This window comes from Nuphar pumila, chromosome 1 (genome assembly GCF_984573655.1).
Source record: "Nuphar pumila chromosome 1, dmNupPumi1.hap1.1, whole genome shotgun sequence".
In the NCBI taxonomy this organism is placed as follows: domain Eukaryota; kingdom Viridiplantae; phylum Streptophyta; class Magnoliopsida; order Nymphaeales; family Nymphaeaceae; genus Nuphar; species Nuphar pumila.
Window position 1 is genome coordinate 175,855,851 of NC_143249.1, and position 72,089 is coordinate 175,927,939.

General features: G+C 37.1%; 1 protein-coding gene and 1 long non-coding RNA gene across 5 annotated transcripts; both read right to left on the minus strand.

Moving 5' to 3' along the window:
• Positions 1-2,817: 2,817 nt before the first annotated feature.
• On the minus strand, positions 2,818-54,969 carry LOC149851351 (ribulose-phosphate 3-epimerase, cytoplasmic isoform-like). 4 transcript variants are annotated; one of them, XM_090000324.1, is made up of 8 exons: positions 54,840-54,969; positions 53,709-53,713; positions 45,332-45,394; positions 45,114-45,220; positions 44,907-45,004; positions 11,963-12,055; positions 11,822-11,863; positions 2,818-3,250 (listed from the first exon to the last, which is right to left on the minus strand). In XM_090000324.1, exons 1-8 carry the CDS (start codon positions 54,951-54,953, stop codon positions 3,095-3,097), a joined length of 678 nt encoding a protein of 225 aa, XP_089856450.1. In that variant the 5' UTR covers positions 54,954-54,969; the 3' UTR covers positions 2,818-3,094. The 4 variants fall into 4 exon arrangements, with proteins under 4 accessions (XP_089856450.1, XP_089856428.1, XP_089856435.1 ...); XM_090000302.1 differs by lacking the exons at positions 53,709-53,713; positions 54,840-54,969 and adding an exon at positions 48,940-48,983; XM_090000309.1 differs by lacking the exons at positions 11,822-11,863; positions 53,709-53,713; positions 54,840-54,969 and adding an exon at positions 48,940-49,082.
• Positions 51,484-53,693, minus strand: LOC149851352 (uncharacterized). Its single transcript, XR_016430957.1, has 2 exons — positions 53,335-53,693; positions 51,484-52,216 (listed from the first exon to the last, which is right to left on the minus strand). It is a non-coding gene; the product is annotated as an uncharacterized LOC149851352 (long non-coding RNA).
• Positions 54,970-72,089: the final 17,120 nt, after the last annotated feature.

Here is a 72,089-nt window from a genome sequence, read left to right on the forward strand (position 1 = left end):
CCAAATATGAACTAAACTTTTCATAAAAAAAAAAATCTAAACGAGGTATCCAGAGTTTTTACATTTATGATGGATTGTTTAAGTCCCTCAAGGGGTGTGGTTTCCTTCTCTCTTTTTTTTTTTTTACTTTTTATTTAAGAGAACTATGGGATAATTTTTTTATTATTATTCATTTCCCTGACAATTCTTGAAAGTGGGAGATTCCTGACTTAGAAACTCACAAGATTTTCAAATATTTCTTTAAGCCTCAAATGTTTGGACGGTTCAGGAATGCTGGAGCTTTCAATACTTTGTCCATCATTTTCTGTTCCTATGCCACCTATACATGACAGTGTTGGGCTTTATATGCAGTTCATCTATAAGGTTAATGGTGTTATATTACTGGTTTTGGACAAAATGTATCAAATATATAAAATGAAAAGGATGAATGAAAAATATATGCATAAAATATGAACTATTGAGTGTAATATATATAAAAAATATACATATTTTAAGTGTAATATATATATATATATAACGTTTTTACAGCTCATCTCTTTATTCACTGGTAAATAGTGGTCGACGGCCTGATGGGCCAAGCCGATCCGGCCCGTCATAGGCCGAGTGTGAGCCATGATTTTAGGCCAGGGTACGTTAGGTACCAGGCCGAAACCTGGCCCAGCCCGCGGGCTATCAGGCCAGTCCGATGGCCTAAGTTATTTATTAAATTCTTTAATAATAATTTTTTTTTATAAATTAACTATTACATTTAATTCATTTTTTGTTAATTTTAAGAATGGGTAACTATTATTAGTTATTAATTTTATGTTTTCTATTTAATTTATTTTTTTTAGTATTCTAAGAATTAATGTATTAATTTTATTCAAAAATAAATTACAGACCAGGCCGGGCCGGACTGAACCCGACCTGCTTCGCGTTAGCCTGTTGGGCTAATGGGCCGGGCCACGGGCTTCTCTTCAAACCTGAGCCCATTAAAAACCAGACCAAAAGCTGGCCCTTTAGTAAATGAGCTGAGTCATTGACTGGGCCAGCCCGATCGGCCTGGTCCATTAGCGGGCCAGGCCGGCCGGCCAGATGCCCACCCCTATCGGTAAACGAGCTGAGCGTTCGGTTTGTTTGGCTCATTTACCAGCCCTAATCCCATGAACAAGCTGAAGCATAAGAAAAAGCTTTCCGAGGGAGTACCAGGGCTGCCAGGAAACAATGCAGGGTTAACGTTTCACCTGTGGGCATTCAAAAAAATCATTAGTTTGTCTTCAAACATCAAGAAAGGATGCAAACGGTTCGGATTCGGAACTGCTAAATACATGGGGGAGTCATATCCAAAATAGCCAAAAATTGCAAAACCTCCATCCTGAATCCGACCCATTTGCATTCCTACCGACATCCCAAAAGAAAATGGAATATCGCTAGACACCTAGAGCTTGGTGAATCTGATGATGTTATGCTCAAGAGTGATGATCTTTCAACCTCTGTAACAAATATTGCGAGATTTTTAATATCCTGAGAAATTGCCTGAAAGTTTAAAACAGCAATTTCTCAAGATTTTCAAACCGTGGCAAATATTGTGATATTTACCATTTTAGCATATATTTATCGCGAGTTTTTTATTTTTAAATGTGTTTTATTTATATTTTCTTATAAAAAATGTTTTTATACATTTTTTAATTTATTTTTTATTGCCAAGAATTTGCCCAAAAATGCAAAATTTGTGAAAATTTTCAAAATCTCTCAAGATTTTGCCGTTTTTAACTTTTGTAACTATGCTTTCAACTCCTTGTAGCCCACAATGGATGACGGGTTACACATGTAAACACCAATGTCCTTTCATATTTCACTTCCAATTTATTCTTTAATATTTCAAATTGTTTACATCTCACTATTGATCATTTTTAAGTCTTCTCTCTCTCAAAATTTCTCACTTGGATGTTGGTTTCTTAGCATAACATCAACCCACATGCAGTAAAGACATTGGTCGCCTGACATCACCTCGCCTCACTTTACATAATGTAAACAGTTCGGATTCAGGACAGATGTACCCCTTGCTGAATCCGAGTTGGATTCGGATTCGGCTGCAAAAGAGCTATACCAAATCCTATTGTTTACATGTTCGCCAAACCTGGATATCTATCAAATTCAGCAGCAAAACCTAAAACCAATTCGAAATTCAAATCTAAATCCAAATCCAATCAATAATTGGATTCAATTCAGCTCACGGAATCCAACCAAACAGAGTCAAACTCGGGTCAGATGTTCAGTTAAAATTTGTTCCATTGACGTCCCTATAAAGACCTGTTTGATAGGCAAGAAAATCCCACACTGCAAGGGACGCCTCAGCCCTGTGGGGGATTGTTCCCGCAAGTTGTTTTCCAAGGGACATGCCAGTCACACTCCTAGGTAGGGGTGTCAATGGGTCGGGTTTAACCAGACCCAAACCCAACCCGAACCAAACCCTATAAGGTCTGGGTATGGTGATAAATAAGAAGACCTGATTAAGACCCAGGTTTGGACCTGAAGGTCCGATTAATACATGGACCCGAGTATAGTTTGTGAAATTTTATACCAGACACGGGGCCAACCTGAGTTCTGATTAATTGTTTTACCGGGTATGACCTGGGTCTGGTTCATGTAGTTCTTATCCGGTCCGGGTATGATTTCTCTTATGGTGGGTCCGATTAGACTCGGGTCTGAACCCGATACCATACCCGAAAATCGGGGCCAAATCTGGTTCCACCTGGGTCCAACCTGGAACTTTTGTCCAGCACATCAAACGAGCCCTAACTTGACATTTGTGTTTTATAATTCACTGCCCAAACGAGACAAAAATCTTACCCTTTCATTTATTAATCCTTTCATAGAACAAAATCATCTTATGAAGTTAATACAGAAATGAAGTAACCTTTTGTTCAAGAGGAAATACAAATAAGAGCCACATCACTCCAAAACAAGAACAGGATCAGGAAGAAATTATGTACTACAGGCTACATCAGGCCATAGGACACAATGGCAACATAAAAACAACAGGACCAATCATGCAGAACACTAATTATTCATAAGAATCCCTAATGCCTACAATGATTTGGTAAACACATAATCAGATCTGCTCCTGAGCTTCCACAACACCCTTCCTCAAGATGGATATAACTTCAGCTGGTTCTTTTGCTTTAAATACTGAACTTCCAGCTACTATGCAATTGGCACCAGCTGATGCTGCTTGACCAATCGTATCCGGGCCCAATCCACCATCAACCTGTAGAGGGACTAGAATTAAATAGGAAAGTACTGCATTATACGTTTATTGTTCTTCCTAGTTCTCCTGGTTGTGTTCAGTTAGACAATGAATTTATGAACCATGCTTGGCATTTTCTGCCAAACAAATGAAAAATAGATATAGAAGGGAATGTATTGTTACAAACGTTTGTTGGTGCAAACACCTATGGATCTCCATGGTGCAGGTTTTTTGATCCAATCGGACCTCATAGATGGATTCAGCATGTCCAAAATAGTGGAGAACTGTTAGAAATCATGGGTTTTGTCATTCAATCACAAGAACGAATAAAGAATAGAGAGAGAGAACGTGGTGGCTGCAGAAAACCCTAATTAGGGTCTGCGGTATCTGGCTTATCATTATATATAGGCTAGTACAAATATTAGGGTACGAAAATACCCATTACACAACAAACAAAATTACAATAGGCCATTAATGAACATGTGACTAAATAAATTCGAGTTGGGTATGTGATCCAAGATCCAAACTCAGTCATGAATGAGGACTCCTTTTCATCCTCCCTCAAGTTGTATATGGTTTTGAACCATGAACAACTTACCTTTTAAGGTCCAAAACTGGTCCTTGATAAGCCCTTTTGTAAACAAGTCAGCAACTTGATCAGCAGTCCGAACAAATTCAGGTTCAATTTCCTTCTCTTCAACCTTCTGTCTTACAAAATGTTGATTAATTTCAATATGCTTGGCACGACTATGGTAGATAGGATTAAACGACATATTGATGGCACTTTAATTGTCACACAAAAGAATACATCTAGATATGAATTCTCCTACTTCTGTCAACAGGTGTCTAATCCATGTTACTTAGACTATAACAGTTGCCATTGATCTATATTCAGCTTTTGTGCTAGACCTGGCAATGATCGTCTGTTTTTTACTGTTCCATGAGACAAGATTTAGGCCAATGAAAACACACTGAGACTGACCAAAGCTCATCTGGATCTCCTGCCCAGCCTGCATCTATGTAAAGCATGTGATGCTCATTCATACTCTTTTTGTACAGAAGACCATCCCCAATAGTTCCCTTCAAATATCGAAGAATACGTTTAACAGCTTTCATATGCCCAATATGTGGTTCATGCATGAACTGAGATACCTGATTGACTGAATAGACAATATCAGGGCGAGTGAAGGTGAGGTATTGAAGCATCCCTACTATCCTACGATACCCTGTAGGGTTCTCATACAAATCTCCATCTTGGGAGCTGAGTTTCTGATGAAGTACACTGGGTGTGCTTAGAAGCTTGCAATCTTTCATACCTGCTTTGTTGAGAACATCAATGGTATACTTATGTTGGGTGAGTGTCATGCTTTCAGTAGTCCTGTCGACTTTTACTTCAAGAAAATATCGCAATTTACCAAGATCCTTCATCTTGAACATGTGGTTCAGGAGTTCTTTGACCTGCTCAATATGTTCATTAGAATTACCTGTAATGATAATGTCATCTACATATATCAATAGCAGGGTAACTGTATCTTTGCATTTAAATATAAAAAGAGAATGATCAAGAGACCGATTAAAGCCATATTTCTCTACTTCAAGAGAAAAACTATCAAACCAAGATCGAGATGTCTGCTTTAAACCATACTCTTTAACCTGCACATATATTCTTTAGAGTTCCCTTCTGCGTACCCAGTGGGATGCTCCATGTACACATCTTCCTTCAGAGTTCCATGAAGAAATGCATTTTTCACATCCAGTTGACTGATAGTCCACTAATGCTCAATAGCCAATGATAGTATGATGCGGATAGTTTCCATTTTCACAATCAGACTGAAGGTCTCATCGTAGTCTTGTCCTTGCTCCTGTGTGAAGCTCTTGGCAACTAGTCTAGCCTTATATCGCTCAATAGTACCATCCGGCTTATACTTTATTTTATACACCCACTTTGACCCAACCACATTCCGATCATGTGGTCTAGGAACAATATCCCAAGTGTCACATTCATGAAGAGCCTTCATTTCTTCATTCATAGCTTCAATCCATCTCTTAGAATTTGTTGCTTGATAAAATGTTGTGGGTTGATCTTCCTTACCTAAAGAGGTTAAGAAGAGTTGAAAATCCATCAAAAATTTCTCATAACTAACCCACCTATCAATAGGATGTCGAGAGCGAGTAGATCTTCTGAGAGCAAATGAATCAACAGAAGAAGAATTCATCTCCTGATCAGAGTTGGGGAGGGTCTCTTTCTCATATCGAGAGTAAATAATGCCTTTATACCTTTCGGGAGCCAAGAGTGGTTCTGAAATCACACTGGCCTGAGTCTTTGGGGCAGCATCAGACATGTTTCCCTCATTTCTTTGATTACATTCTGAAGGACAAACATCATCAACGCTAGAAAAGATATCAGAATTCAACCAGGGGTGATAAACTTCAATTTCAGAAGTGTTAGCATTGTGGCCAAAATTTAATTCACCAAATACAACATTCCTGGATATTTTGATACGCTTACTCACAGGATCATAACATTTGTATCCTTTATAATCATCAACATACCCCATAAATCTGCACTTCAAGGCCTTATCCTGAAACTTGTGTCACATTGAATTGTCAATATGAACATAACATACACACCCGAATATACTCAAATCATGATAACTTGGATGAACACCATGCAAAGAAAAATAGGGTGATTTGTTGTCCAAGATATTCATGGGTAATCGGTTTATGATATGGACCGCTAAATGGAAAGCTTTTGCCCAGAAAGTAACTGGAAGGTTACTATCATGCATCATGCTCATTGCACTCTCGACAATATGGCGATACTTCCGTTCAGCAATCTCATTCTATTGAGGTGTATGAGGGCAAGACACCTGCCTACTTATCCCATTAGTCTGGAGAAAATTAATAATCATTTGAAGAGAATTCACCCCCTCCATCACAATGGAAACAAAGGATATTATCAGAGAATTGATTTTAAACAAAAGAATGAAAATTCTGAAATAACTTAAAGGTTTCAAATTTATATTTTATAAAGAAGATCCATGTATACCGAGAGTAGCTATCAACAAAGATGAGATAATATTGAATGTCAGACATGGAAAGAACTGGAGCTGGATCCCAAACATCAGAATAGATAATTTCAAATGGTCTTGAAGCTCTTTTATTAATAGAATGAAAAGGGAGAACATAACTCTTATACTTAAGACAACTAGAACATTTTTTATCATTGACACTTAAACTTAAACTTGACTTAGAAATAAGACTGCTTGAAACAAGCTTTTCAATAAAACGACTACTACAATGACTCAGGCGACCATGCCAAAGATTCGGCTTAATACATTCAAAAAGAATAAAAACACTCTCCGGAGGAACTGAAGAAGATGTGAGCTTTAAGGTGGGAGCAACAGGCTGAACACGGGTGGAAGGATTCTCTTGAAACACATACATATTCCCTTGACATTTTTCTTCAACAAATGTTTCCCTCATGTGAAGATCCTTGACACGAACAGAAAAGAGAGTAAACTCAACTGAAGCATTAATATCATCTACAAGCTTAGAGACAGAAATAACATTTTTCTTGATATTAGGAACATGAATGATATTTGAAAGAGCAAGTAAAGAGTTGGACATAGGGATGACAGAGTTTCTATTGTGAGAAATATGGTGATGAGATCCATCTTCAGTAACTATATTATTTCTACCAACATAAAAAACAAGATTTAAGAGCTTACCAGCATCACCAATAACATAAGTAGTTGTTCTGGAATCAAAATACCAAGTGCCTTGATCATTCTGTTTCAGAGTCAAGGCAGATAAAAACAACTCTTTGACTTCTCCACTATTCTTCAATTTATTTGTTCCCTTTCTTGCCTCTGATTGCTTTCCTTTATTTTGAGGATTAAACTAGCAGTTAGCTTTGATGTGTCCCTTTTTTGTTACATAGAAAGCAGGTGGGTATTGTCCTTTGCCTCTGCAAATTAGGAGGAATATTGGGTGTAGACAATATTCTACGAGTTTCTTGTTTGTTCCTCTCTTGACCGCCTCTTTCCCGAGATTCATACCTACCACGTCATCGACTATAAGTAACTCTTGTGGCAAGAACATCTTGTGCTCCAATGTGAGTGTGAGTTATAAAAGGGAAAGGCCTATGGGGATATGTTCTTGGCACTATTCCGGAACCGGAACCCAAGATTACCATAGTTAAAGAAGGCGAAATCAAGATTCTTGAGGGAGAAGAAAGAACCAAAGCTCTTGAATAATACTCCAAGAAACACGATGAATGGGAAATGAAGAATTTCAAGATTCTCTCTTGGTTTTTCTCATCCGTAGAAACCAAGATAATGCCAAGCTTCCGATGCCTTTTTGAATTTAATAATGTTGGCATTAATCTTGGTTTCTACGGATGAGAAAAACCAAGAGAGAATCTTGAAATTCTTCATTTCCCATTCATCGTGTTTCTTGGAGTATTCTTCAAGAGCTTTGGTTCTTTCTTCTCCCTCAAGAATCTTGATTTCGCCTTCTTTAACTATGGTAATCTTGGGTTCCGGTTCCGGAATAGTGCCAAGAACATATCCCCATAGGCCTTTCCCTTTTATATGAGCCTCCATATTTCCGGCCCAAACATGATAGTTGGACCCATTTAATTTGAAACCAAGAGCAAAATGGGACTCTTTTTCACTCATTAGAGAGAAGAGAGAGAGAAAAAAAAGCGTACCAACACAATATTTCCAACACCAAATTTGCACAAGATCCTTCTAAAATATTTGAGAAGAAAGATCCACCACTTCAATCTCCAAGAATCGGAAGGCACGTTTTTCGAGGCACTCGAAAAAAGGAGAATCCCACAATCTTCAATAATCAACCTTGCTTTGATACCATGTAAAATTGTCTATGAAAAGACAATACACATACGAGCACAAAGAATATGAAAAAGGATGTGCACGAAGGCACTCTCACAATACTTGAACAAATACGCAAAAGCGTAAAAATAATAAACATGCACAATGGCATGTATTTTATAGAAGGAACCGAATGCTTGAGACTCTCAAGCTTAACAATATACAAGGGGGAACACCCATATTTATACAAGAAGTGGGAGGTGCTTGGGGGCTCCCCAAAGGAGTCGTTGGGGAGCTCCCAACGGTCACAATTGTGACCGTTGGGGGCTCCCCAACGACTCTATTGGGGAGACCCCCAAGGCACCTTTTTGAAAAAGCAAAAAGGAAAAAATAAAAATAAAAGAAATTAAAAAATAAAGAAAAAGTTACAACATATTCCAAATGGAATATGCGCAAAAGTGTAAAAGGACTAAAATACCCTTTTCGGGTAAAAAAGGGGAAAATGTATAAATATATATACTTATATATAGAGATACGTATACATATAACATATGTATACGTATCTCTAGGTATATAAGTATATATATTTATACTTACAATAATGTTTTTGAGTATACATTTTAACATGAGTATCTTCAGAGAATCCCTTCAAAGTCATCTCATACTGTAAGAGTTTAGCATGAAGATCTTCAAAAGCAGGTATGTCTGGTAAACACAATAAGGAAGTAATCATCATATGATAATCGAGTCTCAGCCCGCTCAAAGTTTGTTGCACCATATCTTTATCATTGACCGCACAACCCACGATGGCCAACTGATTTGTGATAGTCTTCATTTTGTTGAAGTATTCCATGATAGTCATGGAATCCTTTCTCAGAATTTGAAACTTTTTCTTTGAAAATAGAACTCTGGCCTGAGAAACTTGAGAATACGTCTGAACAAGTCGGTAACATAAGTGCATGACTGAGCAGTCATCTGGGATTGCCACAAGCACCTCCTGAGACAGAGTGGAAGTGATGTAGGCAACCAAAGCCTGATCTCGCTTCATTCAGGATATGTACTCTGGATTTCTAACAAAGGTAATAGAAGTGTCACCCTCCCCATTCTTTTCTTCTTGTGATATGAACTCTGGAGGAACAGAAACAGAGTCATCTAGATGTCCAGAAAGATCCTGACTTCTTATGAATGGGATGATTTGTCTCTTCCAGGTTAAGAAATTAGAATTGTTCAGTTTCTCAGATACAAGTTGACTAAAAAAGTTGAAAGAAAGACCAGATTGAGAAGAGGAAAAAGAATCCATAGTCGATTGAAGACGAAAACAAGAAACAAGAGAAACTAAAAGGAAGAAAGAGTCAAAACCGCGTAGCGATTTGCTGAAGGGCACCGCAAATCAAGTAGGGATTTGCTGAAGAACACCTTAAATCGCATAGAAGTTCCAAAGGGTGAATCTGATCCGAAAAAGATTCAATCAATTAAAAACATATATGAGTTCACGTTCAGATCAGAAAACGTTAATTTGAAAACGATGAGAAAACAAGATTGGCGTGATTTCAACTCTTGAAATCACACAAAGATCAAATATGATCTTGCATGATTATCGAAACTGCTATTGGGGAAGATCGTGTTCGACAATGAGAAAAGAAGAACAGAAAAGCAGAGAAAATAAATAAATGAAAAGAAAAGTCGACGTCAACAAATTCAAAACTCGGATTTTAGAAGAAAGGAAACACGTTAACTTGAATAGATATAAGATTGGGTTTAAGAACAAGAGAATAAAATGGAGAATAGATGAAATCAAATTAAGAGATACCTTAGAAAGAGACAGAGAAACTCAACTTGAGGCTCATGAGAAGGACACGATCTTCAAGATTGGATCTTCTGCTCTGATACCATGTTAGAAATCATAGGTTATGTCATTCAATTATAAAAACGAATAAAGAATAGAGAGAGAGAATGTGGTGGCTGCAGAAAACCCTAATTAGGGTCTGCAGTATCTGGCTTATCATCTAAGTCACACGAACTCGGCTTTAAGGTCGATGCACCTGCATCGACACACCCGACACGAGTGCGGACACGAGTGCAGCTTCGGACATGGGGCGGACACGGTCAACCAAGTGTCGGACTCGATCAACGCACCGGGGCTGAGTCCGTCCACATTTTAGACTCGGTCAACTTTGACCAAGTCTATTTTTATCCATTTTTAGGGCAAAAGACGTATAAAAACTAAAAAAATCGATCTTTATATTTATATCTATATATAGTCGTGTCCCCTAATGGGCACAACTTTGATCGAGTCTTATTATTGTTATATATATATATATATATATATATATATATATATATATATATATATATATATTTTAAATATATATACATATATACATATATATAGCCGTGTCCCGGTGTCCAAAATTTTTGAAATTGTTCCGCACCCGCACCCATGTGACATAGCTTATCATTATATATAGGCTGGTACAAATATTAGGGTACAAAATACCCATTACACAACAAGCAAACTTACAATAGACCATTAATGAACATGTGACTAAATAAATTCGAGTTGGGTCTATGATCCAAGATCCAAACCCAGTCATGAATGACGACTCTTTTTCAGGACCGGGTTTTGAATAATGTTTTTTTGACAAAAAAAATGGTCTTATGACCAGGGAAACTATCACACATTGTTGGCTGTTGATTTTTGAAGGCTTAGAAAAACCAGACTACATATTGTAATTGGATGATCTAAGAGCCCATTACCACTAAGAAAAGCATGCACATCACATCTGTAAGGTTAGTTTTATGAAAAACAACCAAAAAAAGAAAAAAAGAGGCATTTGTACCTACAAACGACAGTAGCAAATAAATATGGACCCTAACAGAAGTATTATGACTTTTAAAGTTTCAAGCATCCAGCAGGGAGTCAAAATGACCATTGGTTTGACGTTAACTTAAAAATATAGAAACTGGTAGCCTGAACAAGAAGTTGAGCTTGAAACAAAGGGAAGCTGGGGGAAGGGGAGTGTTGGCAGTCTGCTGTCAATATATAAGGTTATGGCAAGCATCTTTCTAAAATGTCCATACTTTTTGCTAATTACAAAATAGCATTGTTTACAAATGGCAGCATGACACAGTGGGCCTGACTTTTAAAATCTTTTCTGAGTCACCACATCACCAAAAACAAATGGTTAGTATTCACAGAGCCTCTCCTCTAACTATTGAAGTGGAAAACACTTGCTTGATGATGAAACAGAGAAGACCCCACCAACGAAGAAAAACTTTCCTTTCGACCAGGTTCTGGTACAGTGATAAAGATATATAGCCAGACTCAGCTTTTTGTGGGGGCCAAACCAACAACCTTGTGGCAAGGAGCACCCCCTGTGGGTTTCGAACTGTGATCGTCCTATATCAAGTGACAATCCACAGCTACCCGAAGCCAGGAAGGCAGAGGCTTTGTGGGCTAGCCTGACTCAACTTTTGCAAGAACTAGTTGGAAGAAATTGTATGTCAAAGGCTTAGATAGGAGAAAGAAACTCAGAAAGCATTTAAAATAGTTGCACCCAAATCCTACATACTAGGAACAGCTACTTTTACTCCAGTATAACCAGTTTCAAAATTAACCAGATCACCAAACTAAATTGCCAGGGAGGAAGCAAGAAAGCAAAATCAGAATAACATGAAGGAATTTTTTCTTTTGGTAATAACAAGGAAATATTTAGCACTAGTAAGAAAGCCGTTAATATCAGTTTATATGTACCTCTACATCAAGTGAAGGATACTTCTGTCTCAAAGTACGCACCTGAAGAAAGTAGCCAAAAGGAAAAAGGAAAATGGTTTAAAGTCGAGCAAAATTGGCAAATAAGCATTGTCTTTTAAGAAAATGAGTAAGCTACCTCACCTTCTCCATCGTTTCTGGCATAAATTTCTGTCCACCAAACCCAGGTTCTACTGTCATGACAAGGACCATCTCTACAGGCACTTCATCTTCTACCTGAACACATGAACATGCATATCAAGTCAACTTGATGTCTCTTTCTGACTCGACAACTTCTTCGCACAGGAAGGGACATAAGTTTTTGGAAGTTACATCATATGACATTTCCTAGCAACATGTTGGACAAGATTCCACATGCATAAATGCATAGAAGGGACAAGCAAGCTCAGGTATTCAAGTATATGGAGATTCATGATGTAAGCATGTATGCAAAGACAAAGAATTAAGCATGCCAACAGCTGTCATAATTTCATCAAATTCGCTAAGTTTTCATTCAACAATCTTGCATGCTATGAGCTATAGCTTTGATATGGTGGTTTGAGAAAACTGTATGACTGGGGTACACCCAAATTTCCTAATCAGATATAAGATCAATTTTGTAGAAATAGTAGCTGTTAAAAAATGTACTATATGTAAAAGTATCTTAAGCAAGATACTATAATCAATGGAACGATATAAATGTATGAAAATACACACACCAAGAACACTTGTGCACAAAAGCACAAAACACGAAATCACAAATGTGCAAATGCACTCATAAGATTCATAAACAATAAAAAGGTTGGGCAATAATCCCCAACACCCTTAAGAGAAATACAAGAGGGACTGCCCATATTTATAGGGCATTAGGAGAGCTTGGAAGGGGCTCCACATTTGTGACCGTTGGAGGGGCTCCAACGACTAGTGTGTTGGGCCCCTCCCAAGGTAAGTACAATGCATTTATTTAAAAGAAAAAAAAATAATGAAAAAGAAAAAAGAAAATACAAAACATATTCACAAAAAAGAATATGTGTAAAATGCCTAAACTACCCCTAAGACTAAAGATAAGAATATATATATTTTATATATATAATAGGTAAAGACATATATATATATGTATATGTATTACCTTATATATATAAAATATATATACGAAATTACAAGTTGATTTACATAATTTAACACCCCCCCTCAAACTTAGGGCAGGATGACCGATAGTTTGCCAAAGAAGTTGAACCGCAGAGCGCACAAGGCTTTAGTAAAAAAATCTGCCAACTGATATTCGGACGTGACATAAGGGAGATCAATGACTCCCCGAAGATATGCTTCACGAACATAGTGACAGTCCATTTCGATGTGTTTAGTCCGCTCATGAAAGGTGTGATTTTTCGCAATGTAGATTGCACTCTTGTTGTCGCAACACAGCTTGGTGGGCCCTTCAATTGTGATCCCCATGTCTTCTAGCAGTTGATGAATCCAAACAATCTCCATGGTAGTAGTTGCCATAGCACGATATTCAGCTTCAGTTGAGGAGAGCGATACATTTTGTTGCTTCTTGCATCTCCACGAAATTAGTGAGTCTTCTAAGAATACACAAAAACCAGTAGTGGAGTGATAGTTATTTGGGTCACCTCCCCAATCAGAGTTAGTATAAGCAATCAATTTTAAATCGGATGAAGAGGACAAAAAAAATCCCTTATTTAAAGTATCATTTATGTATCTTACGACTCGCAAGATGGCACTCATGTGAACTGATGTAGGCGCATGCTGAAACTGACTTGAAGTATGGACTGCATGAGATATATATGGTCTGGTAATACTCAGATACATCAAAGATCCTACAAGCTGTCTGTAGGATGTAGGATCCGAGAGAGGAACCCCATCATCAATTTTCATTTTTGCCCATACAACTGCAGGAGTTTCGCAAAGCTTTTCATCTGTAATACCTGACCTGTCAATGATCTCAGAAGCAAGCTTAGTTTGAGATAAGAAATATCCTCTAGGAGAGTAAGCTACTTCAATCCCCAAAAAGTAAGTTAGAAAACCCAAATCAGACATTTTAAATTTATCTTTCAAGATAGATTTTATACTTTTAACCCCGTTAGAATCACTCCCAGTGATGAGCATGTCATCAACATATAATAATAAAATCACAATCCCTGCATTGGATTTTCTAACAAATAGAGCAGTGTCAGTAAAGCAAGAAACAAATCCATTTTCGATCATTACAGAGTTAAACCTATCATACCAGGCCTTGGGGGCTTGTTTTAGGCCATAAAGTGCTTTTTGAAGATGAAGCACTTTTCCCTTGGGAGTCTCCATTCCGGGTGGAGCATCCATATAAACTTCTTCGTTTAAATCACCATTTAAAAAAGCATTTTTAACATCCATTTGATAGATGTTCCACTTGTTGATAGAAGCAACAGTTATAAGACATCGGACAATGACCATACGAGCTACAGGAGCAAAAGTTTCTTCATAGTCAATACCATACTCTTGACTATATCCTTTTGCAAGTAATCGTGCTTTATATCTTTCAAGGGATCCGTCACTTTTAGTCTTTACTTTAAAAACTCATCTGCACCCTATTGTTTTCTTACCTTTAGGAAGATTTTGAACCTACCAAGTTTTAGCTTTTCTCAGAGCTTCAAGTTCATTGTCCATTGCACTAATCCATTCAAGGCACTTTTGTACTTCTTCAAAATTTCTAGGTTCTATATAAGAATGAATGGCACTAAGACAGGCCCTATATTTAGGGGAAAAAGAGTCATAGAAAATAAACCTAGAAGGAGTCTTTCTACTTCTTTCGGTTCTACGAGAGATTACTTCGCTCTGGGAAGCACTTAGACCAGTATCATCATATCTTTCAAGAGCACTTCTAAAGTTGTTTCGATCTCTATGAGTATAGGTGATAGGGTCTCTAGGTAACCTTTCATCAATATGTTGATGTGATGAAGGGAGCAAGGGGATGTTTTCCTCAGTTTCAAATTCATTTAAGTTACCTTGATCTGACTCATCATCACTAGAATCATCGTCTTTATTCAGTAAATCAAATAGAAAAGAGTAGTCCACATTCGCATTATGAGATTCACAACGTTCGAATCCACTAAGATTTTCCAAAAAGCTCACATTTCTGGAAACATATAGTTTATCACTTTTGACATCATAACAACGAAAACCCTTTTGGGTCTCAGAATAGCCAAGAAAGGCACAAGGAATGGCCTTAGGAGAAAGTTTGTCATTCTTATCAGTAAGAACAAAGCATTTACATCCAAAGACCCTTAACCTGCTATAATCAGGTTCCTTCTCGTATAATTTTACAAAGAGAGAAATTTTGCAGAAGTTTTTCGATGGAAGTCTGTTTATCAGATAGACAGAGGTAAGGGCTGCCTCAGCCCAGAGATTCTTTGGAATGTTTTGTGAAATGAGTAAAGTCCTAGTCGTTTCAATGATGTGCCTATGCTTTCGTTCGGCTAACCCATTTTGTTGGGGGGGGGGGGGGGGTTCGGGCAAGATTTTTTGTGAAGAATGACAAAATTTTCAAGATAACTTTTGAATTCATTTGAGAGGTATTCTCCTCGAGAGTCGGACCTAAGGATTTTTAGGGATCCATTGAATTGATTTAAAATCATCATATAAAAACTTTTAAAAGTTGAAAAAACTTCATGCTTGTGTTTAAGAAAATAAATCCAACAAAACCTAGTGTAGTCATCCACAAAAATCACAGTATGAAAATCCTCCTTTTGATATCACAGGAGCCGGACCCCATACATCAGAATGGACAATTTCAAAAGGTTTTGTCGTAAACATGGATCTTTGAGGAAAAGGCAAACACTTCATTTTCCCAAGAATACATTCATTACATATAAAATCACTTTTACAAAGATGTTTAATAAAAGGCAAATAGGAGATTTTAACAATATTGGGATGACCCAATCTCTTATGCCATACATGAATATCTTTGTTTTGAACAACATTACAAAATTGACTCTTGGGAACTTGAAGAAAATCAACGTAGTAGAGGTCTCCTCTTCTAGAGCCTTCCCCAATCAATCTCCCGGAATGGCGATCATGTATCCAACATTTATTAGAAGAGAATTTTATATCGCAACCATGGTCCGAGAGTTGGGAGACGGAAAGAAGATTTAAATTAAGTTTTGGGATAAGACGAATTTTTGGAACAAAAAAATCTTGTCTTTCAAAATTGCCTATTCCTTTAATCTCAAGAGGTGTTCCATCCGCGGTTGAGACAAAGGATGGAATAGAATTTTTAGAAAAATTTGAAAGAGAGCAAGTACTTGGGGTCATGTGAAAGGATGCCCCGGAATCTAAAAGCCAAGAAGTCTTACCGGGGGAAGAAGATGACATAGTGGCTCCGGAAATGCCTCCCTTGAGAAGAGGTTGCAAAGCTTCTACTATTTGTTGAAGAGAAAGAGGCTCATTTAATGAAGGTCGTTCTTCTGCTTGGGATGCCATAGCAGTTGCAATTAATTTCTTCCATTTAGGACATATAGGTTTGATATGTCCTGGTTCTTTACAAAAGTGGCAAGTCAACTTGCTATAGTCCCTTTTGTCATACCGATCATTTCCTCCTTGGTTCTTGAAATGAGGAGGTCTATAGGACTTCACGTTATTCCCCGATCTTGACACGGCATTAACCAATTCACCATCTTCTTGAGTGGAAGAGGTAACAAGAATGCTAGGATTATTCTTGTTAATCCCCATACGGGTTTCTTCACCACTTAGCTTGGTGATAACATCTTCAAGGGAGGGAGATGTAAAAGCGGAGAGAAGAGAGGACCGAACTTGTTCAAATTCGGGTCTAAGACCGTTTAGAAAATTGAAGAACTAGTCTTCCTCAAGTTGTTTGTGCCTTAATTCGATAGCTTCTCCACTCCATTTTGGTTCAAGGATGGCAAGCTCGTCCCAAATAGAGGATAATTCGGCAAAGTACTCCTGAATGGTCATATCATTTTGTTGGAGGGTTAAAGCCCTTTTTTGGAGAAAGTACTTGTGAGATAAGTCTCTTGAAGTGTACGTTTTCTCAAGATACAACCAAGCTTCGGAAGCTTTTTTAAATTTGATGATATTGGCGTTTATCTTGGTCTCAACGGATGAAAAAATCCAAGATAAGATCTTGAAGTTCTTCATTTCCCAATCATCATGCCTTTTAGAATATTCTTCAAGAGCCTTTTGTCTCTCATCCCCTTCAAGGATCTTAATATCTCCTTCTTCAATGATGGTGATTTTGGGTTCCGGTTCCGGTATTGATCCATGAATGTAACCCCAAAGCCCCTTTCCTTTAATATGGGCTTCCATATTACCGGCCAAAATATGATAGTTTGAGCCATTAAGCTTAAACCCAAGAAAGAAATGGGAGTCTTTTCACCCATTAGAGAGGAAAGAAGACAAGAAATAATACGTACCTCAAGAATTTTCCGCGTCTTTCTTGATAAAAGAGGCTTCTAAAATATTGCCCGAAGAAGATGATCCACTTTAATCTCAAAAAAGCTTGAAGGCACGCTTTTCAAGATACTCAAACGAGGAAAATCGCAATTCTTCTTCTTCAACGAGGCTCTGATACCATGTAAAAGTATCTTAAGCAAGATACTATAATCGATGGAACGATATAAATGTATGAAAATACACACACCAAGAACACTTGTGCACAAAAGCACAAAACACGAAATCACAAATGTGCAAATGCACTCATAAGATTCATAAACAATAAAAAGGTTGGGCAATAATCCCCAACACCCTTAAGAGAAATACAAGAAGGAGTGCCCATATTTATAGGGCATTAGGAGACCTTGGAAGGGGCTCCACATAGTCGTTGGAGCCCCTCCAACGGTCACAAATGTGACCGTTGGAGGGGTCCAACGACTAGTGTGTTGGGCCCCTCCCAAGGTAAGTACAATGCATTTATTTAAAAGAAAAAGAAATAAAGAAAAAGAAAAAAGAAAATACAAAACATATTCACAAAAAAGAATGTGTAAAATGCCTAAACTACCCCTAAGACTAAAGATAGGAATATATATATTTTATATATATAATAGGTAAATACATATACATATATATATATATATGTATTACCTTATATATATAAAATATATATACGAAATTACAAGTTGATTTACATAATTTAACACTATATACGTATATATATAATAATATTATTATTCAATATTATTATATATATTGTTTTTAGTTATTTTATTCTTTTTATTTTTTTGTATTTTTCGTATCTAGTTCAATAGGAACTAGATACACTGTTTAGTCAAGTTCCTAGTTGGAACTTGACTCGGCTACAATAAAAGTCGTTGGACTAGAGTCCAACGTCTCTTTGAGGAGAGCTCAAAATGAGCTCTCCTCTCTCTTGCTTCTCTTAGTATAAATAAGGGTGAACCCCTCCAATGTAAATGGGACTTCTACAATGCTTTTTAAGCATTTCATATTATGAATAAAACTTTTGATTTCATTCTTGCCTTTTTCCATATTTACCCATTTATGGGTCTTGCTTAAAGTGTCTTTTAGACACTTCACTTGTGTGATTCAAGTGCATTGGTGGAAGAGCACCATTTTATTACATGGTATCAGAGCTACGGTATTTTTAGATCTTGAAAAGCCTCCACCTCAATTTCCGTGCTTTATTTGCAAAGGTCTTGTTTTTGCAAAAAGTATTTCGTCACTTGGCAAAGAGTGTTTCAACACTGGACAAAAGAGAGTTTTTTAACGACTTCAAGAGGATTCATTTGAAGAGAAGGACTTGAACAACAACATTGTATTGTATTCTCTTCTCTCTATTCTTTTTATCCTTTTTTCTCTCATCTACTTACTTCACACCCTTGTAAAAGATGAATCACAATGACAAAATCACCATCATACCCATGAAATTAAACGACACTAATTATGTGACGTAGGCTTCAATCATAAAGCATCACATTTAGGGAAAAGGTTTATAGGGAATAGTAGATGGTTCCGATTTGGAACCAAAACTATCCTTCACCAAGAAAGAGGGTGATAAAGAAGTTCCTCTAACTGAAGAGGAGAAGACTAAGGCTTTAGCCTTGTACAAAAAGAAATGAAAATAATGGAGGATGGGGCACGCAAAAATTATGTCATAGCTTATTAATAACGTAGACATTACAAAATGCTCTAGCCTCGTTAAATTTGAACATGCCAATAAGGCATGGGAATACCTTAAAAATATGTATTTCCTTAAAGATATTGCACATGTGCGCAATCTTCAAGAGAGAGTTCAGACAATGACTCAAAGAGACAAATCCATTCGTAAATATTACAATGAGTTGTCCGAACTATGGGAAGAAGTGGCTCTTTTAGAGCCAAAATGGCATTGTGCCGGGGATATCGAGCTTCGCCAAAAACAACTCGATATGGAACACTTTTACCAATTTGTGAATGGTTTAAGGCCGGAGTTTGAATCCACCAAATCGTCCCTTCTTCATCGCAGGAAATTTCCTACTATTGAAGAACTTACTATGGAGGAAAATTGACTGAGAAAGAATACTCCCAAAGTTGATGATGATTCCGTTCTAGCTGTGTCTAGACCAGGGAATCATACTCGCACTTATAGGCCACCTCATTTTGGAAGACAGAGTAGTGAGTTTGACAAAATAAAAGTTATTCGTCACCACTATCATGAACCGGGGCACTATAGGCCTCAATGCCCAAAGCTAAAAAGGAGAGACAAAAAAAGGGTCGCATCCGTTGAAATCGAGGCAAAAGAACAAGATGCACTTGTTTCCATGGCTCAACTAATGGAGATTTTTCAACCTCTTCACAAAGGGGTATCCACTTCTACTGAAGCCTCAATTGGAGCAGCAGTCGCATCTACTTTCGGTCCAGGTAACTTTCCTTGGCTTTTAGATTATGTTGCCTCATTTCATATGACCCCAAATGTTAAAAATCTATCCGAATGTATTAAAAATAACTCAAGTATTTCAAAGGTTTTTACAGCAGATGAAACATCTCTTGAAATAAAATGAGTAGGATGTTTTGAAAGTTTTCAAAAATCCAAAAAAAATTGTATTCCAGGAGTTAGATGCATCCCAAAATTAAATTTGAATCTCTTATCTGTTTCACAAATTTCTGATTACGGATGTAATATTTCCTTGGATACAAGATCGCCAGTCAGGGAAGCTGATTGGGGAAGGCCATAGAGAAGGAGGACTTTATTAGATGGACTTTTTGGCACTACCCAAGAATGTATTTTGTTTAAATGTTCATAAAATAGAAACAGAGTTATGGCACAAAAGACTTGGCCATCCTCATATGTCTAAAATCCAATACTTTCCAAATTTGAGAAAATTTTGTAATCCTGAAAATTCTGCTTATAAAGATTGCATTCTTGATAAAATGAAAAGATTACCTTTTCTAGTAGAACTTTTGTCTCTACAAAACCTCTTGAGTTAATACATTTGGATGTCTAGGGACCTGCACCAGTTATCTCTAAAGGTGGTTTTACGTATTATGTCATCTTCGTTGATGATTTTTCTAGACACACTTGGATTTATTTTCTTAAACATAAATTTGAAGTCTTTGCTCACTTTCAAATCTTTCATAAGATGGTTACCACCAAATTTCAAAGTAATATTTTCATTTTTCGCACCGATTCAAGGGGAGAATTTATGTCTAAAGAATTCAAAGATTAGCTTAATCTGTATGGTATTACACATCAACGATCATGCCCACACACTCCACAACAAAACGGTCTTGCTGAACGCAAGCATCAGTAAATTATGGAAACCACCCGGACCTTGCTAATTGCAAACCAAGTTCCAAAAGGTTTTTGGGCTGAAGCTGCTCTAACTGTCACCTATCTCATTAATAGAATGCCATCTTCCTCGTTAAGGAATACATCTCCCATAGAAAAACTTCTCAATTTATCTCACGATTACTCTAGGCTAAGAGTCTTTGGCTACAAATGTTTTGTATTTACAAACAGAAATGATAAATTCTTCCCGTGTGCAATTCCTTGTACCTTTTTAGAATATGCTGAAAATCAGAAAGGCATAGAAAATTATTTGTATCCAGAAATGTATCTTTTTTAGAAAAAGAAAGTGCTTTTGAAAGTGAAAAATCTAAAGATATTACTGAATATTTCTTTTTAATTGATTTAACTTCAAAATCTACTGAATGGGATTTCGAATGCAACTTTGACAATGATCAAAGTCCTATTATCGTTGACAATGATGTTGATAGCGAAGACCAAACCTATAGGGATGTTGGTTTACAATATTCAAGATGAAGAGTTGGTGAACAAAACCTTCCATGTGCATTAAAAAAATATTCTGAAGTTCTCCCCAGAAGGACTTCTAAAATCTCTAGACCTCCCAAAAAATGTGCATCCTACGAATCCTTTTCACCCACATATAGGGCAGCTATTGCATTAATTCAATCATATGTTGAACCTTCATCCTATTCTGAAACAAAAAATCATAGAGTGGATTAAAGTCATGAAAACAGAACTAGATACATTAAAAAAGGCTAACACTTTGTCTATTCAAGACCTTCCTCTAAGAAAGAAACTGATAAGTTGTCGATGGGTCTATAAAGTCAAAACAAAGAGTGATGGGAACCTAGAAAGGTATAAGGATCGTCTAGTGGCAAAAGGTTATGCTCAGGAGTATTGTATTGACTATGAGAAAACCCTTGCCCCTGTGGATGACCACTGTTATAACTCTAATTGCATTAGCTTCTATTAGAAATGACTATATTTCAAATGGATGTCAAAAATGTTTTTTTGAATGAAGATCTCGTTGAAGAAGTTTATATGGAAGCCCCGCCTGGCATTAGTATCCCTAAGGAGGAAACTCTTCGTCTTGAGAAGGCTCTTTATGGTCTTAAACAGGCACCAAAAGCCTAGTATGACAGGTTTAGTCATGTTATGACTGATATTGAATTTTACTTTTGTTTGACTGACACTACTTTGTTTATTAAGAAATCTGATGCAGGTATCATTATTCCCCTTTATGTGGATGATATGATCATCACCAGAGGTGACAAACAGGGAGTTGCCAATATCAAAAGTCTTCTTAAAACTCATTTTGAAATGTCTGACTTAGGATTATTAAGATATTTTTTAGGAATTAAAGTTGCTTATTCCCCTCGTGGGTATTTAATGTCTTAATCTAAATTTACTTTTGATATTGTTTTCAAGTCTGGAATTACAGATGATAAGAAAGTAGACACTCCAGAAGTTGTCAATATTAAAATGAGAATTGATGATGGAGAACCTTTTGATGATGTCACTCTTTACAAACAACTTGTTGGAGCACTTTTCTACCTTTCTATTACCCAGTGTTGTGAGAGGCGTACGCCTCAGTACCTGAAGCGTACGCCTCAGAGGCGAGGCGCACGCTCAAGGTACTGAGGCGTTGCTGTGATGCGCTCCTCATCAACCTCCGACCAGTTGTGACCACCGACCACCGGAGTTGCTGTGCTGCAGGCTTGCAGCTGCTGCTCAGTCTTCTCCGACCACCGGACGACCGGCATATCCCTCGCTTCCGTACCAGCTGGGCGGGTGGCCCTTCTCTTACTGCCTCCCCTCCCACCGCTTCACTTCCATTCCAGTTGTGAGAGGCGCAGGCTCAACGCCTCGCTTCGCCTCATCGCATTTAACAACCTTGCTATTACTAGACCAGACATTGCACATGTTGTACACACAGCCAACCAGTTCCAACATGCTCCCACTTCTGTTCATATGAGAGCTCTTTTGCGCATTATTAGATACATCAAGTCCACTCTTTCACAAGGACTTTTCTTATTTGCAACCTCTTCACTAGATTTAATTGCATATACTGATGCTGATTGGGAAGGCGACCCCAATAACAGACACTCAACCACTGGTTTTTGTGTTTTCTTAGGTGAATCTTTAATATCGTAGAGATGCAAAAAGTAACAGGTCTCTCTTTCATCCACCGAAGTTGAATACCGAGTCATGGCAACCACGACCATGGAAGTAATTTGGCTCAGACGTCTGCTTGCCGACATGGGAGTTGAAGCTACACAAGTTTCACGTATGTGTTGTGACAACAAGAGTGTGATCTACATTGCAAGCAACAAAACATTCCATGAATGCACCAAACATATTGAAATTGATTGTCACTACGTCAGAGAGGAATATCTAAATAGAACCATTGATCTGTCATATGTTACATCAGAATATCAATTAGTAGACTTCTTCACCAAACCTCTCTTGGCTCCCAGATTTCACTTCCTCTTTGGCAAACTTTCGATCATTGTACCGTAAGTTTGAGGGGAAGTGTTAAAAATTGTACTATATATGTATATATATAATAATATTATTATTATTATATTTTTGTTATTTTATTCTTTTTATTTTTTAGGAACTAGAAACACTGTTCAGTCAAGTTCCTAGTTGGAACTTGGCTGTAGTGTAGCCGTTGGACTCTAGTCCAACGGCTACAATAAGAGTCGTTGGACTCTTTCTTTGAGGAGAGCTCAAAATGAGCTCTCCTCTCTCTTGCTTCTCTTAGTATACACAAGGGTGAACCCTGTTAAAATATGTAATCTCATATAATATCTCATATGTAATCTCATAGACATGTAATGTTTTATCTCCTTTCTAGTTAGGATTTTTCGTTTAATTAATTCTAGTTAAAATACAACTAGAATTAGCCAAACCAGTCCATCATTGGACTGATTTGGCCTTTACCTTTTTGACTAGTCAAAAAGGTACCTTTTTTACAAAGTCAAAAAGGTAAATCCAAAAAGAGTTGTTGGACTCCCCAACAGCTCTATTAGAGCCGTTGGAGAGTCCAACAGCTCTCTTAAGGCTTCTCTCTACCTCTATAAATATGGGGCTATTCCCCTTGTAAAGACTCACTCTTGTTTTGGGTTTTTATCTCAAATCAATAAAATTGTTTATTTTTCATTTTTATACCCGTTTCGGGTTGTGTGTATTCTTAAGTTCTCTTTGTGAACCTTTGTGGTTCTTATGGTGTATTTGTGAGAACTTGTTGAGAGACATTTGTTGTAGCGTATTTTTCACTTTCTTACATGGTATCAGAGCAAGGTCGGTGGATGTGTATTGGGAAGTGTGCCATGCAACTACTCTTCAAGAAAGTGAAGTCTCTTTGAAGGAGTGATCGTGTGTAGCCTTGAAGGGCGTGGAAGGCTACTTATTTTCGATCTTTGTGGTTAAAATATTCCTCTTCCCACTTGCTTTTTTTTTTCTTCCCCTCTCATTCCCAAGCTTGTAAAATGGATGACAATGATAATGTCACCATTAAGTCCATAAAACTCAACGATTCAAACTATGTAACATGGGATTCAATCATGAAACATCTAATTTGGGGAAAGGGTCTATGGGGCTTAGTTGATGGAACCGATAAGGAACCTAAACTAACGCTCACTAAAGAAGAAGGTGGAAGAGAAGTACCTCTTTCGGAGGTGGAAAAAACTAAGGCCATCTCCACATATGAAAAGGAATGGAAAGAATGGAGAATGGGTCACGCCAAGATCATGTCTTGGCTAATTTCTAGTGTAGACATAAAGAAGTGTTCAAGTCTCGCAAAATCTGAACATGCTAATGATGCGTGGGAATATCTTAAGAGAATGTATTCTCTTAAAGATATTGCTCATATATGTAACTTACAAGAAAAGGTTCGGAATATGGTTCAAGGGGAGAGAAGTATTAGAAAATACTACAATAGCTTATCCGAACTATGGAAAGAGTTGGCTCTTCTTGAACCAAAGTGGCATTGTCCACAAGACATTGAGCTTCGCCAAAATCAAGTAAATGCAGAGCATTTTTTTCAATTTATAAATGGGTTGAGACCCGAATTTGAATCAACCAAGTCCGCTCTTCTACATCGGGGAAATGTTCCCTCTATTGAAGATACCATTGAAGAGCTAAGTATGGAAGAAAATAGACTCAAGAAACGAGTCGACACAAGCGATGATACAGTTTTAGCTGTATCTAGACCAGGTAATCACATTCGCACATACAAACCTCCACATATTGGGAGAATAAACAATGAAAGGCAAGGAGGCGATTTTGAAAGGAGAAAAGTTATTTGTTATTACTGTCATGAACCCGGACATGTTAAAACTTACTGTCCAAAGTTGAAAAAATCTTATGAGAAGGTAGTTGTTGTTGAATCAAAAGAATCAAATGAGACATCCATTGGAAACATGTCCCTGTCTCAGCTGGTGGAGGCTCTACAACCTCTTATTAAAGGAACTTCTCCCTCAGCTGGAGTTGCGATCTCTTCTGTTGGCACCTCCGATCCAAGTAAACCCCTATGGCTTCTTGACTCTGGTGCTTCTTTTCACATGACACCAAATTTAAAATTACTGTCGCATTGTTATGACTCAAGTGGATCAAGTGTTTTTACTGCGGATGGAACATCCCTTGAGATAAAAGGAATAGGAAATTTCAAAAATAACTCTCAAAACTCAAAAGGATTTTGTGTTCCAAAGATTAGATATATCCCCAAACTTAATCTATATCTCTTATCTGTTTCTTAATTAACTGATCATGGGTGTAATGTTTCCTTCTCTTCTCATGATTGTCAAGTACAGGATCACCCGTCAGGGAAGCTGATTGGGGAAGGCCATAGAGAAGGAGGCTTCTTATATTACATGGATTTTTTGGAATTACCCAAGAAAACATTATGCTGCAATGTTCAAAAAGTAGGCTTGGATCTTTTACACCAAAGATTTGGTCACCCTTGTATATCCAAGCTTCAGTACTTTCCAAACATGGAAAAAATTTGTAATTTTGAAACTTTCACTTGTGAAAAATGTATTCTTGGAAAAATGAAACGACTAGCATTTCAAGAAAGAACTTTTGTCTCCACTCGACCACTTGAATTAATTCACTCTGATGTTTGGGGTCCTGCACCAGTTACGTCAAAAGGTGGGTTTTTATACTATGTAATTTTCGTGGATGACTTTACACGATATACTTGGATTTACTTTCTCAAACACAAATTTGAAGTGTTCTCTTTTTTTCAAATATTTCATAATATGGTCAAAAATCAATTTAAGAATGATATTTCAATATTTCGCACTGATTCAGGGGGAGAATTTTTATCAACTGAATTTAAAGAATATTTGAACTCACATGGAATTTCACACCAAAAATCTTGTCCCTATACCCCTCAACAAAATGGGTTAGCTGAGAGAAAACACATACACATTATAGAAACAACTATCCTCATTAAAGAATATTTTTCCTACTGGAAAGCTTTATAAACAAAAACCTGATTATTCTAGACTGAGGGTGTTTGGGTGCAAGTGCTTTGTTTTTACAGATAAGAATGATAAATTATCTCCCCGTGCTATACCCTGTACTTTTTTAGGATATGCAAATAATCAAAAAGGATACAGATATTTTGACTCTAAAAACAACAAGTTATATGTTTCAAGGAATGTATCCTTTCTAGAAAATGAAAGTTTTTTTGAAAACAAAAATTCTACTGAAATAGATGAGTATTCCTTCTTGTTGGATCTAGTTTCAAAGGATAGTGTAAGAGAAATTGATCTAGATGATCAGATGGATGTGATTGATTCTGATCCTCATAGAAATAGTCAAGATTGTATTCAATACTCTAAACGAGGAAATTTAGAAAGACAGTGTGCCCTGGATAAATACACAAGGGAACATGAATCTGCCTCTTCATCTAGAAAATCTACTAGGATCTCGAGGGTTACTGCAAAGCTTGTGTCATATCAGTCTTTTTCACCAAAACATCAAGCCTTTATTGCTCTAATTCATTCCTATGAAGAACCTCCCAGTTATGATATAGCCAAGGATCAACCAGAATGGGTCAAGGCTATGAAAGTCGAATTAGAAGCCTTAGAAAAAGCAAATACTTGGACCATTCAAGACCATCCTCCAAACAACAAGAAACCTATTGGTTGTCACTGGGTGTACAAGGTGAAAACCAAGAGTGATGGCACTCTTGAAAGATTCAAGGGCAAAAGGCTATTCTCAAGAATATGGAATAGACTATGAAGAGACCTTTGCCCCAGTAGCTAGAATGACCACTGTTAGAATCCTAATAGCTCTTGCATCAATAAAGGGATGGCATATCTTTCAAATGGATGTTAAAAATGCTTTTCTAAATGGAACTTTAGCTGAAGAAGTATACATGGACCCACCACCAGGAATGAATATACCTAAAGGGAAAACACTTCGCCTAAACAAGGCTTTATATGGTCTCAAGCAAGCTCCAAAAGCTTGATATGATAAGTTTAGTAAGGTTATTCTTGATTTTGGTTTTCGATTTTGTCTTACTGACACAGCTTTGTTTGTTAAGAATTCTGATGCAGGTATTATCATCCTTCTACTCTATGTTGACGACATGATCATCACTGGAAGTGATAAACAGGGAGTTTATGATATTAAAAAATTTCTCAAAACACATTTTGAAATGAGTGATTTGGGTTTTTTGAAATATTTTCTTGGTATAGAAGTTGCCTACTCACCTAGAGGTTACTTGCTAACTCAATCTAAGTTTGCATTAGATATTGTTGTCAGGTCAGGTATTTCAGATGAAAGACACGTTGATACTCCTGAGATTGTGAATGTCAAAATGAAGATTAATGATGGAGAGCCACTCGAGAATCCGACTCCGTATAGGCAACTTGTTGGGGCTCTATCGTATTTATCTATCACAAGACCTGACATTACACATGCGGTTCATACAGTCAGTCAATTTCAACATGCTCCAACTTCTGTTCATATGGGAGCAGTTTTGCGTATTATTAGATATATCAAAAATTCTATTTCTCGAGGATTATTTTTATCCGCTTCCTCTAACTTAGAATTGCTTGCTTATACTGATGCAGATTGGGGTGGTGATCCAAATGACCGCCACTCAACTACAGGTTTTTGTGTCTTTTTGGGAGAATCCTTGGTGTCTTGGCGATGTAAGAAGCAACAAAAGGTCTCTCTCTCATCAACTGAAGCTGAATATAGGGCAATGGCTACAACTACTATGGAATTAGTCTGGCTTCGACGTCTACTTTCCGATATGGGAGTTGAAAGTCCAAAAGCATCAAATATGTGTTGTGACAACAAGAGCTTTATCTATATTGCAAGCAATCGGACATTTCATGAACGCACCAAGCATATAGAAATGGATTGCCATTATGTTCGAGAGGAATTTTTGCGTGGCACCATCAATCTTCCCTATGTTGCTTCAGAATATCAGTTGGCCGATTTCTTCACCAAGCCTCTCGCTGCTCCTAGGTTTCACTTTCTCTTAGGCAAACTTTCGGTTATCCAATCGTAAGTTTGAGGGGGGAGTGTTAAAATATGTAATCTCATATAATATCTCATAGACATGTAATGTTTTATCTCCTTTCTAGTTAGGATTTTTCGTTTAATTAATTCTAGTTAAAATACAACTAGAATTAGCCAAACCAGTCCATCATTGGACTGATTTGGCCTTTACCTTTTTGACTAGTCAAAAAAGGTACCTTTTTTACCAAGTCAAAAAGGTAAATCCAAAAAGAGCTGTTGGACTCCCCAACAGCTCTATTAGAGCCGTTGGAGAGTCCAACAGCTCTCTTAAGGCTTCTCTCTACCTCTATAAATATGGGGCTATTCCCCTTGTAAAGACTCACTCTTGTTTTGGGTTTTTATCTCAAATCAATAAAATTGTTTATTTTTCATTTTTATACCTGTTTCGGGTTGTGTGTATTCTTAAGTTCTCTTTGTGAACCTTTGTGGTTCTTATGGTGTATTTGTGAGAACTTGTTGAGAGACATTTGTTGTAGCGTATTTTTCACTTTCTTACAAACCCCTCCAATGTAAATGGGACTTCTACAATGCTTTTTAAGCATTTCATATTATGAATAAAATTCTTTATTTCTGTTGAAGTTATCAGTCGTTGATTGATCTTAGAGACACGAGAGTGAGAGAGAGATAACAGACAAAGAGAGAGGAAAGAGAGAGGAGAATAAAAAAGAAAGAGAGGGAGAGAGTTCGATCACTTCATTAACCCTAATCACCTATTTAAATAGGTGATTAGGTGGAACGAGATTACAAATAGGTATACGTAATTATGCTAAATTACATATGACCACCCCCAAAATTGTGAATATTACTTTTAACATTTCCCCTCAAGCTGGAGCATATATATCTATCATGCTCAGCTTGTTGCAACATCTTGAGAAACCTGCATTTGCGAGAGACTTGGTGAAGACGTCTGTAACTTGGTCTTCAGAAGTCACATAACTAGTAGAAATATGCCCCGTCGGCACTAAGTCACGTATATAGTGACAATCAACTTCAATGTGTTTCGTTCTCATGAAAAACTGAATTGTTAGCTATATAGGTGGTTGCTCGATTATCACATATCACCAACATTGGGGATGGAATCATTACTTGTAGATCTTTTAGAATGGACCTAACCCACATCATTTCAACAGTTGTTTGAGCCATAGCTCTATATTCTGATTCAACACTGGAACGAGCTACCACAATTTGTTTTTTACTTCTCTAATTAATTAAGTTTCATCCAACAAACACACAGAACCCTGTGGTGGACATTCTATCATCGATAGCCCCTGCATAGTCTGCATCTGAGTACGCAATTATATCAAGGTTGGAGCTTTGTTTATATAGCAATCCCTTTCCAGGAGAGGATTTCAAATACCTGAGAATCATCATAGTTGTCTGCCAATGCACTCGAGTAGGTTTGTCCATGAATTGACTTATCTTGCTCACGGCTAAGGAGATATCTGGCCTTGTTACAATGACATATAAAAGTTTACCAACTAAGGATCTAAAACTTCTACTGTCAATAGGTTCTGCTTTTTCATCATACATATGCAGTTTAGGATCCATTGGTATATTGGTTGGTTTAGCACCTAACATCCATGTTTCCTGCAGTAGGTCAAGTACATACTTTCTCTGTGATAGAACTAACCCCTCATTGTTTCTGGCCACCTCTATGCCCAAGAAATATCTAAGAGAACCGAGATCTTTTGTGACAAAGTGCTTCTGAAGGTGAATCTTTGTGTCTGAGATGTCCTTTACATTACTCCCTGTAAGAATAATATCATCTACATATACAACCATAACCACAATACCAGTGGAGGTTTTCTTGATAAACAATGAGTGATCTGAAGATGACCTGTAGAAGCCAAATACAAACATAATTTCAAATAACTTCTGAAACCATGCACGGGGACTTTGTTTAAGACCATATATAGCCTTCTTTAGTTTGCACACCCTGCTACACTCCCCCTGAACCTCAAACCCGGGAGGTTGCTGCATATACACAGTCTCAGACAGATCCCCATATAAGAAGGTGTTTTTCACATCTAACTGACATAAACTCCATCTATAATGAACAGCTACAGATATGACCAACCGAATAGTCCCAAGATGGGCTACTGGAGAAAAAGTCTCAAAGAAGTCAACTCCATATGTTTGAGTATACCCTTTAGCGACCAACCAGGCCTTGTACCTTTCGATTAAGCCATCCGAGTTATACTTAATAGTGTAGACCCACTTACATCCAACAATATCTGCATCGGTGGGAGGAACAACCAAATCCCATGTGTCGCATGAGAGCAAGGCATCCATCTCAACCTGCATCACTTGCTTCTACTTAGGATCTAATAACGCTTGATGATGATTAAGTGGGACAAAAGTGGTAGATAAAGCAGAGATAAAATTCTTCATGTGAACTCCAAGTCGTGCCTCAATAACAAACTTGAAAATAGGATATAATGTGCATTGTCTTTTACCTTTCCTGAAAGCAATAGGTCTATCATCATCAACATTAGACATCTCAATATTTTCAGGAGAACTTACTTCTAAAGAAGGTGGTGATGTAGGTGATGAGTCAGGTGGTGATCTGCGAGTGTACACCAGAGGAAGATCATGATACCGAGCAGTTGGGGGAGACTGAGAAGCAGAGATAGTCTGAGAAAACGACTCCAAGGGAAAAGGAGGAATGGGAAGAGGCAGGGCATCACCATGTTCAACATGTAGTCTGGATGCAGTGGTAGAAAAAAAAGAAACAGATTCAAAGAAAGATACGTCCGCATTAACATACTCTCGACGGGAGATGGGATCATAACACCGGTAGCCTTTTTGATTTTTTGGATATCCAAGAAAGACACACTTAATGGCTTGGGCAGATAATTTATCACGGTTAGGTCAAAGTTTATGAACAAAGGAAACACATCCAAATACTTAAGGAGAAATCGAGAACAGTGGAGCATTAGGATAGAGAATTTGAAAAGGGATTTGTTCTTCCAAGGATGAAGAAGGCATACGATTAATGAGATAACAAGCAGTGAGAATAGCATCCCCCCAGTATGAGGGTGGCATATTTGATTGCAACATAAGAGTGCGAGCTACATCTAGAAGATGCCTATGTTTTCTCTCAGCAACGTCATTTTGCTTAGATGTATGGGCATAAGTAGTTTGAGGACGGATGCCACGATTTCGATAAAATTGTAACAATTCATTGGACTTGAACTCGAGAGCATTATCGGATAATCTTGACAAGAGAATGAAATTGAGTCTTTATTTCAATGACAAAAGACATAAGAATAGAGGAAAAATCATCAATAATAACTAAGTAATAATGACACTGAGATCGACTAGGTACTCTACTAGGTCCCCATACATCAACATGCAAAATCTCAAACATTGCTTGACTTGATGAACTCTGACGAGAAGGAAAAGAGCTTCTGTGATGTTTGACCAATTGACAGACGTCACACTTAAATGAATCAGACGGAGAAATCTGAGGAATAAGTCTAAGAAGCTTTGGCAAAGGAACATGACTAAGACAGAGATGCCACTGATAGGTACTGGAAGATGGCTCAGACACAGAATTCATGGATCCAACCGGCTGATGAAGATAATAGACACCACCCTCCTCATGGCCTCCACCAGTGTTGTGAAAAGCGTTGAGGTGTAGCGAAGTGCTCCACCAAAATCTGAAGCAAGGTGTAAGCCTCGAGGTGCAAAGCGTAAGCCTCAAAAAAAATTAACTTAAAAAAACTATATAAATTATTTAAAATTATAAATAAATAAGAAATGCTTTAGTGATGAAGCAACAACCAACAAGAAATAAAAAATCTCAAATAAATACGGAAAAAAACTGAGATTAACATGTAAAAGTAACATTAATGCAACAACTTGATCTATGTAAGTATCTAAGAAATAAAAGAACTTGGTGACATCTGGGTTCTAGCATGGAGAAGCATACATAATACATATGGGGAACAAACAGAGATAGAAGCAGCAAGTAAAGAACTGTAAGGTAAGCCAGAGTCTACAAGCATGATGTTGAGCATTTAGCTATGGACTTTAGGCGTTTCCTTCACCTTAACCATCATGCCATTCTTCATGGTCAAGATGACAGATGTCTTTGGAGAAACAGGGTATCCTTCCTCAACCCTTACCTTAAAATTCAGCAGAATCAATGCAGCAGCAAGCTTCATTTGTAGAAAAGCTATTTGTCTACCCACACAAGTCCTAGGTCCACCATTAAAAGCAAGAAACCTGAAGTTGTTGCTTTCATGCCTTAGCTTTCCTTCATCATCTATCCATCTCTCTGGTTTGAACTCCAAGCAATCTTTTCCCCAGACCCATTCCATCATCCCAACCGAGTAAATCGTGTAAAGGATCATCATCCCTAGCTTCACTAGAGCCCCACTGGGAAGGGTTACTTCTCTTATAACCCCCTTTTGGCCGATGGGAACAGAAGGGTACAATCTTAAGCTTTCACTTAGTGCTGCATGTAGAGACACCATCTTGTCTAAATCTTCAGGCAATAAATTATCCCTCTTGTTCTCCTTGAGGATCCCTCTCACCTCTTCTATTATCTTGGCTTCCACGTATGGGTACTTTGAGAGGTTCCAGAAAAACTAGCTTAGAGCATTTCCCGAGGTATCACGACCGGCAATCAAAAAACAAAAAAATCACGGCAGCATCTCTTAACAACGTCACTTCGTCGGACTTTTCCGCATAAATTGATAACAGATCACTTCCTCCGAATCCGTACTCTTTCCGGAGTTTGATCTAATGCACAACGAATTCATTCAGAGAGTTGCTTCTTTCCAAAGATTTAACCGGTGGAGTATTTGCCACCAGCTTGCCGGTAACACATACTGGTACGAAATAGACTCCATCACATCATCAATGGCTTTCGCAAACGGCACAGTTGGGAATCCACTGGAAAGACAGTGAAGGCTTTCGCCGAAAACAGCAGTTCAGGTGCTATCAAAAGTGAACCTGAGAAGCACATCTTGGAGATCGATGGTCGATCCCGAGAAGGTGGATCGCTGTAGGATTGGGATGAGCTGGGTCTCGATAATCTCTTGGGTAGTTCGGGCCACGAATTGCCGAAAAAGCTTGGAATGGACGTGAAAATTTGCAATCTTCCTCTGCATCTTCCACGATTCTGCGTCCGAATTGAAGATCCCAGAGCCCATGAGCTCCGAGAATGCATCGTTGAATTCTTTTCCCTTGAGAAAATTGTCGAAGTTGGACTTGAGTAACTCTATGTTTCTCGGGTCGCATGTCGCGAGGATGTGCATGTTTGTGAGGATAGGACCATGGATGGTTACGGTGCCTCCACACGAGCTACTAACGCTGGTTTTTGGGGTTACCTGGGGTCTGGCAAGGGATGTCGACGTCGCGGCTGTTTCCGGCGAGGAGGCCAAGAAGGGAGAGACGAGAGGGAGGGGCTGCAAGAGAGGAGAGAGAGAGGGGATGCGAGAGAGGGAGAGACAGACGAGATAGAGAGAGGGGTTGCGACAGCCAAATTAGGGCCCCCGGTCGGGGTAACATTTTAATGTTGGTCAAATGAAAGCTTTGACCCTCATTTGAGCAACAAAATGAGGCGTGTGCACCTCATCGTGAGGCGCACCTAGGCGTACGCCTCAAGGCGCATGAGGCATACGCCTCCATGCTTTTACGCTTTATACCTACGCCTCAAGGCACAAAGAACCTCGCCTTGAGGCAAGGCGCGCTTTTTGCACCTTGAGGCGCGTTTTTAATAACACTGGCCTCCACCAATCCTCTTCCCCGTCAGCAAGTCCTGAAAAATACAACACACGGGATCAAATATCACCCTACAGTTGTTCTCCTTAGCAATACAACTAACAGACAGTAAATTCTGAGAAAATGAAGGAGCATGAAGGACATTAGTCAATTAAAGTGTGGGGGATATGGAAATGTTTTCTTGGCCTACAACAGGAGAAGACCTCCCATCAGCAAGTATAACATTGCGAGGTTCAGCAATAGGATTTAACTTTGAAAATTTATGTGGAGTCCCACACATGTGTCTAGATGCACCTGAGTCAATGATCCATCTACTACCTTGATAACTCAGACTATCACCTATAGAACATGCAACATCAGCAACGAGCATAGAATCACTCAAACTAAGAAGCCGATGAGACACCAATTTATCGTACTCTGCACGATTGAGGATAACTGAATCACTGGAGGAGGTAGTTGTTAGAAAGTGAGTTGGAATACATTGGGTTCAATAATGAACCCATACATATGCACGTGAAGTGCAAATATACCCATTAAAGGGAAACAACACAAGCACATAATGTGCTAACCCATAAAACCCATAAAAAGGGAAAAATATGACATAAAGTCATAAGTTGCATATCATTGAAGAAACAATGGACAAGGGGTAAAAACCCCATTACAATGGAGCATAAGCTCCCTCAAGAAGTAAGTAAATACAAAGGGGAGAGCCCCTATTTATAAGCAAGAAAAGGAGCCACAAAGGGGGCTCCCAAGAGAGTCGTTGGGAGCCCCCAACGGTCACATATGTGACCGTTGGAGGCTCCCCAACGACTCTTTGGGGAGCCTCCCTATGTGGCACAGCAACCGAAAATTAAAAAGGAAAAAATAAAAAATAAAAAATAAAAATGGAAAATTACAAGCAATATTCCAAAGTGGAATATGCGCAAAACAGGAATTTACAGAAATACCCTTTTGGGTGAATAAAGAATATATATTTATATTCATATATATATAGATATACATATACATATATATATATGTATATGCATCTATATATATATGAATATAAATATATACGAGATTACAAATGACGATAATACATATTTTAACATCCCCCCTCAAACTTTGCGGGGAAAAAACCCGAAAGTTTGGAAAATCAAAGGGAAGTCTTGAGACGAAGTCCAATTCTTCAAAAGTCTTTAAGAAAAAACTCCATCTTCATGACAGTTTGAGCTAGGTCTTCAAGTCCAATTCCCCATCGATCGAATCCATGATGCATCTAATGTTCCACATCTTTAGCGATCCTGTAGAGAATCAACAAAGAAACAAGTAAAACATATCTTTGCACTTTTACTCAAATGGACCATTTCTAACTAGCATAATTATGGATGACCTATGTTAGAAATTATGCAAATTATGCAGAAATGACACTTAAATTTTCAAAATCATACATTATGTTAAAACAAACTGAGCGGAAGCAAATTATGCAAAAATAAATTGTAAGAATGCATAATGCATTCATAAGGTCCATCATTGGACAAATATAACCCCATAATGGGGAATAACAAAATGATCCACAAAGGGATACCACAAGAAGCCTATGAAGAGGCATAAAATACCTATGCTTTATTGAATGAGAGCCCAAAAAAGGCCATAAAGAGCATATGCATATTATCATTAAATGAATTAATACTCAAAGAACTCATTAATGATCATGCTTCAAACATGTAATGAAGTCCCAAACAAGAGAAACGAAGTCTCCAAGCATACTTTAGGTAAAATAAACCCAAGAGTTCACAAGGTTTTAAAATCATTTATGAAAGTCATACTTAATTGACAAAATCCACATTTTGCATATAAAGGTGGCAAAAACCATAAGCACTTAATATATAGATTAAATGCTAAGAAATCAACTTGATATTCATATCAAAAAATATGAGTTACTTGAAAAACATAAGTCATGAATGAAATTTTGCAAATTTCAACAATAGTTTATCCATTACAAACAACTTCCTCATTAGTCCTCCAAAACCCATAAATCAAGTGTATAAGCTACTAGATCAAGAATAAAAAGCCATTAAAGGCCAAAGACACACACAAAGGTGTGTAAAAGAAACCTCTTGTCTACATATAATAATACTTGAAATAAGTGCATCTACGACAAGAACAAGAGAATACACGCCAACATGGACTAAAAAGTATCTCTTGTCTACGTAAAAAATACACTTAAAACCAAGTATGTTCAGCTACTAGAACAAGAGTAATAAGCCAACCATGGGCTAAAACATAATACATCTCTTGTCTACATATGATAGCACTTGAAATGAGTGAAATAAGCCAACCATGGGCATACATCTTAAGCGACTAGAACAAGGACACAAACGCCAACATAGGCTAAAAATCACACACCATGGTGTGAATCAACGTGCCTTGTCTACATATAAAAACACTCAAGACAAGTGTGTTCAGCTACTAGACCAAGAGAGCAAAAGCCAACAAAGGGCTAAAAACACACGAAGGTGTAATAAAATTCTTGTCTACATATGATGACACTTAGATAATGGGCATAAAAGGAAAAGACTTTTAAGGCAATAAACTTGTAATGAAAATAAACCTTGAATGAAACAATATTCCTTTAAAAAGGAATACTCATAATAACATTTTGGAATAAATGCAAGTAAAACGTATCTTCAACAAGATACTACAACCGATAAAATAATATTCTTTAGAACAAATGAGTGAACATACACACCAATAACACTTGTGAAAAAACACAAGAACACATGTGCACAACGAGCACAACATACGGAATCACAAATGTGCAAATGCACTCATAAGATTCATAAACAAATAAAAGGTTGGGCTATAATCCCAAAACATCTTGATTTTAAATGTACCTTAAAACATTTAAGGTTTCAAATACCATATGTCCATCACATTTATATAGAAGCATCCATAATATCAATGGCACAAGAGAAGAAATGAGTGTCACACTCATAATTAGAGATCAAATAACAAATCATTTTAGAGTCCCAAGGTGCCCATAACTCACCTTAACAACCATCTATAATATGGAAGGTGGACAATCTAAAAATGATACAACACGAGGTGCCCATAACTCACCTCGACAAACATCTCTAATATAACAATACTAAGGCCAAATAAATGATGCATTAAATAACATGTGATGGACAAACATAAATGCCACAAAAGGGCAATAAACACATAAGGAATAACAACAAACAACAACAACAACTACGCCTTCATCCCAAAACAATTGGGGTCAGCGATATGAACCAAAAAAGAAATTCATTTTGGGTCTTCCACATGAATCCTTTTCCTCCAATCATTTCTATCCAACGCCATGTCCTCGGTGAGGTTCAAAGCATTCATATCCTTTCCTATCATCTCCATCCAAGTCTTCCTAGGCCTACCCCGACCTCTTTTAACTAATATATTTTCCCATTTCTCCAACCTTCTAACTGGAGCATCATTAGGCCTTCGCCGAATATGTCCAAACCACCGTAAACGATTCTCTCGCATCTTATTTTCAATGGGTGCAACACCTACCTTCTTACGTATCTCTTCGTTCCGAATCTTATCTTTTATTGTATTTCCACACATCCATCTAAGCATCCGCATCTCAGCTACACTCATTTTTTGAATATGATGTCTCTTGGCAGCCCAACATTCCGTACCATATAGTAAAGCGGGTCTAATAGTCGTCCTATAAAACTTTCCCTTCAACCGCAATGGCATTCTACGATCGCACAGCACTCCAGTAGCACTTTTCCATTTCATCCACCCAACCTTTATCCTATGATTTACATCTCCATCAATTTCTCCATACTTTTGAATGATGGATCCCAAATATTTGAAATAATCATTCACCGGTATATCTTGCTCACCAAGCTTCACTACACTCCCATCACTACTTCGTTGCTTACTAAACCGACATTCCATATATTCAGTCTTACTCTTACTCAACTTAAAACCTCTAGCTTCCAATGTCTGTCTCCATAATTCTAACTTAGCATTAACCCCAGCTCTAGACTCATCAATCAAAACAATATCATCAGCAAACAACATACACCACGGTACATTTTCTTGAATTGATCTCGTAAGCTCATCCATCACTATCGCAAATAGGAAAGGGCTTAAAGCAGATCCTTGATGTAACCCAACCGTTATCGGAAAATTGGTTGTCACCCCTCCACAAGTGCGGACATTGGTTACTACTCCTTCATACATATCTTTAATTATACTAATGTACTTGAGAGAAACACCTTTCTTCATCATTGTCCACCAGAGAACGTCCCTAGGTACTCTATCGTATGCCTTCTCTAAATCAATAAAAACCATATGCAAATCTTTGTTCCTCTCTCTATATCTTTCAATAAGTTGTCTAAGAAGATGTATAGCTTCCATAGTTGATCTTCCAGGCATAAAACCAAATTGATTCTCCGATATCATGACAACCTTCCTCAACCTAGACTCAATCACCCTCTCCCAAAGTTTCATAGTATGACTCATGAGTTTTATACCACGATAGTTTGTGCAATCTTGTATATCACCCTTATTCTTATATAAAGGCACCAAAGTACTCTTCCTCCACTCATTAGGCATCTTATTTGTTCGCCAAATCAAGTTAAAAAGATTTGTCAACCATTCTAAACCTTTCTCTCCCAAGCATTTCCAAGCCTCGATAGGAATACCATCTGGGCCAACTGCCCTTCTTGATTTCATTTTCTTCAAAGCCTCTGCAATTTCTTTCTTTTGAATCTTGCGCATGAAGTCACGATTTATCTCATGAAAAGGAATGGAGAAGTCTCCAAGATCTTGAGCATGACTATCATTAAATAGCTTATCAAAATAATCTTTCCATCTCTCCTTAATCTCCTCATCTTTGACTAAAACCCTTTGCGTTTCATCTTTGATACATCTAACCATACCCAAATCCTTCGATTTCCTATCTCTCATCTATGCAAGCCTATAAATATCCTTCTCGCCTTCTTTGGTATCCAACTTGTCATAAACCTCCTTATATACCTTAGCCCTCGCGTTTCGAACAACTTTTTTAGCTTCCTTCTTTGCTATCATATACTTCTCCAAATTCTCCAAATAAAAGTTTTTACAAAGAGGACCGATTAACAAATTGAATCAAAGGTCCAATATAATCCATCAAAACAATTTTGCATAAACACGAATTATGCTTAATCTTCAAAAGAAGTCTTGTACACCAAAAAAGGCTTACTATGCAACATAACATGAAATATTAAGCAACATCATGTGTATGAACCGATTTGGAACAAACAAGCCTTAACTATGAAAGACATAAGGTGCAATTAAACGGTGAAGTTGGTGAAGTTCAAAAAATAACAAACTTAGGCCAATATAGGCATTCATAAAGATGGTGAAGTTCGAAAAACTTATGAAATCTACTATTGCAACTTAAAAATGATAAACAATCATGAAATCTTCATAAAAGAGTGTATACTCACAAGAAGATAATAAGGACCGAAAGGCTCCTTAAGGAGAGTTTGAACAAAAAACATATACAACTCCCAAAGAAGGAGAAAATTCCATTAAAGTGGAAGAAATTCCAACAAAATAGATTCATTAACAAAACCTTATGATAAATAAGATTGTACTATGGCTTAAATAAAAAGTAAACATTTATTGAGGAAAAATTTAACACTCTTAAGTTTTATCAAAAAACATGACTTAATAGATTATTACCTACTCCTAATGAAATAAGTACACAATAAACATTAGTGAAGACCATAACTTTTGTAATGAAATATGCGGAAAAGCAAAAGAGTGCATTAAGCACTTACAACATTCACTAATGAACAAACAAAAGGGCAAACACCAAAACCCACAAGAGACAATCACAACATATAAATGTCTCTTATTGAAAAGAGAGAGAACTTTCTAAATGTTGAAAACATCCTTAAGAGTGTAAAGATGGAAAGAAAATCACCATATTCCATAAGACCATTTTAAAACTTAATTCAACCGGTATTATAAAAAAAAAACTTTCTTAATTAAATGTTGCTCATATAAAACGGACACATAATATGGAATTTTTCATATATGCCAACATTTTTCAAAAAACTATATTTCACAAGCATTTTAATCTTAACATACCTTTCTTTAAAGACTAAACATTCATATGAAGATATTTTCATAAACAAGGTTAGGTTTAAAATGTAAATTCAAAGTTCCAACGGTCATAAATTTTTACCGACCCATTAAAGCAAGTTTTGAGCAATCATATATCTAATTTTTCGCCAAACAAGTTATCATTTAAAGTTTTTCAAAAAAAAACATACGAAAACGATTCAATGGAGTAGCAAGTAACTCAAAAAAGACATAATGACAAAAAGCACACATAAAGAAAAAAACATATTACATTCTTCATACAATACTCAAAGAAATAGAATGCATACCGAATAGCTATAAGAAAGACAATAGAGAGAAACGAATACTTCACCATTTTTCTTTAACAAATTCTTGAATACCACGTTTCCCGATGCACCAAAGAGCAACTCGATCTCAACCTTGCTCTGATACCATGTTAGAAAGTGAGTTGGAATACATTGGGTTCAATAATGAACCCATACATATGCACGTGAAGTGCAAATATACCCATTAAAGGGAAACAACACAAGCACATAATGTGCTAACCCATAAAACCCATAAAAAGGGAAAAATATGACATAAAGTCATAAGTTGCATATCATTGAAGAAACAATGGACAAGGGGTAAAAACCCCATTACAATGGAGCATAAGCTCCCTCAAGAAGTAAGTAAATACAAAGGGGAGAGCCCCTATTTATAAGCAAGAAAAGGAGTCACAAAGGGGGCTCCCAAGAGAGTCGTTGGGAGCCCCCAACGGTCACATATGTGACCGTTGGAGGCTCCCCAACGACTCTTTGGGGAGCCTCCCTATGTGGCACAGCAGCCGAAAATTAAAAAGGAAAAAATAAAAAATAAAAAATAAAAATGGAAAATTACAAGCAATATTCCAAAGTGGAATATGCGCAAAACAGGAATTTACAGAAATACCCTTTTGGGTGAATAAAGAATATATATTTATATTCATATATATATAGATATACATATACATATATATATATATGTATATGCATCTATATATATATATGAATATAAATATATACGAGATTACAAATGACGATAATACATATTTTAACAGTAGTATAGTCTCTGCCTCGAGTTTAGCAACTTGAGCCTTGGATACATTCGATTTATGTGATGGGATAGGAGGTCGACCTGTCTTATCCCAGCACCTATCTTCAAGATGTCCAAGTTTACCACAATATGTACATTGAAGCCTTCCTCTTCCTCCTATACTGCGACCACGACCTCTTCCTCAAAAATTCAAGAGAGTACATCTTCCACGACCTGAGATCATTGCTAGAGCTGATGCCTGTGATTCAGATTGAGTTTGAGGAAGAGTGATGGCAAGCCTACTCAGACGATTATAGGCTTCTGCAAGAGTAGGAACATCAGAACTTGTTAGCATTTGAACTTTGGCAACTGAAAAATCAGATGATAGCCCTGTAAGGAACCGGGCAACCATAGTCTGCTCCTGATGGGTCTTCTGTTTGGTGCAGCATAAGGGTCTCTGTGCATTTAGCCTCTCAAAAACAGATTTAACATAGGCATAGTATTGGGCTAAAGTTTGTTGTCCTTGCTGCAACTGGTAAATCTCCTGGTCAACTTATAGAATACAACTCACATTGGTTTTATGAGAATATGTGTCACGAAGATTGTCCCACATTTGTTTAGCTGAGGTATAATAAATTAGACCATTAGCTATATGAGGTTGTATATTGTTCATTATCCATGACATCACAATGTCATTGTCTTCGTCTCATGTGACATTTTCTGGTTCTTTCAGTGGGCTCCAATTCCAACAGGACGTGTTTTTTTCAATGACCAGAAACGAACATCATGAAGGTGCGAGACCACCTTGCATAATTAGTATCATCTAGCTTAACTGAAGATCCATACGAAAATGGATTCGCAAAGGCCTTATATTCACCAATGACCTCTACTTTTTGGTCATTATTTTGAGCACGTGACTCAACCATAAAAAATTGCCCAACAAGGACAGGAACTAAACACGATCAAAAAAAAAATTTAACACCCCAGCTATTTCTGCGCAACACGGGGCTCCTGCGGAGTTTGCTTCGAGATCTGAATAGCTATCAGATCATTACCACAACCACGGAATGAATAAAACCCCTTTTTTTTAAGCAACGACTACCAACTTTAAGACTGAACCACCTACCATTTTATCTCCACTATGACGATCTGATCGCATTCATACGATAGCGCTCTGTGTTTTTTTCAGATCACTATTTCAGGTTTGGTCGCTGACTGCAACAGAGGTTAACAGCCTCGATTAAACTCTTTAACCCAAGATGACACCTATCAGATCTGAATCGTGACCTATTTGTTTTCAGATCCACTCGCTGTCTTCAGATCAACGTGTTTCTCCTTCTGCGTCACGATGATCAGACACGACCATAAGTAGATCACAATCCACGACGTCAAACACTTCTTCACGCTTCACGATCAGCAGCGGCCTCTTCATCACGATCAGCAGCAGCGTCATCCCATAAGGGAGGCCCGCCCTGATACCATGTTGAAGTTATCAGTCGTTGATCGATCCTAGAGAGACGAAAGTGAGAGAGAGATAACAGAGAGAGAGGAGAAGAAAAAAGAGAGGGAGAGAATTCGATCACTTCATTAACCCTAATCACCTATTTAAATAGGTGATTAGGTGGAACAAGATTACAAATAGGCATACGTAATTATGCTAAATTGTGTATGACCACTCCCAGATTTGTGAATATTACTTTTACCAATTTCATTCTTGCCTTTTTCCATATTTACCTTTTTATGGGTCTTGCTTAAAGTGTCTTTTAGACAATTCACTTGTGTGATTCAAATGCTTTCGTGGAAGAGCACCATTTTATTACAGTAGCAACAGAAACATGAAACCTATGTCACATGGACATAACAAAGGACATGGGACATGCTATTGTTTCGTAATTTTTCATTAAGAAGAGCATCCAAGAGGACAGGAGTACATGACACGGGTAAGTTGATGAATCCCTGTGGCATAGCATGAATTGGACCATAGAACATACAGTAGAAAGAGGACATAATAGAGAGGCTCTGTAGACTCCGTGCTACACACACACATCTGCAAATGTGCAAACCAGAAATTGGGTATCAATGAATAAAATCTCACAACTAATGTATTTTTCGTAGATCTGACCATGTAGATGGATTAACCATGGTTCACTACCATGAACCATGTTTTGGATCAATAGATTTAAATACTAAATTATCTTAAAAAACACACAGACGAACTGTTCAGGTTGTACCAAAATGTAATTCTTAAAAAAAAAACAAATTTCACACATACAAATTGCTGAATGTGAAACATGATTCATACTAAAGAATCATGGTAGATCCATCCATGCGGTCCAATCTAATTGAAAATGCACAAACATACATGCACCTAAAGTAAAAATAAATAAAGAAAAGCGACCAGTGGATCAACCCAATGATGACATGATTGATTGAGTTGGCTCATGATGCTCAGCTGAATCAAGCGAGTCTTAAGTGAGTTTTGCCAAGAATCTGGTAGATGATTGGTTGACCAAGTCTTGAATGCTAAATTGGGTCAACTCAGGTGAGTTGCTAGGTTGATTCACTGGGTTTCAAGCAAGGTTGCCAGACTAGGAAGCGGAAGCGGGAAACGATATGGGAAGTGAAAGCGAGATGCAATACATTTTAAAATGTATAGGAAGCTGGAAGCAATGAATAAAATATATATATAATAATTGAATGTGAATCAAAATGAAACACAAATAAAAACTAAAATAAAAGTGACTAATATTAAATTTCATGATTTTTTAGTGTAAGAATTAAATTTTTAACAAAATCTAAAAATGATGATTACCAATTTAGAGAAAGCACATGGAAGTGAGTGAGAAGAGTGAAAGAAAATACATAAAAAACATGAAGAGTTGAGTAAGAGAACATATAAGATGAATAAATGAAGTGTGTGGAAAGCATACGAGAAGTGTGGGGGAATCGAGTTTCTCATCAAGTTTCGGAAGCGAGGAGTATCGCGCTTCGGAAGCAAGTTTCCGGGAAGCGAGCTTCCCACCTATCTAAGAAGCTTCTGGTAACTCTGGTTTCAAGACTATGTAGTAACAAATGCCCTTCATAATATTTTCCAACAAAAGTTTTTAGCATATTTGGTTATCCCAAAAGCAAGGTTGAAAGCTATCAAAAATTTCCTTTCTTATGAAGTAACAATATTTAGGAAAGACCACAATATTAGAGCATTCAACATCTTTTATTGAAAAGGAAACCACATTTTTCGTTCTCAAGTCACAATACCCAATAACAGTATCACCACCCTTTATCTATCACCTTTGTCCTTGTCACAATATAGTTCCAAGCAACCAACTCAAGGAGAGTGGAATCTTCTGACTGTGATAAGCTTACAACCTTTTTAGCAAACAATGGATTCCTCGTGCAAGGCATCCTTACTCTCCCTATTTCAACACATCCTTAGTCCCTAAAAGCCCCATGCTTTTTGAAAATGAGCAATGCAGTTTATTCTTGGAAAACATAAAATTAAGACTTAAAATTTATAAAATTATATTTCAACTGGCTAAGTTCTTGCTTGCATGTGTTCGTCATACTTTTAAGCATTACAAACTTATATTGCAGTCTACTAAGCAATAGTTATTTGCATCTATCCTCATACTTGACATTTGAAAGAAACTTGCACAATGTTGAAGCAAAAGGATCCAAAAATTAAGCAGGAATAAGAAGACACCATAATTTCCAAGCCTGAACTAAATCACTTAAAATGATGATTTCTTTTCTTTCCAAAAAACACATTTATATTTTAATGAAAGATGCCACCATATTCTATATTCACAATATTAACAGCATGGAGGCAATTAGAAAAGACAGCAGCAGATTTTAGTGGGATAAGAATGGCATGCATACCAATGGAAAAACCTCAGTGACAGGAGTTCCAGGCTTCAATGCTACACCAGGCCGCATGCCCTTTGTTTTAACTCTTGTAATAATTTCTTGCCAATTATCTGTTACAAGTAACATATCAAAACCAGCAGAAAGTACATTAATAAAGTTTATTACTTGTCAGCAGTTGAAATCCAAGAAGACCCACGTATTTATTCCTGCGGCAATCACCTTTAGAAGCTTCAATATGGAAAGTAAAACCTGATGCCCCAGCTTTTGCTAATGGTTCCACATAATCAAGTGGATTTGTAACCATAAGGTGGCAATCAAGATATGCCCTACCATACACACAAAAAATGAAAAAAAAAAAGACAACCACCCAAGAGGATGACATAGTTAGGGAAAGTCTGCAAATAAATAAGAATAGGAACAAAAGAAATGTATATTACTTGGTGTGTTTCCTCAAACTCTCAATCACAGGAGCTCCAATGGTTAAATTCGGAACAAAGTGCCTGACAGAAGGTCAACATCAACAAAATAAACTCTTTGTCTAGAGAAAATATTTATCACACTCATCATAAAAGTTGGTGCATAATAGTCATGTTATTGCTTCAACAATCAATTCCAAAGTTCTCATTATCACAAGACAAATGGCACTCGTCAAAACAATAAATATTAGAAAAGGAAATTATAGCCTATTTAACAAAAAACAATGTCCCGTGCATATATTGATCATAGAAGTTCAATGAACTCACTAAGCCCACAAAACAAGTACCAAACGCCAGTCAAATGCACATTGGAAAAATAGCATCTTTAAAACATATACAGAGGATAATTGATTTAGTCAGAAAATGTATAGTTACAGAACAGTACCACAAGGGACTGCACATATCAGATGCCAAAAGCCCAAACCAGTGACCTTGCGCCAAATTCAGTAAGCACATGTTCATATAACTTAAGTGTTCTTGATTACACTAATTAGCTTGTGCCACACATTTGTAACAGATTATTTCTGATCTACAGACTAGCAGATGCGAGTATTCTATATAATACCACATGTTCCCTAAAAAGAACATCAAGATATTAGAATTTATGATCTGTTCATTTATTATTTCCCTTTTTAGAGGACAAATTATCACATTTATATCATGTGTCAGATATACTAATGCCCCACCCAATCCATCTGGACATCTTGCTTCAAACTCTTTACACCAGGATATGAAATGGTCCTTTGCATTTATTAAGATGCTTTCTACATGAGCATCATAATTGGAATAGCTTTATTGATCCAAAGAAATTTTTTCAAAGAGAAATCAAAGATTGTTCTTGTTCTTGTATAATTCTCATGTATATGATTGTGAAACCATATTAGTTTTCCTTTGTAACAGAGAGAGAGATAGGTGCACTTTGGGGGTTCTGGACTTCCTTTTCTCATCTCATTTCTCACATTCTAGTATCGGCAAGATTAAAACTGGCATTGGTTATACCATCTTTACCAATCAAAGACGCCAAAGATGAAACCCCTCCATTTACTTTATGATGTATCTATTGCACAAAAAATGACTGCATTCTCATTTATGCATCCCAAATGGTGTGAATTCCGAAATATTGTTCTCTTTGTCACTCCCATCATATGCCTTGATTTGTTAAGATGTTTGCAAAAGGTAAGCAATGCAACTTTTGTTGGATAATGTATTAACAAAAGTTTTTTCTTATTAGGCTTTAGCATTATTTGTGTTATCAACTTATAATGCTACTTACTAAATGCAGGTATGGCCATTTAGCTTATGATTGTATTCACATTCTTCAAACATAGAGGTAAGGACTGTTAAGATGCATGATTAGTATGTACATATTAATATTAATATATATACATGATGTGTATATGTATTAATATTAATATATGTATGTATTTTTTTTCACACAATAGGTCATGCCCTCTAGGGGCATTATGCCCTGCCCATTAGGGGCATTACGCCCTGCCCATTAGGGGCAGTTTTGCATTTTTATCTTTTATTTTTTTATCTTTTTTATTTTAATTTTATCTAGCTGTTGGGCTAGTCCGACGGCTAGTTAGAATAGCCCTCTTGCCTCCCCTTTGTTGTATATAAATGGGATTTTTCCCATATTGAAGGTATGCTTCTCTTAAGCATTTTCTAAGTGAACAAAATATTATTTTTTTATATTTTGAGTGATCGCTTGTGTATTTTTGTGAGGTATTGTGAAGTGTGCCATTGTGGCCTTGTATTTGCCCATTAGAGCCTTGTGTATTGCCTTTGTGGCTTTGTGCTTTTGCTCTACATTGTATGCTCTTATGAACATTGTGATTGTTCTTGTACTTGGGTTTTCATTACAAGGATACTATCTGACAAGAGCCAAAGCTCATGACAATGAGCTGCATCTTGAATGAGTTGACTGTTCAAAGAAACAAACCTCATAATGAAATCCACTTGGTTCTTTAATAGATTTGTGAGCTTCACAAATACTATGGCACATTAAGCTTGCAAAGCTAGTAAAGCTATGTTGTTGCAAAGAGATTAAAGATTAACCAGGCATAGTGAAAAATTATATGACAAAAAGGGAACATAAATCAACAGATATTCATGATTTAAACCATTGTGAATGCTAAATCATATACAGAAGTAGAACAAAAATTGGCATGCAAATTATAACATATTACTTAAGGAAACTGTCAGAAATTGATGTGGCACCACAGATCTATTCAACAAGAAAATATGAGAAAGGGGAGAAAGAGAAGCAGGAACTTGACGGAAGCCACACATGGGTTTGGCGTGCCCTAAACATCTTATATTAATTTATGTTACAAAAGACATAAAAGCCCTTTGGCAAAAAGGCTGAATTACAAACATATCCCACACCTGCGCAGTACATAAGTTTACACATAAACATGGATCTGGATCTATTTCAGACCCGATCCAATACAAGAATAAATCGCATGTTTTCACTCTCCCTCAAGTTGTGCATGGTTTTGAACCATGGACTTGTTCTTTAAGAACCAATAATGATGTTTTGTTAGGCCTTTTGTAAACAAGTCAGCCACTTGATTTTCAGTCCTAATGTGACGAGGCATGATTTCTTTATCTTCCACCTTTTGTCGAATGAAATGCTGATCAATTTCAATGTGCTTTATGCGATTGTGGTGAATCGGATTAAAAGAGATATTGATGGCACTTTGGTTGTCACATAACAATAATGAACTTGTGACAATTTCTCTTAGATCATGTAGCAAGTGCCTCACCCAAGTGGCTTCTGCTGTCCCAGCTGCCATAGACCGATACTCTGCTTCTGTGCTAGATCTGGCAACAGTTTTTTGTTTCTTACTACTCCATGATACTAGGTTATTTCCTATGAAGATGTAATAACCAGAAAGAGACCTCCTTTCATGTAAATCACCTGCCCAGTCTGCATCAGTGTAAGTATTTCATGACCCCCTTTGTTTGACCAACTCTTTTGATAAACAAGTCCATCTCCAATGGTTCCCTTCAAGTATCTCAAGATTCTCTTCATAGCCTCGACATGTCCAGTTCTCGACTCATGCATGAACAGAGATACTTGATTCACAGCATATACAATGTTTGGTCTGGTGAACGTTAGGTATTGTAACATTCCAACAATGCTTCGATATCTAGTGGGATCATGATATATTTTTCCATCCTGCAAACTTAACTTTTGGTTTAGAGCACTGGGAGTTGTCAAGGGTTTGCAATTTGTCATCTCGGCCTTACTCAATAAGTGTAGAGTGTACTTGTGTTGTATAAGAGTCAAAACATCGCCTTTCTTATCCACTTCAACACCAAGAAAATATCTCAATTCCCCAAGGTCTTTCATCTTAAAATCCTGCATTAGCAAACCTTTCATCGCCTGTATGTGATCATCAGAATTCCCAGTGATGACTATATCGTCAACATATATGAGCAACAAAGTAGTCACATCTTCATTTCTGTAAATGAACAAGGAATGGTCAAGAAAGCACTTACGAAAACCATAATTATGTATTTTGAATGAGAAGCTTTCAAACCAAGATTTGGATGCTTACTTTAACCCATAGAGAGCTCTCTTCAGCATGAACACATATGCTTGTGAATCTGTTGCTCCATATATACCTCTTCCTTCAAATCTCCATGCAAAAAAGTATTTTTTACATCCAACTGGCTCAACGTCCATCTATGCTCAACTGTTAGTTAAAGGATGATATGAATAGTTCTCATCTTAACAACAGGACTAAAAGATATCATCATAGTCTTGTTCATACTCTTGAGTAAAGCCTCGAGCAATGAGCCTTGCTTTATGATGTTCTATACTTCCATCAGGCTTGTATTTGATTTTATAAACTCACTTTGATCCTACAACATTTTTGCCTTCAAGTCTAGGGACAATCACCTAAGTTTGGCATTCATATAAAGCTTTCATTTCTTCATTCATTGCCTCAATCCACTTATGTGACTTAATGGCTTGATGAAATACAACAGGCTCGTCTTGCCCCTCAACCTGTGACATGAATAACTGAAAATCCATAGAAAATTTGTCATAGCTAACCCATCTCTGAATTGGATGATGATTTCTTACAGACCTCCTTCCAGTGGGTTGATTCATGCGCTCCTCTGCATTGTCAGAAAAGGGATCCTTATCTCTTCTAGCATATACTTGGCCTGAAAAAAAATTAAATCCTTCAGATGCGGCAAGCGCCACTTCTTCTTACATGAGCTGATCTTGATTTTCCTCCCTTATCTCAGTTCTGTCACAAGAAGATTGACAAAACTGCCCTTCACTGGCAAACAAGTTTGTACTCATCCAGGGATCGTAGACTTCTATATTGCAAGGCTAGCTATGTTGAGATGAAAGCTCACTTTCAAAATTTCGTTCATCAAAAACAACATTTCTGGAGATTTTAACGTGTTTGGTAATGGGATCGTAGCATCTATAGCCCATGTAGTCTTCTGCATACCCCATAAATCTGCATTTAGAAGCATTAGCCTGAAACTTATTTCTTAGAGATTTATTAATATACACATAGCAAACACAACCAAAAACTCGCAAATCATTATAGTCAGGATGATGTTCAAAAAGAACAAAATAAGGAGAATTATCTGCAAGAACAGTAATAGGCAAGCGATTGATAACATGTATAGCAGTGTGAAAAGCTTATGTCCAAAGACTAATGGGAACATTGATGTCATGGAGCATGCTCATGGCACTCTCAACAATATGGCGATGTTTTCGTTCAGCCACTCCATTTTGTTGAGGTGCAGGGGGGCAAGATACTCGCCGATTTATCCCATTATTTCAAAGAAAATCAATAAAGTCAGTTGAGGATAGGGATGGCAGTGGGGCGGGGCGGGGGACAAGGTCTCCACTCCCGCCGCGCCTCAAGATTTTATCCTCCACCCCCGCCTTCATCCCCGTTTCATGTCCTCCATCCACGGTTCAAACGGGGATGAGGCGAGGCGGGGAAAAGTGCACGTCCATCCCCCCCTCCACCCCCGGACGGGGATGGATTTTAACCTTCGTCCCCGCCTCCATCCCCGTTTCATACCCTTCATCCCCGGTCCAAACGGGGCGAGACCCCGCTTTCCCCTGGTCCACTGCCATCCCTAGTTGAGGAATATTCACCTCCCCCATCGCATTGGAAATGCATGATATTGGTGGAAAATTGATTTCTAACCATTGCACAAAAATTCTGAAACAACTCAAAGACTTCAGATTTGTGTTTCATGAAGTGTATCCAGGTATAGCGGGAATAGCTATCTATAAAAAGAACATAATATCGACTTCCAGAAGAGGAACATACAGGAGAAGGTCTCCATACATCAGAATACACAATTTCAAAAGGTTTTGAAGAGCTTTTATTTATGAAAGAAAATAGAAGAACATGACTCTTGCATAACTGACAATTGGAACATTTCTTAACATCTGACTCAGAAAGTAAACTAGACTCTGGAACAAGATTATTCGATACATGCTTTTCAATGAAAGTACGACTACAGTGACCAAGACGACCATGCCATATGTATGGCTTATTACATTGACTCATACTCAAAACATTCGAAGAACTTGACTCTGGAAGTTGTGATGACGACTTCGAGACAAAAGATGACTTTAAGACAGTAGTAGAAAGATCCTCGTTGAAGACGTACATATTCCCTCGTCGCTCCCCTCTAGCGAACATCTCCTTCGTTTGAAGATCCTTGACATGCACAAAAGAGAGGGTAAATTCGACTGAAGAATTTGTATCATCAACAAGCTTGGATACAGAAATAATATTCTTTTTATATTAGGAGCAAGAAGAACATGAGACAAATTAAGACTAGAAGATGACAGTGGAATTTGTGTATTTTCAGTGTGAGTAATAGGGTGGTGTGTTTCATCGCCTGTAACAATACTGCCTTTTTCGAAATAAAGAAATAAGTTAGTGAGCTTATCTTAATTGCCTATCACGTGAGTGGCTGCTCCAGAGTCTACATATCACTCTCTCTTATCATTTTGCTTAATATTCATCTGTAAAAGAGCTGCAAATAAAAGTTGTTGTACATCTCCAGAAGGCATCGATCCATCAATTTTCCTTTTTCCCTCTGCTCTATTATTTATGCCTTTGTTTTGAGGGTTGAACCATCAATTTGCTTTGATATGTCCCTTTTTGTTGCACAGAAAGCATATAGAAATATTTTGATTGCCCACAGTAGAGTTTCTGATATATTCGGAGTGGGAAGAAGCCCACGACCTCCTTGCCCATGACATCCATGACCTCTTCCACCTCGAAAATTGTTCCCACCACGAGCACCACTTTGATATATATCTGTAACCAAAACACTTTGTGTATTGGACTGTTCATTCCTGGTAGCCAATCTGTTCAGACTCATCTCATATTGTAGAAGCTTAGCTCGAAGGTCTTCAAAACATGGTAATTCTGGCAAACACGACAGAGATGTGGTAAGGACGTGATATTCTTCCCCGAGGCCATTCAAAGTTTGTTGTACTATCTCCTTGTCTGATACTATACTTCCAACAATAGCAAGCTGGTTTGTTATTATCTTCATTTTGTTCAAGTACTCCGTAATGGACATGGTGCCCTTTTTTAGAGTCTGGAACTCCCGCTTCAAGAATAAAACCATAGCCTCTGATATTTGGGAATATGTCTAAACAAGCTTATTCCATAACTCTACCGCAGTGCAATCATCAAGAATGGATATCAAGACCTCTTGAGATAAGGTCGAAGTAACGTAGGCAATTAAGGCCTGATCCCGCTTCATCCAAGCCATGAACTCCGGATTTCGTGTTAGTTGAATCGATGCATTCCCTTTGTCATCCTTTGTTTCCTACGAAATAAATTATGGTGGGTTAGGAATTGATCCATCCAGATGCCCAGACAGATCCTGACTTCTTATAAAAGGAACGATTTGTCTTTTCCAAGTTAGAAAATTGGAATGGTTTAATTTTTCAAACACAAGCTGAATGAGGAAATTTGAAGAAAGACCAGCATGGGAAGAAGAAAAATCCATATTAAGAATGGAAATAAAAGGAATTCCACACCCAAGATGAATAAGACCCCCCCCCCTTTTGTTTTGGTTTAGGATTCAGTCCAACCAAAAATTCAACCATATCAGTCGACAACCTGCGATGGAAGAGTATTCTTAGGGAACAAGCCTCCTTTTTTTTCTTTTTCTTTTTTTGAAACGGTTCCCAACAGATCAATCTGATATGTGCTATCAAACGTTCCCAAACAGCATGAGTTCTACTGTGGTTGCTCCAAAAGAATATGCAAACAATGACTGAATCAATTGAACAAACCGCAGCAATCCAGAAATAATCCAAAAGGAGGACAGAAAAAATGAAATTTAAGACTCAGAAAAAAGAAATTTAAGATTTAAAATGTAAGTCTGGTGAAGGAGACAAAACGCAGATCTAAAATTAGAGATGAAATCAGACGCAAATCTAAACTATTAAACAGAAAATCAAACAGATTTGTTTTAGGGTTTGTAAGACGCATATTTTATTCAAAAGGAAGAAGACATAGTTATGGTATTAAAAGAAAATCAGAAAGAAAGGAAAGAAGACACAGATCTGAGATTAGAAATAGATGAGAAATAACAGATTTATAAATCAGCCAAAACAGATTATAACGAGACAACGATGAGAAGAGAAGATTGAAAACAGAAAGAGAGGAAAGGAAGATCGAAAAAACAGAGAGAGAGAGAGAAAAAAAAAGAAAAAAGAAAAATTGAGAGATCGAAGCCTTCTGGAGATGTACAACAACTCTTATTTGCAGCTCTTTCACATATGAATATTAAGCAGAATGATCAGAGATAGTGGTAATGTAGACTCTAGAGCAACCACTCACGTGACAGGTAATTAGGGTAAGCTCACTAACTTATCTCCTTATTTTGGAAAATGTAGTATTGTTACTAGCGATGGAACACATCACCCTATTACTCACACTGAAAATGCACAAATTCCACTGTCATCTTCTAGTCTTAATGTATCATGTTCTTCTTGCTCCTAATATTAAAAAGAATATTATTTATGTATCCAAGCTTGTTGATGATACAAATTCTTCAATCGAATTTACCCCCTCTTCTATGCATGTCAAGGATCTTCAAACGAAGGAGACGTTCGCTAGAAGGGAGCAATGAGGGAATATGTACGTCTTCAATGAGGATCTTTCTACTACTGTCTTGAAGCCATCTTTTGTCTCGAAGTCGTCATCATAGCTTCCAGAGTCAAGTTCTTCGAATGTTTTGAGTTTGAGTCAATGTAATAAGCCATCTAAAGGAAAATGCTTTACAATGTAACTACACCCCCTCCGCATACCCATCCTGCACAAAACCAACATTTACATTGGGTTAGTATCGTTTATGCATAAAACTCTTAAGATCAAGCATTGAGATATAAGATAATTGAAAAAACTGGATCACTAATAAGAATGCTGACAAGACGTGATTAAACACATCTTCTACCGTGATGCACTTTAGACAGTAACAGAATAAAATACACAAAATATTATGCAAAACAAACATCTTAATCTAACCTATGAAGCAAGCAGAGTTAAGAACTGCAGAATCTACATATAATATGTTCGTCTCCATGTAAAACAGAACAAGGAGACAATGACAACCTTAATAATCGAGTCTTCAAAATTCAAGATACGTAAGCATAATTAAAACAAAAGGCATACATACATACATACATAGAGAGAGAGAGAGAGAAATCGGTCCTTCCTCATAGCCAGTTTACGATTGTACCAATTAGTTTTTCAATGTTTCATCCCATGATCGCATGTTTTTTAAATCATAGAGGACAAAAGTGAACCTTTATGGAAAATACTTATTGGATTAGAGATCTATTTATGCTTAGACAGGTTTTTACAGGAACCAAAAAATCAATGGCTCACATCGCATCAAAAATTTTACAATGAAATATCATGCTCTCCGCCAACGCAATTCCACCCAAAACATGTTTTTCTGGCAAGCTAGCAATAATAAGCACATCTTCAGACACAGATTAAGTAAAAAAGACGCCACCCTTTCTATTCATCCGATTCAAGTAGAAATATGCAAATATGCATTGAGCGAATATAAATAGGCTTTTAACAATCAATAGCAACAATATAAAACCATTAAAAACAGCATAAATCAACAAAGAGAGAGAGAGAAGGACCCACTTTCACCAACAAAGAGAACTAAGAAAGATCAAAACATGGTCTCTAATAGAATTGGCAATCACCAACCAATCTAACTCCCCCCAATTGATCTCCATTTCAATAAACAAATACAACCGCGAAGATTCGACTCCGAGCATCATCAAACCCGGGGAAGGATTCAACACAAAACACCATGGAATCTCTCATTTCGCTACTCGCACATACAAATTCTCAATCACCCACAAAAATTACAATGAAAAAAAAAACCACACCAACAACCGATCAAATCGAGGTAGCATTACCATGATGTCCATGTGCAGCCAGTCGGCCCCACAACGAAGCATGTAATCGGCCTCCGACGCGAGATTCGAGAAGTCCGACGATAGCATCGACGGCGCGATCTTGGCGGAAACCATGGTCTCTCTCTCTCTCTCTCTCTCTCTCTCTCTCTCTCTCTCTCTCTCTCTCTCTCTCTGCTTTGAACGTAAGAGACGTCTGGGGTTGGTAGTCTTGAAGAAGAAGAGGAGGATGGGGGCGCGTATTGACATTTGACGACGCCGCCGAAAGGTCAATTTAGGGCTGTCAACGGGTCGGGTCAGGGTTGACGTAGATCCGATCATATATATATAATACTTGGGTCGATTCGGGTACCTAATAAAAAACCTGGGTCAGGTTCTGTGTCAGGCAAAAGTCATGACCCAAACCTGGTTAGCATATTGCTAGGTCCGGTTCAGGCTGGCACATTCTATGCTCATACCCAAAAATTAGGGTTCGGACCCATTAACAGCCGTAGGCAAACGGGTGGGAATCTTGTCCATTTCTGACTGAGTGAAATATAAATGGGTGGATACCCAAATTGATTGGATCTTTGATCTGGATCTGAACATAATTTGAGTTGTAATGTCTGGATGGTAGTTCCCGAATCTCATTTCTCACTGCCAAGAAATCTAAGTGGGTAGATATGCAAATTGATTGGATGTTTGAGTCGGATGAGGACAAGATGTGAGTCTTCTTCCCAAAAATGAATACTGTCACAGCAAATTACATATGTTGGTATTCCTTGCTTCCTTCTCTTAGGAGTTAGGGCCGGTTTGCATGTCACTGAAAAGGTTTTCTCAGAATGGCGTGAAACCCCATACCTTTTATGTGGGGATTACAGGCGCATACAAACAAGGCACCCACTTTTCACGAGAAAAGCAAAAGGCCAAAATCAATGCAAACCCTGCTTTTCCGTGGTAACATTTTCCATCGAGAGGGTCTAATTCATTTTCTTCTCAGCGTGGATTGCAGCATGGAGCATCCTCCTACGACATGCAAACATGTGCCATAGAAAGTTGAGGCTTTTCGCAAAAAATGCATGACACAATGCATTTCTGCAGGACCCATTGATGGTGTTGATTCTCCTTCCTCGGCACACAAACGCATCCTTAAGGAGGGCCTATCTGAATCTAATACCTTGGTCATGCGGCCTAGGGCTGGTAAAAGAGACAATAACCAAATAGAGAATGTTCATGATTGGCGTGACTTGGCTTGTACTCGTGTTTAGCCAAGCCGAAGGGAGCTTGGCCAATCACTAAATGAGACCAACCAAACAGCAGTTGGCTCGTGTAATAACTTTTGATGTTATTTACATATGGAATATATAATTTTTATACAAAAAATAATCGTATTGTCCTTGCAAAATGGTGTGCTTCCTAAAACACTTAACAATTTGAAAAAATCACCGATGCTTGACTTTTTTAGAACATTTTTTCTCTTCGCACATCTAGACCTGCTGAGATTCGCGATATATATAGGTATGTTGTAATTAAAACCATAGTGAATCAATCCATGCCATGATCTTTTTTTTATTTTTTAGTATTTGTTTTTTTTAGTATAAATTAATTTTTTTATCCCTTTGTTTCATGATCATTTGTTACACTTAATGCTATTAAAAAGAAAAGTATAATAATAACATTTTGTCACCATTTTAATGAATATCTATTGTCGGGTTCATCTTCTTGTAATGCATATAATTAGACATCTACAATATTTGATGTTATTTTTAATGTAAAGAGTTGATGTCTATTTTGTTAGTTGCTATGAAAATAAATTTTTAATCATCAGTTTGTTCATTTGTTTTTGTAGAAAAATCTTCATTTATTGATTACAAAATGATTATTGAAGAGACTGTAATGGATGCAACAATACATACACCAACACTTATTAATGAAACAAAGCAAATAGAGAAACATGAAAATTACCCACTAGTTGATCATAGCTAGTATGGAGGAGACTTGACACATGGATAGAGAAGGAACCTACTGTGTGGCCAAAATATGAGACATGTATCACAATAAATACAACATGAGTAAGATGAGGCCCAGAAAGTTGTGCTCAAATAAGAAGCAACCAATACCTTCAGTGGCTATCAAAAGAAAAGAAATACGTGACCAAAATCATGTATCACATCTCGAAAGTATCTAATGAGGAAAATTCATGTATGCAGACAATGGTGAAGAAGTTGAATGAGTCATTGATTAAGTTTGAGGTTATTGCTAATGTTAATGCCCAACTAGAGAAAGCAGAAGACGTGGCTACTTGCAGTGACAGTGATGAGATACAGAGGGATAGTGTGGACACTCTGAAGGTGAAAGGGTATAGTTTGAGAAATCATGTGTGAAATTAAAGAGCATATTAGTTTTAATGTGATAGTTGAAAATGAATCACACCTTCAGTGTGTGGAAATATGGCTTGATCATGTCTACAGCTCAAAGGAGCAAGGTTTGTGCTTGACCTATACGTTATACCCATCCATACTGTGGACATGATCTTAGGTATGTAGTGGCTACAGACATTGAGTGAGGTAACTTGAAGCTTCTCTACAATGAAAATGTCATTCCATGCGGACGGAAAGGAGGTCATACGCGCTACCATCAAACCACCAACAGCAGAGAAGATGTAGCCAAGAAGGACATTGAAGTTGTCTCAGAGCACCCAATGGGCCTATTTCTTCACCACCTAAGCAGTGGAGTAGCATTCTACCCTGAGTTTCCTCAACGTCCCTACTGATTGGGTTGAGTGTTACGATCATCAAAGCCCTAAATACTCATTGGAGGATGCACAAGTGATACTCCTTGACCCAGGTGGTGTGGCAATTTAGAGTGTCAAGATCTCTATTTTGGGGGCAAAGTGGCATAGATCGTAGTGGTTTGTTATGGTTTGAATTTTAAAAGATGGCACAGATTCGAGCTTTAGGATCCGCATGTCTTTCCTTGCTGGCATTGAGGTCATTCAAGCCTAGGTGGGATCTCGGTTGATGATGTGGCAGCTGACATGGCTTCTCTAATGGTTAACAAGTCAAAGATTTAGTGTTCAAGAGAATGAAAAGCAGAACACATATCAAGCCTAGAAGGCATGCCAATTAAGGAGTGGGGTCCACCTAGGGAGCGTGTTTTGCTAAAGAGTCTTATGGGATGTCTTATAGTTTTAAAAGAATTAATGTTAACTGAGTTAGTTAATTTATTATGGGAGGATGTTTTAATTAGTTTCTTCTTGTTAGGAGTCCTTAGCTAAAAAAGAGTCATAATCTAATTGGTTTCTTTATGCAACTAAGATTCAACCTAAGCTCTTCATGTATAAGGAGGTTTTGGAGAACCATATTAAGAATAGAATAATATTAAAAAAAAAATTAAGGCCTAATTGTCCCTCTCTCTCTCCTTCTTTCTCTTTGGCGCTCCTATCCTCTGACACTCTTTTTTCTCTCTCCTACCTCTTGGATGTCCCTACCTCCTTTGAGTCTTATTTTCTTAACTCTTTCTGATCTCACTTATCACAATGTGTATGGTGGTGGATCCAGCCTGCGCAAAGAGCTCAAGCCCTTCACGAGTCGCTTTCATAGATTTAGGAAGGCTATACTGCTCAGAGAAACCATTCGGATGCCTCTACAGTCGTGGTTCTATTGTACTGCCATCTTCAAAGTCTAATTCAAGTAACCATACCTCTAATATTAGTGTCCTAGACCTATAACCATACCTTAGGTTGCATTATCTTACTTTTCATAGCCTTAGATCCAAAATTGTGTCTACCTGATTAACCTGAAAAGTTATGTTTTTCTAAACTGTGTGAGTGAGATGATGAGCTTGTGAACTATGGCATATATTTGTGAACATATAATTCTATTTACTAACTATAACTTATATTTGTGAACATAGGCTTCTATTTGCGGATATACTCTTTTTGCGAACTATAACCTTATTTGCGAACATAGGCTTTTATTTACGGATGTTCTTTGTTTACTAACTATGACATAGACTTGTAAACACAAGCTTCTATTTGAGAATGTACTCTTTTTAAGAACTATGACATATATTTGCGAACATAGACTTCTATTTGAAGATGTCATTAGTTTGTTAACTATGACATATACTTGCAAACATATGTTTCTATTTGTAGCTATACTCTTTTTGTGAACTATGGTCTATATTTGTGAACATAAGCTTTTATTTGCAGATGTACTTTTTTTGTGAAGTATGACCTATATTTGCGAGATCATAGACTTCTATTTGAAGATGTCATCAGTTTGTTAACTATGACCTATACTTACGAACATATGCTTCTATTTGCAGATGTACTCTTTTTGTGAACTATAACCTATATTTGTGAACATAAGCTTTTATTTACTGATGTACTCTTTTTGTGAACTATGACCTATATTTGCAAGAACATGTTCTATTTGTAGATTTTCTCTTTTTGTAAACTATGACCTATATTTGTGAACATAGGCTTATATTTGTGAAAGTCCTCTGTTTACTAACTATGACCTATACTTGCAAACTTAGGCAACATAGACATCTATTTGCAGATGTCCTTCATTTGCGGACTATGACCTATATACTTGTCAGTGTATGATATGTTTTAGTGGGCTTAGGTTCAGTTTTAGGGGTTTGACTAGGTTAGGGTAGGCTTGGGTTAAGTCAAAAGTCAAGTTTAGAGAAAACTGGTTTAGATGGGCTTGACAAGTTTAAAAAAAAAATCAATTTCTCCTAAAATACAGTTCTATAAATACTAAAAAATTAGAATTTGACTTAGAACACGTCAGAGAAGCTGGGGTTAAAAATTGAGGTTTAGGAAAATTCGTATTATATAGATAAAAGTCTGTAAAGTTTGGGTTTTGTTTTGAATCTAGGTTTTGTTCAGTTTCTGACAGACCCTGGGAGAGTGAGTTATTTCTCTAGAAATAAAATTCAAAAAAATCCCAGAAAATAGTTAGGTTGGGTCATTCTGGTTAAGAATTTAAAAATCGGCAAAGACAAAACATGGGATGGGTTTAGGTTCAATTTACTACTGGTTTTTGGGCAAAACCAGTTTTGGTGTTGGATTCTATTCTCCTTAATGGGAAAGAATTATATCCGATTTTTGAAGGTTTGGTTTAGGACATGTAGGGGAGTCTAAGATTAAATTGGCAGGTCTGGACTAGGTAAATATTGGGAGAAACAAAATTTCTAAGTTAGAGTACAACAGAGTATTGTTCTCAGGTTTAGGTGAGGTTTTAGGCTAAGAGGGACTTGGGGACTAGGTTCTAGGAACTTATATAGCTTGGTCTGGATGTCCTAAGGTTGAGGGAAGGTTTGATTCGTCCAGATGCAACACACAAAGACCTTGATGTGAGAGTTGAGTTGATTTCACAGAAGAGTTGATGCAATCTACTAAGTAAAGTTGGATCTAGTTAGTGCTTTACATAATTCCACTCCTCTAAAGGGTTGAGACCACCTTACACGAACTAGATGAGCCTTGGGACAGGAGAAACAAGTCTAGAGGAAGAGACTTATAGGGGGTAGAAGTGAGGAAAGAGAGTGAGGGCTTAGGGGCCAAGGGAAGGTGAGAGAGAGTTAGAGAAAAGTGTCCCAATAGGGGAGGGGGCGATTTCTTGAGAATGATAGAGAAACATGTCTAATATATTTTCTTCATATCAAGCTTACAAAAATGAGCATTATATATAGGATCAAGGGCCTCTTAAAGCCATCACTACTAACAAGAAAAACTTAAATAAAATTAAACATAAATTAGAAATCCTAAGAGCCACAAAACCAAGAGGCGCTCATAAAATCAAGAGACTCTTTTGAGTCTCCTACCTTGCATGTCCTTCTAGACTCCTCCCAAAGGGAGGTAGACATCTAGGTGGAGCCCACATGGGCCAGTCGGCCCCTCCTTGGATTTGAGTCCACCATGGTTGCATTGCTCCCCTCCACGCTCAGGTTCGCCCAAGGCTAAATTGGGTTGGATCTATGCTTGCTCTGCTCCATCCTTTGTTGATACAGATTGGACCTCAAGTGGATTTGTATCATACCCTCCCCCTTGGAATTTGAATAGTCCACTAGGCAAAAAATCTTTTAAGTTGAATTCTTTTGGCATCACAAATCCTGAGGTGGCCATGAGATATTCTAACCTTTCATTTTCAAATTGTCAGGATAGAGCATCGGCTACATGGTTCTCCTATCCCTTCTTGTACTGCAGCTCGAAGTTGTACCCCATCATCTTGGCGACTTATTTTTGTTGGGGGGAGATCGATATACGTTGTTCTATGAGGTACTTAAAATTCTTATGGTCGATGTGTCCTCTAAGTAAGTATGGCCTCTATTTTTCGGGAGTGGGCATGATAGCGAGCATCTCTTTTTTATAAGTTGATAGAGCCTTGGCACGGTTTGAAAGATTCTTACTTATGAAAGCCAATGGTGTCCTTGCATTAACACTGCTATAGTTCTGCTATCACATGCATCGATCTCGACGATGAACTCTTTGAAAAAATATGAAAGAGCTATCATTGGTGCCTCGCACTAGCTTGTTTGAGTTTTTTGAAAGTAAGCTCAGACTTCTCTGACCAAGCAAAGGTGTTCTTGTTCAACATGGAAGTCAAGGGGGCAGCAATGACTCCATAATTCTTTATAAACCTTCGATAGTACTCAGTAAGTCCAAAGAATCCTCTTAAGGCCTTGAGAGTGGTCGGTTTTGGCCAGGAGGGCATTGTTGCAATTTTTTGGGGTCCGCACACACGCCTTGTTGATCGACAATATGGCCAAGGTAGGACTCTCGAGAGTTCCCGAAACTGCACTTGGATCTCTTGGCCTTGAGTTGATGCTCCTTCAAGGTGTGAAGAACAATCTTTACATGTTCTAAATGTTCCTCCTATGACCGTCTATAAATTAATATGTCATCAAAAAATATGAGGACATATTTGTGAGGCATTGGTCAGAATACATCATTCATGACCTGGTGGAATATGATGGGGGCATTAGTCAGCCCAAAGGCATTACAAGGAACTCATATTGACCATCGTGAGTCCTAAATGTCATTTTCACAATGTCTTCCTCCGCCATTCGAATTTGGTGATAACTAGACCGAAGATACATCTTAGTTAATACTTGGTGTAATTTTCCAAGATTTTAAACCTGATAATATATGAACTTTTTTTTTAACGACTGTGAAAACCTTAATTAAAACCTTAGGCAAGTTACAATTACCATCAATCAATAATATTATCACTGAATTTAATATGGATCACATTTTATTCAAAGTTATTCAATATCAGAGTCATACAATTCCAATAAATGTTTTAAAAACAACCAATGAAATGTGTTCCAAAAATCTAGTGCCAAGGAAAATGAACTTGACTGGCTCATTTGACCCGCACCAGTTTTCTGCATCGACTCTAATCATCCATTTATTACCTAAAATCAAGACTTTCTTGAATGGAGTTTACTCAAAAAGCACTCGCAAAGTGAAGCTTTAGGGCTTTGCTCATTGGGATGGAAACCCACTATTCCATTGCCCGGTAGAAAGAGGTTTCCCCACTACTGAGTGGCCTCCATCCAATTAGTTAGATTCAAGAAAGTTGTATGTCCTTTCAGTGACCGATGTTGTAGTAGGGTGTCAATATCAACGACCCTCGTAAGAATACAATTACAAAGCATATATACATAAAACATCATTCTTTTCATAGGATAACGTCAACAATTCAATATAAGTGCATAACCAAATTAACAAGTAATTATTTTACAATAATGCAGATTCATATGCATTAATCTCATTTATGCATGACTTACCAATGCAATTGAAGCATCTACCATGGCATGAAAAATTATAAATTATTTTCTTTACATTTTTCTTACTTAAATAATTCATGTCATGCCCATGATGCACAATCTCAATTTTGATTCTCTTTCAATACTTTGTGGCTACAACACAAACAATAACGGATTGGAGGCACAAACCAGGAAGTACATTCATCTAATAGCTATCTTATTACCTTGACTTTACATATCCTTTTCAGTTCTGGGTGAGAGATGATCTAGTCGAGAGAGAGATCCCAATACCCTCAATCTAATATATCAGAATTTCTATTTCAGCAGAAACTATTCCCACTATCACCCTGCGGTATTGGTAGTAGCTATCCCCTATCTTTGTAGCTAGGGAAGCAACCTTTTGTGTTGTACAAAACCCCACGGAGCCCAATGTACCACTTACTCTCTCATTGTAAGCTTTAAAAAAATTAATTTATACAATCTTTAACATTTAATTAATCTTCTTAACATACATGCTTAAATAGTCATTAATCAAGTACAAGTTCAATATCTCTCTAGAGTCATAAGCACATATGATTTTAGTTAGCCAAACATGAGGTTAATGGTCACCACTTTGGGGCACTTAACATTAATCAATTCAATCCAGTTGATCAAACACATGGTCATGAGCCATGAACTTGGGCTCGATTCATGCATCTTATCGATACAATATCCATATACACAAGCAAACAATTTTCATATGCATGATTCAACATTATACAATACCATACCACTTATTCAAACTTTTCTTTAGCATGCAATAAAAATTTCAATAGTATGCAGTACATATCCTTCATTCACATATTGTCAATATCATGCATTTTCATATCTTTAATTCTAACAATAGATATAACATCTTATCATACCTTACTCATACATTTCACAACAAAACAAATCTCTCATTGGACCACTGAGCACTTACCATCAATACCATAGTCAAAACAATTGACACAATCTGTTCTCTGGGTGATTCACTCAAATCTCAAGCTCATCAGCCCTTACTCGAGCTTAAACCAACAATAAAACACATGCAAGTGCCCAGGGGTCGACTCTTTTGGGAGCAAGGGTCGACTCATGTGGAACAAAATCACAACAGGGTACTAAAGGGTCGACTCTTAAGATGGGTCGACTCTTACATGTGCAGGGGTCGTCTCTTAGGCTGGAGGGTCAACTCCTGTTATACAGAATCCAACAAGGTCCTAAAAGGGTTGATTCTCACTTGAGAGGGTCAAATTTTTTTAACAAAGGGTTGACTCTCAGGACTTCTAAACAGACCTGGGTCCAGCAAAGGTTGACTCTTCTTTCAAGAGGGTCGACTCCTATTGTCCAAAATTATAGTTAAACCCCGCTAAGGTTGTATTCAATGCCTCAAAACCCAATTTAACAATAAAAACATGCATCAAACACAATTTATGCCACAAATACAAATGTAATATGCTTGACAATCAATTTGTTCTATTCTCTAGCATGTCGTCAAACAACAATCATGGATTTCAAGAACCTAACATAGAAAAACTCATACAGAACATGTAAATCCATTCATGCTTAAGAAAACTAAACATTGTACATATGACATAAATCTGTGGAAAACTCTTTATAACAAAACAATGAATCCAAAACATTAATATTCAATAAACAAAAACTCCAATAAATATTTATTGGCTAAAAGTCATAGAAAAATAATTCAAAATTGTTTGCAGAAACTGACAAATCTCTTTTGAATAAAACCTATACACAAATAGAATTAAGCACAAAACTTGTACAAATCTATTCATGCCTACCTATTACATACACAAAAACACAAATCCACTTGTACAAATTGATTTCTGAAAATTGTATATAAACCTATATAAATATATATATACCATAAAATCCCTAATTTTCCTTTCTTTTCATGTTCTCTTATCCAAGACCACAAAAAGAAAATATCAAGCATGGAAAGATTGTTGATCATGAAAGCCTAGATCTATACACACATACATGCTCAGTCAAGTATCCTACCTTCGAATCATGAAAAAAACCTCAGTTCTTTCCTTTAGATGCAAACGACTACTCCACTCGCATAACCTCTCTAGCTGCAACCCGAAATCGTCAACGTACTAGGCCTCCTCTGCTGCAGCTTCCAATGGCAGCGGTCGAACTCTCTAGGAGGCGTGAGAGAAGAGGGGAAGAAGAAGAAGAATTAGGGAAAAGTTTCTTCACGCAAGAGGGAAAGAGGAGGGATCTGTTTGATTGAGCAAGAACCCAAATGCATGATGCATAAGAGAGGGAAACATGAGAAGGGTTTATGTACTCTCTCACTCTCCTAATACAAAAGGGTTCCTACTTCATTAGGAGTTTCCTTCCAAAACTCCTCCTCTGATTTCCTTGTTTTCTATCAAACTTCCCATATTTTCTTATATACACGTATATACATATAACAACTTAGTTATTTACATGTATATTTTTATTAATGGCAAGGTGGGGATGTCCCACCCTCTTGGGTCTAATGATAGGTCCAAATGGATCTATACAATGTCTAGATCCAAATTGGGTATAGGTGGATCCCCAAAAGCATAACACAAAATCCATAATTGGATCCCATATGATATTTAGATCCAAATTGATAAACTAATCTTAATTGGAATATTCATTAAATTCCACCATAACTAGTGATTCAAACACACATATGCTTAATTAATGAATGAATTTAATAGGTAAATTGCAAGAATATACTAATAAAAATCATGGATATTACACTTGGGCTCTGTTCAACTCATCTAACAACACATCAATGATGAGTATGGGGTGCTTGTCCTTAGATGTTACAGTGTTCAAGGCTGTGTAGTCTACACAAAATTGTCAAGTATTGTCCTTTTTTTAACTAAGATAACTGGTGCGAAATAAGGACTTGCACTAGGCCGGATCACTCTGCTATTGAGCATCTCCCAGACAAGTCTTTTGATTTTGTCCTTTTGAAAATGCGCATAACAGTAAGGATGAACACTTACGAGTCTAGCCCCTAGATTAAGAGTGATGTCATGGTCTTGGGACCTTTTGAGGGGTAGGCCGGTAGTTTCGGTAAAAACCTCCTTGAATTGATTAAGGATCTCTTGCATTTCAGGGTGCACTTCTTTCAACCCTTCATCCTCTTATGGTTCTTTCATCGCATTGGTACAAAGTAGAGCATCATGAGTCACTCTAAAAATTTTAAGGGCTTCTTTGAAACCCACTTCTTTGGGCCTAAGGGCTTTTAGACAAATCTCTTTTCTGGATTGCTCGAAGTTCATTTTCATCTTGTTAAATTTTCATTGGACCTTACCCAAGGTCCGCAACCAACTCATCATAAAAACTATATCTGCCCCTTTCATGAACTTTGATCCTTAAAGATCCAATTCAAACTCTGGGTCGACAAACATCTTGAGGCCCTTGCACTTTTGACCCGGTGTTCACTTTTCATCACAACTATAACAAAGGCCCTTGCTCCTATGATTCTCCATTTGGGCCTTAAAGATAAACTTGGTTTGAACATTGGGACCCGATTTGGACTTTGGGTCCAACATCTTTACTAGGTTTTTTATTACCGCACCCATCGGGAGGTCAGTTGGGCCTCTTCACATGGATTGACTTCTTCATCCATTCTTCTATCACTCTTTCCTTGACATAACACTCCTCAAGGGTGTAGGGGTCCAACACCATTAAGTAAATCTAGATTTCATCTCAAAATCCTCCCACAGACCAATCACCACATATGGTGCAAAGGTCTTCAAACTCTAATTAATAATCACAGACTAACCCCTTTTGCATGAGGTTCTTTATCTCTATATTATGGTTAATGTAAGGAGATGGTCCAAAGCGCTTAAGCACTTCTCGCTCAAATTTAAACCATGTCGGGGTCTCGTGGCATTGTTCACACCAACGGTACCAACAAATGGCCTCACCATCAAGGTGGGCTACCACACACACTAATCTACTATTCATTAATACATTTTGGTTTACAAAAAGTTGTTTGGCCTTAAATAACCATTCTTGCAGCTCCTTTCCTAAAAAAGTAGAGAATGAAATCTTGAGTGGGTGAGAGCAATAGTTATTATAGTTGTTGGTTCATGAACTGCCTTGTCTTTCCTCACGAAATTGCCCAAGGATTAATCCTTGTATCTCATCTTCCTCCTGATCATTGTGCTCTTCTTTATGGGTTATGCCACCACCATCCTGGCTCTGGAACTAATTTGCTAGGAGGAGTCCACGGATTTGTTGCATCTGCTCTTGAATGGTTTCATATTGGTTTAGAGAGTGGTTGTCCTCGTTTTAAAACCCTTTATTCTTGCAAGTATTTATTTGAAGAGCTTTTGGATGAACTCAAGGTTCATCTTTAGAGGATTATTGTTACCCTTCTTAGGAGGCATGAGGGCAGACCACTTTTACTCTGATACCAAAGTTGATACATTCAGGTGGGCCTAGGTTCAGTTTTATGGGTTTGACTAGGTTAGGATATGTTTGGGTTAAGTCAAAGGTCAAGTTTTGGAAAAACAGGTTCAGATGGGCCTGACAAGTTCTAAAGAAAAAGTCGTTTATCCTAAAATGCAACTCTATAAATGCTAAAAAATTAAGAGATAGCTTAGGATACATTAGAAAAGTTGGGGTTAAAAAATGAGGTTCATGGAAATTTGGGTTGCAGAGATAAATTTCTGCAAAGTTTTGGTTTTGTTTTGGATCTCGGTTCTATTCAGTTTTTGACAGACCATGAGAGAGATTCAGAAAAAAAATAGGGTTGAGCAAGGGCTAGGTTGTTAGGAAAAATTTAGGTGAAAATTTAAAGGCTAGGTCATTTTGATTTAGGATTCAAAAATTGGCAAAGCAAAACACGAGATGGGTTCAGGTCCGATTCAACATTGGTTTTTGGGCAAAACTAGTTTCGGTATCAGATTTTATTCTTGGTAATAAGAAAGAATTTTATCTGATTTTTGAAGGGTTGGTTCATGACATATAGGAGAGTCTAAGGTTAAATTGGCAGGTCTAGACTAGGTACAAATTGGGAGAAACGAAATTTATAAGTTAGAGTACATTCTAGAAATCACAACAACAGTGTTGTTTCTATATTTGGGTTTTGGTGAGGTTTTAGGCTAAGAGGGACCTAGAGAGTAGGTTCTATGGACTTACACAACTTGGGCTGGATGTCCTAAGGTTGAGGGAAGGTCAGGTTCATCTGGATGCACCACACAAATACCTTGATGTGAGAGTTGAATTGATTCTGTAGGAGAGTTGATGCAGACTACCAAGTAGAGTTGGATCTACTTAGTGCTTTACGTAGTTCCAATCTGATGTCCTTTTGAAAAAATTATAGTTTTTGAAAAGATTTTTAAGCGAAAGCAATGTGAAAATCAGGCATCAAATAATAAAAACCGGTTCTCACTAGTGGTAGAGACCAGGTCGAACTCAAGGAACGGGAATACTATGTATTCAAACAAGCAACTAAACTACAATTTATTGCCAAAATGGAAAAGTATGAGGAAAGTAAAGCTAATTACTATTGCATCAAATGAATACCCTATGCAGAGGGCTTAAAATGATTTTATTACAAACCTAAAAATTGAATTAAATTTCTAAATTCTAAAAGAAAAACAAAAGTCTTTTATGCTTGTGCCTCCGCGTCACTTACTCGCTTCTGCTCCACTCCGTGCTATCCCTTGATTTGGTTGAGAAAAGAGGTTTGGCCTCCATCGTTTGCGCCGCCGCCGGATTACACCACCAGAAAGAGGGAAGAGGAGAGAGGAGAAAAAGAGGAAGAAGGAGAAGAAGAGAAGGAAGAGGTGGAGAGGAAGGGGAAGAAGAGAGGGGCTTTGCAAGGGAGAAGACAAGCCTTCCTCTCATCGACGTATTATATTTATAAATTTTAAATATTTTCCATAAGTCCTTCTCTTTTTTTAAAAATTCTATTTTGAAACCTCTCCTACAAAAAGTTATTTACAAAACACCTCATTTTGACTATATTTTTCAAAAACCCAAACTAACTCTATTTTAACTCTAATTTTTTTATTATTTCAAAAACTAAAACTACTATATTAATGGCAATCACTAAAACATACACTAAATTGCAAAATAAAAGTAATTTTCAAGCATTTTTTTTATTTTTTAATCATTTTAATACATTTACTCGAAACTAGCATAAAATTGGGTTTTTAATATGTTTTCTCATGAAATCATACATATTTTAATATGAAATAAACCCTAAATATATGCATGATCAAATACCTCCAAGCTTATGTTTTGCTAGTCCTCGAGCAAACTAGAAAATTGCAAGAAATCAAACTATCACTAAGTCACTTTCGTAGGAATCACGGTTGCATTTAGCATATGCAACAAGCTCTTTCAACCCCTGGGTTACCTCAGTGGATGAGTAAGGTCTTGTGAGGGTTTACAGTGATGCTACCCACAAACATCTTTGTCATGTATGCATAATATCACATATCTTCACAAGTAGTAGGTAATTAAAAAATTTGTTTTCATAAATATTTGTTACAAAAAAAAATCAAAATATAATTAGAGTCTTTTATATACCACCACAGAAAAAGAATTTCTTTCACTTTTCTAAATATCATAATTATTTATATTTTATTCTTGTAAAATCCAATAAAAAAAGTTATTATTTATTTATCCTCACTCATATGTTTTCTGCACAGGTTTTCTCAATCACACTTCTAAGCACTGAGCTTTTTTTCTTTTTTTAAGCCCTTTTCTTTTCTTGATTTTTAATTTTTCATGCTTTTATTTTTTGTGCATATATTTTTATATTATGGGTTGTGTATGGTCTGCTTTTATGCCCTATGCAATGTCAATATCTTTTATACTTTTTCAATGTATACCAAAAGATATCGACTAAGACATAAAAGTGACTTCCTTCATTTACCTGTTCTATAGAAGGTCTCCTGATTTTATTACAATGAATTTTGCAATTCTGTTTCTTGGAATGTTTCTAATATGATGGGGCAATCCCAGTAAAATTTAAAGAGTTAAATTCGATTCCTATGATTTTTGGTGGGTTTTCTAAAATTGGGTTAATAGAGATCTGAATTGCACCGTATGATATGTGTTGATGTCGAGTTGTATTTTATTTTGTACAGCATGTTTATTGATCTTTAAATGATATATTGTACTGATATGCATGTTAACTAAATGCATTTCATTATTGATTGTATTAGGCATACCTAAATATCAATGATTAGCGTACATTGACAGTGTACATGCATATTGATTGTATCATTGTATTGATTTTATGGTAAATAATAATTGAATGCATGCATCGAGTGCCACGAATATTGTTCTATATAAACCCTGCATGTCTGCATTGGCACTATTAACAAGTGAGTTAATTAAAAAATAAAAAATAAAATTAATTCTCTTGTGGCTTATTGAGAGAGTAAGCTTGATAGTGATTGTTCTGTGGAATATTGGCTTAGCACAGAAGGTTGCTTTTGTCCCTGATCCACAAGACCTATAACCAGGGGAACTACCATGATTTGTCTGCGGTATAGTAGGTAAGATGAGAAAAATCCGATATATCGGGATTGCAGGAGTTGGAAACTCTCTCTATAAAATTATATTCCCTCTCCAGAGTATGCACAGTTTGGGTGTCACGCAGATTAATAAGACACAATTGTTTAAAAATACAAACCTAGGTTGTACCTCCATCTAGGAGAATTTGTGTTGTACCCACAGACAAATATTGGCAAGTGAAACAAGATTTTGAATTGTATATAGATAGAACATGATATGCATCATTTAAGCAAGAAAACAATAAGTAAAGATAAGAAGTTATTCATGAATGAAGGACTCACAACACTGTAATGGTAAGTTCATACATATTTTATATATGTTTATGCATTTTATAAATGTTCATGCATATGAATAATTTATTGTATTGATGTGAATCTTAACATGAGCGGATGTGTATTAAATTAACCAATTATTTTAATTGTTAGTATGATTTTTATGTTATATAGTCTGCTAAGATGTGTATTGCATGATTGATATATGTAAGGTTGTATTTGAATGTATTTTGATATCGTATATTATGCAAGTATGATATTTTTTACCAGGCTTTCATGAGTCTAACCTGTTTTATGGGGTTTCGGGTAGATTATGATAAGCAACTACGGAGCGGATGCGAAATGCTTAGGCGGCGTTGAGAGACAGTCTTTTATTTTTTAGGGGATAGTTTTTGGAAAATTAATCATTGTTATCAAGATACTCTGATATATATTTTAAATTATTGAAACTGAATTAAATCTTAATGTTCACATTTTAATTCAGTTACAATAATTGACTGTACTGTAATCCGCCCAGAATGTTTAACCCAAAGAAAAAGGTTGATTCCACTGTTTTAAAAAGAAAAAAAAGTTTCCTCTGAAATTTTAGGGTTAAAAATTTGGGGCGTTACATGTTATGTTGGTTAGGGTACATGCCTAGCTGCACTTGCTAAAGTGCATCAGACTGGGGTCAGTGGGACCCAGCCCATCGGCTAATGCGAGTAGCCAGCAAGGTGCGAATCTGTTGGTTCGCTTTAGCTAGACTGTAGTTAATGGTAGGACTGCCCTGTGCTTGCCACAATTCAGCACTGGTTCCGAACCTAAGAGAAAAAAAATATTTTATATATAAAATTTATATATCACCATCGATTTAGATCATGAATGGTTTTGATGTCTGTAAAAAAAAGTAAGTGACATGTGTTAGCAATTTCACAAGAGTTATGTTATTCCTATCTATGGGTATAAGATCAAACCTTAATCTTGTAAATCGTTTGTATCTCCCTCGTTTAGAGGAGTTTTTATGAACGATTTGCAGCAATTGGAAAGCTGACAAAATTTTGCACATTCTATGATTATGTATGAATGCATATAGTTAATCATGATCAATGCCTTTGAATGAGTGCATAAATGATGTGATGTGTTACGAATTATATATGTGACATGATAACATCATTGGCATTGAATCTTGCATCTTTGTGCTCGAACTAGAGGCTCGAATCTTAAATTTGTTTCATTTTATATGTGCATAGATAAATAATAGAATTAGTAGATTAAAAGAATCACGCAAACATTAATTCTATTGAGTTTATGATAAGAGGGTAAGTTGTACTCCAGACTTTATGAAATAAGTTTTTGAGCACGGAAGGTTGCTCCTCTCCAACCACGAAGATTAAAAAAACCTCCACACTAGCCGCGGGGTGGTAGGTCATAAAACTCATGAGTAAAGTCTGATGCATCAGGATGGTGGTGTTGGAAGCTCTCTCTCGACTAGGTCTTCCCTCAACCGGTACTAGTGAAAGGTGTCCGATCAGGGTAAGCTACAAATTGTTTGAAAGTACTCTCCTGAGTCGTGGTCTTGATCCAAGTTAAGCCTGTGTAGTACCACATGGCTAAGAAGTAAAATCCCTAAATGTTTGTATATTTATTTAAGCATGACATACATTACGTA

What these genes read in the sequence shown, in the direction of transcription:
- LOC149851351 (XM_090000324.1), bottom strand. Translation starts at nt 54,953, where the DNA reads ATGGTTTCCGCCAAGATCGCGCCGTCGATGCTATCGTCGGACTTCTCG. An exon ending in AGTTTGAGGAAACACACCAA is followed by an intron (nt 45,221 to 45,331) that starts GTAATATACATT and finishes TGTGTATGGTAG; the next exon opens with GGCATATCTTGATTGCCACC. An exon ending in CCATATTGAAGCTTCTAAAG is followed by an intron (nt 45,005 to 45,113) that starts GTGATTGCCGCA and finishes TACTTGTAACAG; the next exon opens with ATAATTGGCAAGAAATTATT.